At 42.7% G+C, this 72089-nt stretch overlaps 1 protein-coding gene and 1 long non-coding RNA gene across 5 annotated transcripts in view; one reads left to right on the top strand and one right to left on the bottom strand.

Moving 5' to 3' along the window:
* Nucleotides 1-12809: 12809 nt before the first annotated feature.
* EIF3E (eukaryotic translation initiation factor 3 subunit E) lies at nt 12810-39215 on the bottom strand. The gene is made up of 13 exons (XM_081204856.1): nt 39057-39215; nt 32467-32581; nt 31018-31135; nt 28640-28682; nt 25843-25947; nt 23305-23430; nt 21496-21620; nt 19333-19459; nt 18707-18808; nt 18069-18178; nt 15121-15223; nt 13558-13692; nt 12810-12968 (listed from the first exon to the last, which is right to left on the bottom strand). The coding sequence occupies exons 1-13, from the start codon at nt 39144-39146 to the stop codon at nt 12930-12932; spliced, it is 1338 nt and encodes a 445-aa protein (XP_081060982.1). The 5' UTR covers nt 39147-39215; the 3' UTR covers nt 12810-12929.
* A 31366-nt stretch (nt 39216-70581) lies between these two features.
* Nucleotides 70582-72089, top strand: part of LOC308593112 — a 21988-nt gene continuing 20480 nt past the window's right edge. For all 4 annotated transcript variants that reach the window (XR_014010733.1, XR_014010734.1, XR_014010735.1 and 1 more), the window contains exon 1: nt 70582-70879. This is a non-coding gene — a long non-coding RNA (uncharacterized lncRNA). The remainder of the gene's footprint in view (nt 70880-72089) is intronic.

A 72089-nucleotide genomic window follows, 5' to 3' on the forward strand; every position in this document is an offset into this window, starting at 1 on the left:
TCAGGGAGCAGGACCCAACAGCAAGATCCTTCTCTTCTCCTGTGGTTTCCAGCAGCTCGTATTCAGAAGCATTGCCTTCTAAAACCGTCTTGTTTTAGCTACTTATAAATTGTTTTCCATTTTATTTTCATGGTTTAGGAGTCTCCTGTGACTGACTATTCTTATTCAGCAGCTGAAAGGGGCCATTGAAGTAAATGTCTTCTCCCTGCTCCTTAGATGTTGTCGCCGTTGCTCTTGAAGTCAACCGCACCGAAAGCCATTGAATTGTGTCTGGATCTTGCCCATTCATAAACGTTTCCTGCTGACTTGTCGATTAGTGACCTCCCTGTCTCCATCTAGCAAGGGTTGTGGCCCTGCTTTGTTCTGTGTGTCGTGCCAATCTTTTGGCACAGAATAAATGCCAAATAGCCGGAGTCATCGTAGAAAACGGCCAATGCAGCCAAGTAAAGGTCAGCTTCAACATTTGAAAGTATACTCGGAAACCCTCCATCCATCTGTGTTGTCTGTTTGGCTAGGTTAATCATGAGCCTGCAGTTCCAAATGTTCAAAGTTATCAAGGTTTCAGAGCACGTTCCCACCGAAAACAAAAAACAAAAACCTTCATTGGGGAGTGTTTATAAAAATATGTCCCAGGGGTGTACGCCCTCAGGTTTTTGTGCATTGCAACATTTTGTTCCAAAATGTGATTGTAATTCCTCTTCCTGGGAGCACTCGGCTATAGCAGCCTCAATCCTGGATATTTTATAGCAATATGGAAGAGGACTTGCAGCTCTGCAGATCAGAAATGTACAGTGGTACCTCGGGTTAAGTACTTAATTCGTTCTGGAGGTCCGTACTTAACCTGAAACTGTTCTTAACCTGAAGCACCACTTTAGCTAATGGGGCCTCCTGCTGCCACCGCGCCGCCGGAGCACGATTTCTGTTCTCATCCTGAAGCAAAGTTCTTAACCTGAAGCACTATTTCTGGGTTAGCGGAGTCTGTAACTTGAAGCGTATGTAACCTGAAGCGTATGTAACCCGAGGTACCACTGTATTCCCCAATCCTCCATCCCATTCCAGATGACTTGTTATAAACCAAGGATGGAGAGACTTTGGCCCTTCAAATGTTGTTGACTCCAACTTCTAGCACCCCTGACCATTGGCTCTGCTGGCTAGGGGTGATAAGACTTGGGAGGCCAATGTTGGGGGGCACAGGCTACCCATGCCTGAGAGAGTCTAAGGGGCCTATGCCAGTTCAGTTCCCCCTTTTCTTCTACCTTCCATTTTTGTTTTCAGCTGCCCCATCAACATTTCATGACTCAAACTGCATTCACTCAAACATTTGACTTGTAGACTTGGGTAAGTGAGAGTGTCTCCAAATTGTAACATGACTTGGGAATTCAAAAGGTATTTGGGTTAAATTAATATAATTTAGTTTTGCTTGGTTAGTAGAATGTGTTTAAAAGTGCATAAAAATCATTGAAAACGATTGCCAAGTTCTTGCAGTTATATATTATTACTATTTAGCAATACCTAAATTAAAATTCTTTGGCTTTTGGAAAGCAGCTTATGTGTTTCTTCATCAAATGTAGACTTACCAAGCTAAACGTTGTCCAGTCACAAAAATAATAGCAGATTTGAATTCCTCACACCGAAAGATATATTTTTAAGACCCCCTCACTGGAGAAATGTGCAAAAATTTAGTTTCACCTCCTAAAATGACACAACTTACAGTGCTATCCATATGTTCCATGCATGCAAGAAGAACCCTGTATGTTATTAGTTCCATTTATTAGTTGCCATAGGCGACTTGGAACAAGACTGGTTAAAAACGTCCAATATTGTCAGCACCAATTTTAAATGTATAAAAACAAAACGACAACAAACTGGACAAGCCACAGAACCTACCTCTACAAGCAAAATAACAGCAACCATCAGAGTTCTGCTGAATCCAGTTTTTCTTCAGAAAAAGCAGTGTGTGTGGGTGAGTGTGTTTGTGTTTGTGTGTTTTCTCTGCCAGGAGTGGGGAGGGGAGAGGCAACCAGAAGGGACAATGCCCACGACACTCTCTCAAAATTACAAATTTGCCTATGGGTCAGGAAGGGCCGACAATGTGGTGTGCTGAACATGCCTATACCAGAACATCCCTGTTTTGAAAAAGAGAACTTGTAATGCCTCACTGGACAGTGAAATGCAGATTTTTGCCAACTGATAATAGCAAAGGGAGTCTGAAAAGAATCTTGGACAATTAGCAATGTTTGATAAGCTCCTGACAAAGTGTTTTGACAAAGAGGCTACAGGCCCTGCGGGGCTTGCCAATGGATTTTTTTGGGAACCACAGAACTATATAGATTCAGCAGTTAAGCAAGCAGCACAAAGTGAAGTCTCACAGCTCTGAAAGTCTTAGGCCAGTTAAAGGATATCTGTGAAGGTTACAGCAGGTAGTTCACCCTGAAAAATTGACCCATCGCCGCAAGTTCAGCATGATCCAGACATATCAAGAACACATAGAATCTGAGAATTGTAGAGCTGGAAGAATTGTTTTTCTTCTGCCTTAGAGCAGTAATTGTGGTTAAACAAGACCAGAATGGCAACAAAAGAACATGGACTAGTGAGCAAAAGGGTGGGTGGGTCAGAAAAGCAAGCAACATACTGGTTCTAATATTAATACTTAAAGGTAAAGGACCCCTGACTGTTAAGTCCAGTCGCAAATGACTCTGGGGTTGCAGCGCTCATCTCGCTTTACTAGCTGAGGGAGCTGACATTTGTCTGCAGTTTTTCTGGGTCATGTAGCTAGCATGAAACCAGAGCAGCGCATGGAAACGCCGTTTACCTTCCCGCTGGAACAGTACCTATTTATCTACTTGTACTTTGGGGACTCCATTTCTTTTATGCAACCAATGACAATTCCTGCTCTCTGCTTCCTGTACTTTAACAGTTCATAAGAGGTCCTGTCCTGTTGTCCCAAGACTGCTAAGTTTGCTCATGAGCATTTGGTGAGGGTATTAATTAAAAGTCATTTGAAAGTCCAAGTATACAATGTCTAGGAGATCACCTGTATTGACATGATAATTAGCATGCTCAAAGAAATCTAAAAGGTTAAAGATCTGCCTTATTTACAGAATCCACACCTTTTCTTTAAGATTTGTTCTTCTACATGCATATGCATCAAATATATATATATATATTATAATGTTTTCCATTAGTTTACCCAGAGCAGACATTATGTCAACTCATCTTTATTTTAATAACCTAAGAACCCTCATCTCTCTTTTTTTAAAATGGTGTTTGTCCATTTCATAATCTTCTGGTGTGGAGACTGGTCTAAGGAACAAGTTACATGTTTTTATTAGATGATCAGCAATTTCACATCTCAGTTCTGCCTCCCATGCAGATTCCTAAGTGGGGAATAACCAATATATGCTGAAGTCAGAACTGCTATTCTGTTGACATCTAGAGGGAGCATTGCTTCAACAAGAGTGATAAAATTCTTCATTCAGGCCTCAGTGGTTGATATGATAACACTAATAAATGCAACTCATGATTTTCAAGCATAGATACGGTCTTGGCTGTAATGGACCATGCATTTCCCCCCCCCCCATTACCAAGGCTTTTAAAGTATTAAATGTGATATTTTGTACCCCTTCCTTTCATTAACCATGTGACTTGGCTGTTTGCATTCCTAGCTGATCCAAACCCATCTCCCCCAGTCTGAGACTGGTTCCAGTGCATCCCTCACTGCTCAGTTCTGTAGCATTTCTTTCTTGGTTGGCTCTCTTTGGAAGCACCAGCCAGAGAGAGGTGGTCTTTTGTTGTCTTGGAGGATCTGCTTTCCCAAATGAATTTTGCGAGGCTGCCACGTGGACATCTAAGAGGATTGGCTTGACTTCTCCATGACCAGGTGCACTGAATGAGCAGGGAAATTTTGTAGGGAGAGAGTACCATCCATTGGCATTAATATATTTAAAATCACAGGTGGGCAAACTGCAGCTCCCAGAAGCCCTTGGAAATAACCCGTTATTTAATCTCATCAGAGTTCCTTCCTCTTGATCAGTTCCTTTTTTATTATTCTTATTTTTAAAGTCTGCTTTCCCTTCTTTCTATCCAGTTTCAGAACAATCAGAAGGGGCGGTGTTTTATTTGATAAACCACCCATTTTATATTTTCTTTTTCTTTTATTCCTGATTGGTATGGCTTGAGAAAAACAAATGTTTCCTCCCAGCAGTCGTAAGAACAAATTAGGTAGGAAACAAATTACTTTCACTTGCTTTCCGGAGCAGTTGCCGTATTGGTCGCTGTGGGTTAAACCACAGAGCCTAGGGCTTGCTGATCAGAAGGTCGGCGGTTCTAATCCCTGCGACGGGGTGAGCTCCCATTGTTTGGTCCCTGCTCCTGCCAACCTAGCAGTTCAAAAGCACGTCAAAGTGCAAGTAGATAAATAGGGACCGCTCTGGCGGGAAAGTAAACGGTGTTTCTGTGCGCTGCTCTGGTTCGCCAGAAGCGGCTTAGTGATGCTGGCCACATGACCCAGAAGCTGCACGCCGGCTCCCTCGGCCTATACAGCGAGATGAGCGCCGCAACCCCAGAGTCAGTCATGACTGGACCTAATGGTCAGGGGTCCCTTTACCTTTACTAATAAAAACGCAAAAGAAATAAACCCTTACTGGAAAGCAACCTGATCAAACTTAGTTCAGAATAGACCTGCATAGGCTTGAGAACTGAAGCAGGGTGCTGTCATAGCTGTCCCAGATCAGGAAGGCATGTGTCTGATAGTTAACTCTTTACTGACAAGAAAAACACTAGGCAGAAATGACTGGCAGAATCCGAGACCAGGGAAAAGAGACGGTGGAAGAAGATTGGAAGAAATTTAAGAACTATCTTAAGAAACATTGTAAAATTAACGAGTGCTAGAATGATGTGGTTTTAGAAATTAAGTGGATTACAGCTGTAAAGATTAAGTTAAAAGAAAAGAAAGGTTAACAACTAGATAAAATTAAGGGTGAGGATTTGCTGAATTAAATATTTGAAATGGGAATGCAGAAAGGGGAGGTATGAGGAGGTCGGTGAAGTAAGTTTTAAGAAAATAAGGTTTTGAAATTATACTTGTTCTTTTTTTTGTTTGTGTTTGTCTGTATTGTTGTGTTTGATATAATTTGTGAATCTTTAATAAAAATTCTTTTAAAAAAAAGACAAGAAAAACACTAAACACCATAGTGCTGCAGATACATGCACTTCTAGCCTCCATGCAGTGGTCTATAGGTCTGGGCCCTATGAAGCAGTTGCATCAACAGTGGGGTGCCTCCCCTCTTCCTGCATCACTGCAATCTGAGACTTCCCCTGCATCAAAGTTGTCACTGCTCTACTCTTTTTGTATGCCCCTTCTGGTTCTAGGAGACAGCAGGGATGGGGAAGGTGAGTTTATGGACTCATCTGTCAGCTGAACAGCCTCTTCTTCTTCCAGTGCATCTGGTGCATCTTCTTACGCCTTGTTATGCCTTAACACTTCCTCCTCTCCTGGCTCCAGCTTTGCGGGCGATGCCACACTCCATATATCACTGGTCCCCTCTTATGGGTCACTACCCTGGTCCCCTGCCTCTGCCACACACTCTGTAGAGCCCTGCCAGTCCCTGCCAGATGTCGGGCTTTTGGAGACAGAAACAAGAGTGGAAATTGCTGGTGTTTGTTTATTTGCCCCATATCTGGGATGCAAATCAATCCTGCTAATACAACTGGTATTCCCTGCTGTTGCTTTCAGTCCACCATCGATACACGGTTGATTATAACCCTGCCCCGTTTGAATTGTGTTTTCCTCTGCACTGAAATGATTGGAATGGGATTGCCACAGTGGCACTGTAACTTATGTAAGTTGCATCGCTTTGCCTCATCAGACAGTGAAGCAAATAGCATCGTTTTTGACAGACGGAATGCAGTAGAATAGAAACAGCGCTGCGGGCGAGAATCGCAGAGTGAAATGAAAAACAATTCCTTTTTGCATCACTAGTGGGATGAACTTTGTTTCAGATTAGTTATTCCAGACCACTTTTGTCTCAGGCTCTGCCTATCATCAGCCATAGACTACCATTAGCATGCAGATCACCCATAAGAGGGAATGACAGGTGAGGGGCTGCCCACCTGTGCTTCTGGCCAGAAAGCTGCTAGCCAGTCAGTATATATATTGGGCAAGGTGGCCTAACATTTTGCTCAATACAGGCCAGCTTCCTATATTCTTTTGGTTGGAAATATCATGGGCTGCTGCATTTGCAGCATTCGTGTATTGCACATGCCTTGCTGGGTGTGTGTTGGTGACAGCTTTCCTGCTGCTCATTTTGCATTGAGTACTTTGTTTAAAAGCTTGTATTTATTTCTCTATTTCACTTTTGCTTCAAACAACACTTCGACAAGACTTTCCCCCGACTTCACAATTTGTTTAATAATCCCGCACCCACCGCAGATACCTTTCCGGGGGAGCACAGGAGTTACCTAAATAAATGAATAAATAAAGCCCGAAGGCAACAATTTTGTTGGCAGTGGGTGTTGCTTTTCAGCTCTGAACTGGCACACAGATGCTTCAAGTAATCCAAGTCTTCTCTTTCTGTAATAGAATTGAAAGATAAGCTATATAACAAGATACTGTTTTGATTGAAGCCTTCTCTCGCAGTTTGCGGAGGGGAGGTCGTTGCACTGAGCCAAGAGTGGCTGCCAGGGTGCTTGTCCAAAGTCCCAAATGGACCCCAACCAGGGCCTGGTCACATGACTTTATGCTTCCAGATTAGTTTAGTCAATGAGATTCCGACTGAACATCAGGAAAAACTTTATGACAGTAAGAGCTGTTCAGCAGTGGGACAATCTCTCTCCCTTGGGAGGTTATGGACTCTCCTTCCTTGGAGGCTTATAAGCAGAGGTTGGATGGCCATCTGTCATGGAGATTCCTGCATTACATGGGGTTGGGCTAGATGACCCCTGGGGCCTTTTCCAACTCTACAATTCCATGATTCTAATAGCTATATCTGGTTTTGTAGAACGAATTTCTGTTCTTGAGATCTGAAGGCATGGACAAGGCACTTGGAGGAGTATGGTCTATATCTCCACCACCTGCTGACTTGATTTTCCTGACTTATAACCTCCAGCGAAAGGGAGGTGATCAACTGGGTTCAGGATGCTATAAATACCACTTGTGAAATGGGATAGCCCCCAACACTCTGAAAATAGGCAGCTGCTGAAGAAGCCCTTTTGGAGTTCAAATCGTGATAATCAATAGGCCACACATAGCCCCTTCTCAGTTAAGGCACTTAGTAGTTGGTTGCTGTGCAACTCCAACCACTCTTGGATGAGACTTGAGCACCTGAAGCTATTGGGCCCAAGAAGATTCTCGACCACTACCATATGCAGAACTTACATGCAGGAAGTCAAAACTACCATGAATACTATAATCCCATGCACACTTAGTAAAGGGTTATGTTGCTGTTGCGATTATCAATTTCATTTACGAATCACTTCCTATGAAGTATCTCAAAGTGATTTCACAATACACTATATCAAAATTGCAGATTTAAAAACAATTTCAAAGCCAATACAGATGCCGAGCAGTATAAAAATATCCACTTAGAAGGCTTGTTGAAAAAGGATTGTCTTCAACAGATGTCCAAATGACCACAGAGATGGCAACTGTCTGATATGTAACTGGAGGGAGTTCCAGTGGATCAGTGCTGCCACACTAAATGCCTGATTCTGGCATTTCAGGACTTCCTGAAAAGATGCTATCTACAGGGTACAAGTTGGAACAAAGAGGAAGCATAATCTTTCCCTACCAACTACTTCTCCATTCCAAACCATAATACCATTCACTCAATGGGATTCTAGAAAGAGCAGGATGGTCAAATAGCCATCAGTCAGAATATTCAGCCAATGCAATCTAGACCTTCATGTTCCGAGTTCAAGAACATGTTCTGAGTTCAGCGCTGTATAATTAATTATGATTGTTTTTTATCCCACTGAAGAGATCGGTTTCTGTCCACTTGTTGGAGGGAGGGAAAGGGGCAAACTATTGGGGTGATGTAGGATGGTAGATCTCACACAAGACTGCATCAGGCCAAGCTAATAAACCTCTCCAGTCAAGCATCTCTCTTGAAAAGCATGACATAGCCCAGAAGTTTAAAGCTGATTCCATACCCTTGTTTGAGGAGTTCTGACTTTTACAATCTGTTTTCCTTGCTTATCTTTGCTCGTAATAAAACCCATCTCTCAACACGCTCATGAATCTATTCGTAGTGAGATCATGCATTTCTAACAAAAGATTACAAGCAGGCTTTCTTCTGCACCAGACATTTTACTGTGCTGAACACTGACTAAGATGTTAATCACTGCTCTGAAGACCTCTTTTTTTTTTGACATTGTTGTGGATATCCTCGTCAGCCGTTTTGACTTCCCTTCCCCTTGGAAAATGGCACACTTCTTAAATGTTAGTATCCTTTTCTTCCTTAAATAGACAAAATAAGTTGGAAGCACCTGTTAACTAAAAAAGATTGGCTATTAGCCTAGACATAAAAGAAATATATCAGGACCTGCACCTTCTTACATACCCTTAGTTTTGTAGACAATCAGAATACCACCATGCTGTTTATATTCCTTATATTTCTATACTACCTTTCTACCTTCACCACAGCCCTGTAAAGTAAGCTAAGAGTCAGTGACTGTCTCAAGGTCACCCAGTGAGCTTTATTTTTTTTTAAAGATATTTATTGAAAATTTTTAGAATATAAACATACAGCATACAAGACATACAAAACATGCAAAAATAAACATACAAAATAATAAACAATTAAAAACACACATCAATTTTCAGTAATATAACTTCCATATCCTTATTTCCTCCGACCTCCTCATACTTCCCTTCTTTGTATTCCAATTCAGTTTGTTGGTTCAGCAAATCCTTACCATAGAACTTTTACCCATTTATAGTCCTTTTTTTTCATATCTCCTAAAACATTACAGCCGGAAACCACTTAATTTCTATCCAACATCTTTCTAACATTCATTGATTTTACAATATTTCTTTAAGTAGTCTTTAAATTTCTTCCAGTCTTCTTTCACCGACTCTTCTCCCTGGTCTCGGATTCTGCCAGTCATCTCTGCTAGTTCCACGCAGTCGATCACCTTCATCTGCCATTCTTCCAGAGTGGGTAGATCTTGTGTCTTCCACACCCAGTGAGCTTTATGGCTGACTGAGAATTTGAATACTGGTCTACTCCGCTGGCAGACCAACCCATGCAAACGCGACATGGAGGCTGGCAACATCAACCCCGCCGTGTGGGAATCCCTTGCAGACAACCACAGTGCCTGGAGACAGACAGAATGTGTATTCACAGCAGCGACCAAAGGAGGATCGACTGCCGGAAGGAGCACAGAGAGAAATGCCACGGTGCATCTGCAGCAGCACAACCAGACACCTTCATCTGACCCAGCTGCAACAAAACATGTCTCTCTCATATCAGTCTCTACCTTGGTTCTCAAACGCCTTAGTACTCAAACAACTTGGAACCCAAACACTGCAAACCCAGAAGTGTTCCGGTTTGTAAACTTTTTTCGGCAGCCGAATGTGCTCCGTTTTGAGTGTTACACTTCCAATTTGAGGGCCACACTTCCAGTTTGAGTGTTACGCTGAGGTCTGTCTGGTTTTGCTATTTATTTTGTGTTTTTGTTTTGCGGCTTTTTTTGTGACACTGCGGAACCCAGTTCAGCTACTGATTGATTGTGTGACTGCAGTACATTTCTTATTGCTTTCATTTTATGGATCAATGGTCTCATTAGATAGTAAAATTCATGTTAAATTGCTGTTTAAGGGTTGTTTTTAAGTCTGGAATGGACTAATCCATTTTTCCTTACTTTCTATGGGACAGCATGCCTTGGTTTTGGAACGCTTTGCTTTTGGAACGGACTTCCAGAATGGATTAAGTTTGAGAACCAAGGTACCACTGTATGTGAAGATGTGTGTGTGTGTGTGTTCAGATGAAGGAAAATATCCTTTCAAATGCCCATGTTTCATATCTTAATAGTATTTAAAGTCATTATTAGTGTGATTCAATTTCAGTTTAGAACGCTGTACTTCTACATTAACAATTTTGGTTTTCTGTCTTGTGCTTTTGGTAGTGGCTCTCTTCTGCTGTTAGCATAGTAACATGAACATGAAATTTATTGGTCAGAGACCAGCTTGTGATAGCACAGTAATAAATTCCACCTTTTAATAAAGGCAAGGGTAACACGTAAAGGCTCATTCAAATGCATCATTATACGTTGTATTCATTTCGTCTCATGTAAATAACCCATGAACAGGTGGGTTTTACATAGACAGTTTCTCTTAGGCAGCATACAAAAGAAAACCTCTGAGAGTTCTGAGCCATTCAGAGCCTAGCACTCCACTCACCAATGAAGATGAGTTGGAATTTAAAATTAGAGGAAGTGGAGCAGGCTTCAGAGTCTCCTTAGTGTTGATTTACACCTGACAGAAGATCAAAACAAATGGGATAGTCTAAATGTTCTACATCCTTTATTAAAATGGAATAACTCAAACCTGTTTTCTTAAATAATAAAAAAGGTCAGCATTAGTGTGGTATTTTTAGAAATGAGCCGCTTTTTGATAGGGAAAGTATGTTGGCAGCTTCTCGCAGTGTTTACAACAGCATTCCACTTTAATCTCATTTTTAAAAGGGGGGGAAAAGAATCTTTAAATTATTACACAAGAGCGCTTTTGTTGACTACAATCAAGCAGTGATGTGAAAATTACGCAATCCAAGTTGCTTTAATGCTTATTTGGCAGTTATATAACAGGCCTGGATCCAAAGAATGGACATCTGTGTGCAGGGAGAGGAGCCACAGACATGGCTAGAGCTTGTTTAGCTGCAGCAGATCACAGCCCCAAAGAAACAAGCTGCTTTTTAAGAAGTGAGAGTAACTGATCCACAGCAGTAGTCTCACTCAGGTATGCATACTTTCCTTCTCTAGAAGGTAGAACCTGGAACATGGCTGATCCTTCCATGTTACCAAGAATAAGTGTGTAACCTTTTATTTTCTCTGACCTTTTAAAGAACTTTTAAAGAACTTTCAATATTATTATTATTACTGTTTAAAATCAGCTACGTAGTTCCTACAGTGTGCTTTCAGTGCATGTTGAGTTTCATTTCAAGAAGTGTGCATGCACACAAAAGCTGATACCCAGAACATGAAAGCTTATATCCAGAACAAACTTAGTTGGTCTCCAAGGTGCCACTGGACAATTTTTATTTATTTTGACTGTCAGACCAACACAGCTACCTACCTGAATTTGAAGGGAAAGATTAACTTCTGTTAAAACCTGAAATATTCTTAAAATATGGTTAACAGAATAACCAAGAAATACAAAGGCACTAGCTGTATAGCAAGAGTGGGGAAGTTGTGAGCTATAAGGCAGTAGCATCTGGAGGGCAACATGTTCCCTACTTCTGTTGTATAATGGATGGGCATTCCACTAATCCGATGCCTTTCCTTATGAAATCAGGGTGGCTATCCTGTGATCTTCCAGTTGCAAGTACAGCTACCATTATCTTGCTTAGCTGGCCTTGCTGGCTGGAGCAGAGGCAAGCTGGAGTCCCACAACTTTATTAATGTTTGTATTTATACCCCACCTTTCTCTCAAATTCAAGGCAGCTTACAAGATCCAAAAACACCACTGCAAAATACACAGTAATAAAAACACAATAGTTAAGAACAAGTTAAAATGCATTAACATGTTTAAAACCAACATTACAGTTTGCCTGGCAAGGCTACCACTGTAAAAAGAAACCCCCAGCTAAGAATTAGTCTTTCACAGCGGCCATGCACTATTTTCAGTGAGCTATCCCCAAGGTATTCCCTTGGCTAGCTATCAACAATTCAACCCCCATCAGTGTGTGTGTTAAGGAATGAGAGTGCAGCTTTACCACAATTGAACTACCTTTGTTGTTTTGTTGCCCATATATATATAGAGCTTTCATTCGAGAGTTTATATTATCCTGAATAATTCAGCATCCTTTGCAAATGTGGCCACCATACTGTTCACCTCCAACTCCACATAATTTATGAAGTTAAAAAACACACATGCCCCTAATATAGATCCCGGGGAAAGCTCATTTCTTAATACAAGTCCCACTGCACAAAAATCAGCAGCTTACGTTAGTAGTCATTATAGACTATATAAAAGAATAATTACACAGGTTGTATAGACTTCCTTGAAAGAGCAGCTCATCCCCATTCACTCTTCACACCCTTTGATTTTTATCCTGTTACCTGTGCAGTAAATAAACAAACATTGCTTATTGCCCTGGTAATTTCAGTTTCCTTTTCAAGATATAACACCACGCAGTAATCTACATGTAGATTTACCTATAATGGCAACAAATGTTTCATGATAATACTTTTTCTACCTGTTGCTGTGAAACTCTTGTGACAACTGCAACACATTAGATGTTGGCCACTGGTTTCTATAAGACAGGCTACAAGGGAACAGCAGGCATCTCTGTTGAAGGGATGTCTTAAATCAAGGGTACCATTTTTATTTATTCTTGGAAAGAATAAGACTCACACCCACTGTCCAAGTATACATAAATCTGGTGCTCATACACAGCAAATTTGATTCTTTATTAAAATAATATCGAATGGGAGCTTAGATGGTAGGTTTTTTTTAGCAATTGTACTTGGAAGTTTAAGCGATTCCTTTAAACTTTAAATTAGATTTCTACAGCTTCTCATGAATTGCTAGCTTTGCTGCCTTGAACAAAAACCTTTTACAAATCCAATTATAAAGATAGACAACCAGTCAATTAAAAGTAGCCAATTTTATTCAAATAAACATGTGCTGCAAAGTCCACATAATTGCCACCTCTTCAAAACAGTACATAATTAAAGTTCTTATCAAGTTGTCTTTCTTCCCGAGAAGTGTTTCAGTAGAAGCCAGAGTCTTGAGTAGCCCAATTAGGTGCCTTTAAAAAGAAGCAGCAAATTTGAAAGTCAGGACACAAAGTGTTTGGCATTCAAAGCTAATAAAAACTAATTATTTGGAAAATATTTCTAAATCTGCTTTAGTCAGAGCAACACACATTGCTGTGGATAACTTTAGCAGTGTATACATGAATCTACTTTCCAGAACTTTAGGGCACTAGACTTTCTTCTTTGTTGTGGTGTCCACCATGTGGAATGCTCTCCCAGAGACCAAGGGAGCAACGGCTGCAGGGGGTGTTTGTTGCCAGTTGAAGACACCCCTCATCATGCAGGCTTTCCATGACCCTTAATATTATTAATGCTGCTTTCTGTGATTTGTACTGATTATTGCTTCTACTGGATTTGTTACTCTTCCCCCCCCCCCTCTCTGAATCATTTTGGTATTTCTTTCCATAAATGAAAAGTGGTATAGTAATCTTTTAATAACTAAATAAAATAAACCTATTCCATATTCCAACCCTAGAGACAAGCAAGTTATATTTAACCATCTCACTGTAATTCTTTATGAATTTCCATTTTGGAGATTTCTACTTAAATTAATAATATACTGGCAGGACAACATGGACTTACCTCAGCCCTACCGCCTAGGTTCAGTTTTTTCTCAATGTTCATAGCTAACATCTGACTCCGGAAAGACAAGCTTTTGGTCTTTTCAATCACTTGCTGATAAGGTGATACTGCATTGTTTCCCATAACAACATGACCCTACAAAAAAGATATACAAACATTGCCTCAAATGCTAAAAACAGGTTTTGTACGGGATACAAAATTTACAGGGTATTATTTGCCTTCCTTATGGAAGGAAACTTATGGGCATACACATTGATGGAGATTTTATTCCCTTCATATTTACATCATTGATGAACAGGGTTGCCACTAACTTTCTAATACTCTTGATGTTTAGCAAATGTTACAAAATCCATCTCACCCCATTCTATACTTGGTAAGTATGCATAGGGCATATGTAAGTTTTCTAGTACTGTATTTATCCTTCAACAAATTTCTGATCTGCATCTCAACCCATCTCTAAATGTACCAATTAATTTGGGACAAGAGCTGAAAACAGGTGAACACTGGGGAAAAAAGCACCTACCCCTGGAGATTTGGTCTAGCACCAAATCTCTGCTTAAATGCAGGGAGTCCTAACATATGAGAATGTGGGGGGAGGGTTGGGGGGAAGGAGACAGTGAGACTAGGAAGATGCTGAAAATAATTATGAAGTGCTTATCACATCCTTGATCTTCTATGCCCTCCCCCAGCTTCAAAACCTTGCCCCACTACATTATAAGCAAATTCAGAGCAGGTTAACAAGCTGAAACATAATGCGTCTACACAAAACAAAATAATAATAGAGGCAAATCAAATATGGCCAAAATAAACAAATCCATTAATCTGAGATTGTATCTAAAATGACAACATCCATGCATAAGGCAGAAGTAGCAGCAGGCTTGGGGGAACCTATAGGTTGGCATAAGTCCAAAACCCTCAGGAAAAGCCCTGCAAAGGCGGTGGGGCAGGGCGGGAGAGAACACAAAACAGCCCAATAAGAACTGAGCATGGTCAAGAGTTCATGAAATGCAGAGCCTGGCAACCTGAGCAGCATTTTGTTGCATGACCCAGGTATACATCTAAAATATTCATCTAAAGCCACCCACTCCATGCATCTTGGAGTGGTGTACTCTTGTTCCTCATTTGAAAAGTGCTAAAGGTCATTTTAGTATAAAATACTGAGCTGCAGGGCCATGGGGGAGGGGGGAAGATAGCAGGAGTCAGCAAGAAGCCCTTCACTAAAATCCAGTTGGGCGACAACTGTATTAGGAACCACCAAAATGTCACAAAATAAGTGACCACATTTTCAAAAACATGGAACCCGTGGCCTTCCAAATAATGGGACTACCACTGCCATCATACTTGACCATTTGCCATGCTGGCAAGTACTGAAGGGAGTTGCAACAGGTTCCCCATTCCTGGGCTAAATGTTACTCAATGCAGCAGCAGCAGAGGGGGGGAAAGCCAACAAAAATACAGAATTAGGCAGGATACTGTAGCCATGAGATCTTGCAGCTAGTAATGAGTTTTAAGAGTTCCCCTTAATAAATCAGATTATGTCGTGCAATGCAATGGGAAACCTACCAATTTTGAATCTATCTTGGCATCAAGCCTTGCGTTCCGAATTAAATTCACAATCCATCGCTCAGCTTCTTCAGGGGTCATATTTAACTTATCTGCCAACATACTGAAGAAGAAGAAGAAGAAATACACTTAATAAAGTTTGAAACATTAGAGAACATGTTAAAGAACTGTAAATAATATGCCTGATAATTCCAGTATCTTTGCAAATTTTGCAGTGTTTTAGTCTGTTTTAAACACTGGTATTCTAACAGCTGACAGCAACAAGAGAGGGATACATAGAAAAGCGAAAACACCTTTTTGCACCACAGAATATTCTTGGTTAAAATTCATCCTAACACATATAAAGGCCCTTTAAATTTAGCATCAGGGAGAGAACTGGCCGACTGTTTACAATTCATAAAGTTTGATCCACTGTGGACTCATCTGCCCATTTACACTACAAAAGAAAAACAAAACAACTGAGAGGTATTCATAGAAATAAGCTGATGTTATTGTGTGAAACACTTCACTGTCCGTCTGATTCATGTTGAGAGCAGCTAATAACACGACCCTTTAGAAATGAGTGAGATTCATAGATCATTTCATGTACACTGTTAAAAAAACATGTTACACTAGTCACAATAGTTTAAATTTGTGAAGGAGAAGGCCAATTATAATGGGCCAGAAATTAGAAGGAATTAGATTTGGTTAGGTAAGTAGCTAATCATTAGGACAGCAACACACACTATAAAAGGACTCTCTACACTACTTTTCATTTGCTAAATGTCTGCCTGCTTTTTGACAAAGTAAACCATTGCAGGGATGGGTTTCATGTTAATTCAATTAGTAATAAAGCACTGGGCAGATGGCATTTCTATGTGTTGCATCAGAACACTTGTTCCCAATATCTGAGAGTTAGACATAGGTTTGTAACAATATGATCACTCTTTCAAGGAGGTCACTTTATGTCCAATGTTTTCTCAGTTTCTTATTCTTTACAAGAGCCAGCCCAGATCTGCTGCTTTGTCAACAGACACTCTGCAGATGGCATTTCCTGTGGCTTTCTAATAAGTTTTGGGCTCTCTCCTTTTTGGTGCTTCATTTCCTTGAGAATTATAAACTTGAAAATTCCCCTAGCTGCTGGACTTCAGAAATGCTCACTGTTTTTAACCTGAAACCTGGCCAATATGCTACACTGGAACCTCTGTTTTAATCATTCCCTAATGCAATCTCTGTCTACATTCTACTGAAGTTTAGTTACTTTGCCTTCTGGCTGCCTGTGTTAAGACAACATACTTTTAAGTTATTAAATTTGCAGGATTATTCTCTCAGCCGTGGAACTTCAGCTACCCAGTAATTTGTTAAAAGTGATTCCCCCTCCTCAGGTTAAAATCCTACACATGAGACATCTTGCTTCAAACTAATGGTGGTTGTGCATTGGCCAGTGAGCTCACACAGCATCACTGAAAGGGCAGGGCTGCCCTCACATCTTTCTGCTTGCCCCTTCAGATGTTCAAATTTGTTGTCTGAAGAATAATATGAAAGACCATATGGAAACAGTAACTCTGAAACCAGATTACGCATATTTATTTACGAATTTTTTATCCTGGTCTCTAATATTGAGGTTCCAAACTGAACTGCTAATCAGTTTTAATTATTTTATCTCATTTTAGAAAAGTATCTCATACTCCCTCAATAGTTATTCAGAAAACAGTTTTAAATATATTGACTGAGCTATTTATTTTTAGGTGTGGGGTTGCATGAAAATTAGGGTTTGATCTGTGTCCCCTTGGTTTGAGGTGCTGTGCTGTTGTTGAAAACAAATTGTACCATCCATTGGGTTACAATGACTAATCACGCAAGAAGACTGAGTCAAAGGCACTTCGTCCTTGAACTGCATTGATTCATTCATATTTCTTCCCCAACAGTCATGTCTATATACACTTAATAGCTTCAATCACTGCTCTTGTCTGAAGCCAGGAACCTTGTGCAGAGGAACTGCACTTTTAAGTTTGATCCTAACAGGTCAGCATGATGTGGCAATCTTGAGAGAAGATCTGAAATTCACATGCCCAGCCTCTCACACACTGGCTGACTATAAGGGTGAAGATGAAAGAGAAAACTTTCAGGATGTGTGGTTTATGACTTCTGCAATAAAGCTCTGAAATATTTAGTAGAAGGCACCACACGAGACATGGGAATCTCTGCTCTCCCTTCCTGATCAGGGCTACTTATATGTGCCTACTGACACAAACAAGTACACACAAGCAAGTTAAGATGAGCAGATAGTACTTTCAAAAGTTTTGTCGGAATGATACCCTTTGGGATCATAATGGCACGGAACAAGATTTTCTTTCCATTAATTTTTCAGAACATTGAAGGCACTTAACAAGTCTCCAACATCTAAAATAATTTTAACTCACTGCTCCTGTAGGTAGCCCACGGTAATTTCAAACTTTCTGGGTAATTTATAAAGGTATAATCAGTTGTTTCTGAAATATACTGCTTGTATATTTGATGGGTGGGCTGGTTTCTTTGCTGAATTTTAGATCTGACAGTAGTTCTTATGGTTCCCATATGTTGTTTCAGATTACATCAATGTTTAAGGTGTCATGCAACTCTTCTTATCTAAAATGTTATTGTTGTATCTTTGTGGCATTTCTAGGATACAAACCACTGAGATTTCTCTGAAATATGAACTAGTATACAAATTATTCAAATAAATAAAACAAGGACCTGCAACTGCACAACTTCAAGGCCCTTTATCCCTTCAGCTGCTCCCTATGGGCTAGAGGGATGAAAGCTAGTTACAGGGCGCCATCACCCCTGGTTTAGTACAATGGCTGAATGTTGCCATACTGTTAGTTCTTTTTAGCTTACAACTCAACCACTATTGAAGCAACTCCACGACATTATCCGTTAAGTACCAAACTAAGAGAGTTTTCCTACTGAACTTCTAGTTTTCTTACTTTATGCTGATGCACTGATGGATGCGGCAGAAAGTCTCAAATATAAAGAGACGAGCATTCTCAATGAAGTCTTCCAGACATGCCACCAAGAAGAAATCATTCACAAGAACCTGCAAGAAGCCATACAGGAATTAAAAGGGTGAGAAAAACGCCAAAGCTCTGACAATCACTCAGTTACGAACGCCAAGCCCTTAAAAATATCCTGAAAGGAAAGGTAAAATTAGGACTGGGGATTCACAGTATGAAACATACATACCCTTACCTCAATTAACCTCTTGAATTCTCCCACAGGCCACTGGGAGAAAGAAGTAAAAATACCCTTCAAAACACTGTACTGATGAGACTGAGGAAGTTTCCAGCTCGCCTAGCCCCAGACAATAGCATTAGGCTGCTGAGGTTGAAGATTAGATGAGCAGGATGCTAATCATGTAGCCCCAGATCTGAGCCATCTCAAGCTACTGTGTTACTGGTAGGGGCACATTTCCCCAATATTCCCAGCTCTCTCAAACATTAATTGACACTTTAAACAAGAGATTATGAATACATGGAGGTCTTTGTTTTTGGGCAATATAATGAATCTGTGGCCAACATATAGGCCCTTTGTTATTAACAAGTGTAGTCTTTAACAAAACTCTTACCGATTCACATTCTCTCAGCTTTTTCTGAGCTCCATCAAAGTCGAAGTTCACATACAAACACTCTACAAACTCTGTTATTGGGTCCTTATAGGTATAGGATTCCTGTATAGTGAAGAATAGTTGTGTGATTAACTCCAAATGCTACCCCCAAACATTTGTATCAAAAATCACTTATTGCTGGAGTCCCCAACTTGGCAGCAATGGGCACCACAGAACTCATCCCAAATTATTATAATAAGCTCTTTACAAGCTTTTGATGTTGCTACTAAAAACAAAGTTTCAACTTGGTATAGGTGCTTCCAGGTGGCTTGTTAATTGAGCATTCATCCTGATTTGTTTGCAGAGAGATTAGATCCTATTGCGTCAAATCAAGTGCTATCCCATACTTTCCAGTGGATTTTCCCATTACTTCTTATATCATAAAAAGTCTGATCTTTTGAGGAAGCAGTTTTGTTGTGCCAGACCTCCTAATTAGTGATAATTGCACAACATGAATTTGTTGGCATGTGACTGATCCCACCCCCTAATAGCAATGGTCTGGTAGGGCCCACAGCCTCTGTTCAAATACAGTCATACTTAGAAAGTAGGCTTTTTATAATTAGCAGTATGAGCAAAGTATGCCTTACCTGCTGAATAACCTTGACTAAGTCTTTCAGCACTTGCCTACGTTTCCGAACATCTTTGTTTGTTATTACTGCTGTAGTCAGATATCGAAGAATATGTGGGCACATTGTCTGAATTGCATTAAGATACCTGCACAAGCAGAACGTTTTGTAGAGTGAGAAGCAGAAATTTTGAAGGAAACGAGAATATAAGAAAACTCAGGTTCTTCACCTGCCAGAAAGTCAGAAGAGGAAAAAGCCTTGCCTACTGGAGCTCCAGCAGCTTTTATAGTAGCAGCAGCAGCAGCAGCAGCAGTAGTAGTAATTTATTACTTATTCCCCACCTATCTGGCCAGGTCTCCCCAGCCACTCTGGGCAACTTATGGGCCAACTCTGAGCCAACAGAATATTAAAAACACAATAAAACAACAAACATTAAAAGCTTCCCTAAATAGCTTTTGTTTTTCTCATCCCACAAAAAACAGGAAAAAGTAGGAAGTTGCCAGTGTCTCTGACAAGATCCTGTGCGCTGGCATTTGCCCATAAATGCCAATCCTTTTGTTTATATTTTTATCCTCGCTGAGAAAGGCCCGTTTTTACATTAAAGGTGGCATTCAATTAAGTTTTACTCCCAGTAGACCCAGCAAAATTAATGGACCAACTTAGTAATGTTCATTAATTTCAATGGTCCTGCCCTGAGTAAAACTAAGTTCAATATTGTTTCCCATGAGTTAGAATCAACTGATCACAGATCAAATCAAGCTCTCGTTGTAATATTTGAACCCTGAGGCAAGTTTACCAATCTAACCATCAACAAATAATGTTTTTGAACTCTCTATAACAAGTAAGACTATTGAGCAGGAGTATACAATTTCAAGCACACATCATAAATATTTTGTTTAAGCTAGACAGCAGAGTTGGTGGTAATATTTGGCTGCTTTTCAGTTTGTTGCAAATTCAGGACATTTCCTTAATGCGAATACTATGTTATCATGTTACTTAAAATTGGTTACTCTCATAAAACATTATCAATTTCAAAGAGGTTGTGCTGTATGCTAAATGCTATAGGAATGTTTTTAGCTACTTTTACTTGTTTTTTCATGTTTTGTTTCTGTTGCCATTCCTCCACCCTAGGCTGCACTGGAAGGAAGGGCAGAATGTAAATCAAAATCATAATCTCAAACCAAATTGTGAGATGGTAAATGATATACACTAAATTCCACACAAATTTAACCTCCTAAATTGTAATATGGGGTTGCATAAAATATGAATTCAATGGCATTAGCAAAAACAGTATTCCAGAACAAATCAGGATTGACTGCAGATGGAAAATGGGTGCAAACTTAAGTGGAAACAGTTACCATCATAATAAGAGTGCAATAAAATTATTTGGAGTAGAGATTGTCCGAGACAGTTCAGTCTTGAGATTAATTCACACATACTGTTTGTCTATAATGCATATAATGGCTACAGCAGATGAATCATATGTCCTTGAAAAACACTAGAAGATGGCAATGAATCAGTGCATTACCTCATGCAACACTGACGTCACCACCCAACTACACTGAAATAGACTGTACTCTTAAAATTCTTTGTGGCAACTTTAAATGTAATACAATATCAGAGACATCATGCCAAGATGAAGTTACCTATGAAATAATGCCTCTTCCAAGTTTATGGTAGTTGCCACTAAAAGGATTGTACCTGTAATATTCAGCCCTTCAGTATTTGATGCATCATAGTACAGCAGAAACCTTTAAACTTGGCACATCAAGTATCGAATTGCTAATCACATAGCTAAGTTTCTACGGTAATGTAACATGAAGCACTTTCTATTAGTACCTTTCATTTTTGTCAAGAGTTATAACTTCATAAATGTAATCAAATTTCTATTCAACTCCTTAGATTTAAGAGTTTACTTCTGTTTCCTAAATGTCTGGGCTTCACATGCTTTTAGCTGGATTCTATGCATGTTTATGCAGACATACCAATTTTAAAAAGTGTAATAGTATATGGAGCTATACTGCAGCCTCAAAACCGTGGAAAGGATACAACAGTACATTTCACTTCAAAGGCATAGAACAACCTTCTAAAGTATGTAGGAATGTTTAACATCATCAGGGCAGAAAACTGGATTACTACATTCTTACACATCCCCTTTATTTTTGTAGGTATAGATCAACTCACTGAGGCTGATAGAGAAAAAGATCAATTATGTTATCTCTGCCTTTAGGATGGTTGAAGAAAACGAAGAGAGACCAGTGAATGAGCCATGTTCTCTGCTGAAGAGATTGGAGAGGAGAGCTGACGGACTGAAAAAATAGAAAGGTATTTTACTGAACAGTTTACATTTACAGTATTTTAGTTCTTGGATCCTAAGTAAACTTATGTTGACAGGAAGGACATCCCCCCCCCACCCCCAGCAAAATGCCCACATTTTCCAGGATAGTCTCCACCCCTGTGAATTCAGAGGTAGCAGTGGCTACAGGGGGTGGAAGGGACAGAAAACTCTCGTGTAATTTTATCATCATCATTATTTTATTTAATAATAATTTATTTCTACCCCGCCCACCTGGCTGGGTTTCCTCAGCCACTCTGGGTGGCTTCCAACAAAATATTAAAAAATACAATAAACATCAAACATTAAAAACTTCCCAGTTATCCAGGCATAATGGTTTCTAATTTCTCCGTTCTAGCCCATTTTAACCCAAGATTTCTGAACAATCTGAATTTGATTCAATGGGAGTGCCAAAAGAAACTAGCCATATAAATTGCCACTTAGCTCTGGTGAGCAGTACATTGGTTATAAATTGTGTTGGGCTGCCCTGGGAGAGATAAAGCAACTAACTGATGATGATGATGATAGTTGAGTGGCAAAACTCATCAGTTATTTCCCCCACTGCCACAGCACTGAGCACAATTTCCTGGCTTTGGAAAGACAGAAAGCCAATTCTATGTATTCTGGCCTCCAATTGTTAGTAGGCTAGACAACAGAGTCCCAAGTACAGGTCCTGCGTGACTATCCATGAGCCACCATACTAACCAAGAAAAATCATTCAACATAGTGCCCAGCCAGTACCGTAACTCTGCATACTACTGCCTCCTCTGCCTGCAAGCAATAGCAACGCGCTGCTGCAAAACTGCAGAGGCACAGCTCACGATGCCACCCCAGGAGAGATGGGACCCTTTGCCTCGGCCGTCACAACAGCTTCCTGACATTACACAGTTGACAAAAGTCAGAGGCAGCATGAGTTCTGAAATGTATAGTGGTATGGTATAGTTGAGCAACATGTTTTGCATGCAAAAGATCCCAGATTCAATCCTTAACGTCTTCAGGTCAGGCTCGTAAAGGCGCCTGTCTTAAACCCTTCAGAGCCTCTACCACTTACAAGTAGGCAACCTTTAGTTCTAGTATCCTATGGTAATACAGTGGTACCTCGGGTTACATACGCTTCAGGTTACATACGCTTCAGGTTACAGACTCCGCTAACCCAGAAATAGTACCTCGGGTTAAGAACTTTGCTTCAGGATGAGAACAGAAATCGCGGGGCGGTGGCGCAGCGGCAGTGGGAGGCCCCATTAGCTAAAGTGGTGCTTCAGGTTAAGAACAGTTTCAGGTTAAGAACGGACCTCCAGAACGAATTAAGTACTTAATCCAAGGTACCACTGTATGAGAACAGAAATATGCCCTAAAAACACTCTTTCTACACAGATTTTAAACTTTTATTGTATCTTGCCACTTGCTACTCCCCTTCTGAAAGCCAGATTCCCATTTCTTTTAAGCAATAGGGAATCATCAACAAATCAGTTGATTTAGCTGACTTCCCAGGCACATCATGAAAAAGTTGCCTAAAAAGAAAGACTCCAAGAGCACTGCTAACCATAACTATTTTGAGCAAAATGTGAAGTGATATTAAATATTTGCCAACATCCACCAGCTGCAATTCCTCTTCCCACACCAGCTATCTGTCAATATGTAAATAAAAATAAACTCACATTATTGTCAATTGTCTCTTTCAATCTTGTAAGGTCCTCCATGGCAGCATCCCAGTTCTGCATCAGAATTTCAGATGCCAGCTTTCCCCAGAGTGAACTCAAAGCATTTCTATCTGTTGATGGAACCTGTTTTAAATAAGTGAATCCAATTACAATAACCACAATAATTTAATACTTCTCTAGGTCAAACATTTTGATTAGAGACTTGCTGGCACCAGTAGAGAGAGAATATGCCACTGACATGCTTGTTCCACAATTTTGGGAGAATGAGCTGTGTTTCATTTAGCAAATCAGTTTTGATTTTCTAGGAAACAATCAGCAGCACTAGGCATTTCCAAGGAGATTCAGCTGGAGATTTTAAAAACCAGGAAAGCCTGGAGAATTGGCAGCCACAGCTTCTGCACAGAACTTTCAATACAAGCAATAAGGATTCCTTTGTCAACAATACTTCAGTGTAGTTTGTGGTTTCACGCACTAATTTAAAAGGGTTTAAAGCTTAACTAATAAAACCACCAGCTCTACAGAAAACCTCTGCTAATCAGAATGAGGAAAATCTATAGCAGACTACTATAGTCTAGAGTAATGGCTTGTACAGACTGCTTAATAGGGATGGCTATGGGGGTGTCATGACCCTTTCTGTAATTTCAGCTTAAGATATCATTATATAATAGAGAACTCGTAGAATTACAATATGCACCCTTACAGCTGAGCATGGGTTGTTGCAACACATTTATTCTTCCTTGCTATTTATAAGACACCCTGTAACACAAGTCCACATTTGTGGCAAAAGAAAAAAATACTGTACTGAATTTCAAGTTAGGGTCAATCAGCTTTAGCTGACACAGGGCCAAACGACAAGTCATTCAGAGAACAACACTCTAGCCTCTAATCCATTACAATGGTACTTTCATAGCATGTGTTTCTCAAAAATCTCACTTATCAACAAATTTCTTCTCAAAGACAAGTAAACTAGCTTCCCTCAAAACATTAACAGTTGCATATTTAACCATTATTTTAAAACCTACAGAATATAACTAAATTCTGAAAGAATAAAGAGAAAATACCTAAGAAATTCTTATTTTAAAAAGAAAGAAAAGTTGGATCAAGCACTGCACATTGCCAGATCTCCAGAAACTGGATTTCCTCTGCCCTTGAAGTTTCTGAAATTTGAGCATCAACTACTGCCTCATCAGCTAGTTGTCGCTGTGCCTTGAATGCTACCTCATTATCATTATACTTCCATCCCAGTAACAAGCTTTGTCATTTAACTGAAAGCTGTGCTCAGAAAGATCAGAGAGACTAAATTTGTTGGGGATATCAAATAATGTCATTCATACACACTCCAGAACCCTCAAATAATATTAGAACCATACGTATTTTCATCCCCCCTAGCTGAGGGTGGGGAAAGACGATGACATTACTTTGCTCAAGTTCGGGGCACAAGGTCATACATGCCATTTTTTACTCAGCTCTGCACAACTTCAGTTGGCACTGCATAGTAACCTACTTTCAGGTAAGGCTATATTAGAGTAGACTAACTTCAATATGTTAGTTTACCCAACCATTAATTTCCATTTCTAAACAGAATAAAATGTTCATTCAACCAGCCACAAAAAGTTCATGGCCCTAGATCTTCTCTTACTTTATCACCACACAAAGTGACATGAATAATCAACTCTTCATGTTGTTCTAAGTTGCTGCATTTGTGAACTATTGGTATAAGCCATTTCCAAAATACAAGACTACTACTCAAAGTCTTTTATGATAATTAAAAGGAAAGACTGACAAAATTCTCAAAAGCAACCACTAAATTCAGCATTACCATCTAATTCCTTCACTTTAGTTGTGCCTCAGCACTTTTCTGTTTCTGTAATTAATTTAGAAATTAAATGTTCTGCTATGTATTTTTTTATTTATTTTCCTACATTTAAGCCCTGTTGCCAGCCCAAATGATACCTCAAAGCAGCTTATACAATACATACAGCAATAAAATCACAATGAAATAAAACAGTATTAAAACAGTGAAGCAATAAGCTACAGTCATGAAAAATAAATCATCCCCATCTCCATACATATTCATCAAGTACAATAGGTAAAATGAGAGTCTGCAACAGCTTTGTGGCTAGATCTCACTGGCTGGACTGGTGTGGTATTTGAAAGCCAAGTCAGCATCTAACTTTTCATGTTGCAGTTACAAAGACAGGACTCAAGTGAGGTAAAGACTAAGTTAATCGCAGCAGTGCCATTCTAAGAAACAGTTTTGTTTCTCTTTAGGCAGGTACACTGTTTGAATACAGCTGAGTTGAAAGAATAAGATTTCCAACTTGCTCTCAAAAATCACACACACACACAAGGAACAGTGATTCTGCCAATAATTTAGAGGTTTTGCTAGAAAGTGTCTACCCTGAAAGGAGTAATTTATATTCATATTAGCAGTCTCAAAATTAAAAGCAAACTCATATGGACGTCCAATTTAGGGCCCACAAACTTTTTAAAAGTATAATCTTAAATTATTTATATATAGAAAAAAAAACTTACCAATACTCTAAAGAAGTACAGGTATTCTGCTGCTCCTGAATAGTTGCCACATTCATACTGAAATTTTGCATACCTGTAGAGTGTATCTAGATACTCTTGCCTAAACTGCAAGACAAACAGAACAAATATCAAAAATGTTTCAAGAAATTGTTTTGGAGGTAGTTCAGTCTTGTCTAAATATGCAGCGGAATAATGTAGAGGCAAAGTTCTGAGGGCACAAAATTATTGATGGTGAGGGCTCATGAATTCTCCCCAAGTGCAAAGCCACCATAGCAGGGAGCATGGTGGAATAGAACTTATTTCTCAAATATACTAGGTTTGTTTTTGTTTAACTTGCAGGAAGTCTGTTACATTGCAGAAACATTCAAAAAGTTATACTTCAACCACAACAATGAAGCCCTCATTCTGTGCATGCTTAGACAATGCTGAAATGGACACAATCTAATTAAAACTTGACTTTGTGAAAAGGTAGAATGAGATTTAATCAGACTTGGCATTAGTAATGTCAGCCAGCACTGACAACCAGAAACTGTTCCCAGGTGACTAGATTGTGACTCAGAGGCCTCAATTTCCCCTTTTAAAAATTCATGCCCAGTTCAGTGCTGACTGAATTCTCATCACTTATCTAGTCAGTAGATGTCAAAGCCTTTGGTTGTATTTGCCAGAGGGCTTTCCAGCTTGCATGCCTTTTGAACCAATCAATACACAGGGTTGTATCTAACTAAATCATACTCAGAGTAACTCCTTTCGATTTCAATACCCAAATAGAATGGTTAACTTATGGCCAATGGAATTACCGTAAATTTCGCTCCATAACACGCAGATTTTTCCTCCTAGAAAGTAAGGGGAAATGTCTGTGCGTGTTATGGAGCGAATGCCTACAGATGGGGGGGAATCTGCTGCAGTCGTGAGCAGTCCATGGCTCGCTTTGAAACAGCAAAGCGGGTGTAAGCGGCTCCTGTCAGCTAGCGGAGCCGGGGAGGAGGGAGAGAAGCAGAGCGGGAGTTGGCTGCTTTAAAACAACCCCTGCTCTCTGTCCCTGCCTGCAGTTTTTTGCTGTCCGATTTTGGATTAGCCACTGTAGGGGCTGTGTGTGTGTGTGCTTGAGCTATGTGTGTGTGAGAGAGAGATCGTTCTCCTTCTCTGCTTCCCCTTCACTCTCCCTGCGGACTTTGGAATCCACACTCTGTGTCTCTCTGTGTGTGAGAGAGATCGTTCTCCTTCTCTGCTTCCCCTTCACTCTCCCTGCGGACTTTGGAATCCACACTCTGTGTCTCTCTGTGTGTGAGAGAGATCGTTCTCCTTCTCTGCTTCCCCTTCACTCTCCCTGCGGACTTTGGAATCCACACTCTGTGTCTCTCTGTGTGTGAGAGAGATCGTTCTCCTTCTCTGCTTCCCCTTCACTCTCCCTGCGGACTTTGGAATCCACACTCTGTGTCTCTCTGTGTGTGAGAGAGATCGTTCTCCTTCTCTGCTTCCCCTTCACTCTCCCTGCGGACTTTGGAATCCACACTCTGTGTCTTTCTGTGTGTGTGAGGGATCGTTCTCCATCTCTTGCTTCCCATTCACTCCACCAGCGCCCCTGCGACTTCCAGCGCCCTGCAACTTTAGGGCCAGTTCTCTCTCTGTGTGTGTGTGTGTGTGTGTGTGTGTTTTGACCTCACTGCGCTTGTTGGGGGAGAGTGTTGGTCGCACTTTTTCTTGATTTGTCTCAGAGTGGTTACTATCGTGGTTTCCTTGCTGGGGAGGAGGGAGAGACGCAGAGCCTGATTGTTCTAAAGGAGCAAAGCTGGAGAGGAGCCTCTCCTGCATTATTAGCAGCACCTTCTCCACCCACCCCACGCGTGCTCCTTGTCCCTTGAGTGCTTTTCCTCCCCTCCCCACTTAAAACGTGGTTACAAAGCACGGATCCACATGGATCCTCAGGATTTTTGCACTCGGTCACCCCAAATTCACCATCAGATCACATAGCATGTCCATGGCTACAGCCTGCACCAAAAACACACACGCACCCACTGTTTCATGGGGCCGCAATGGCGCAAAAACGTGGTTACAAAGCATGGACCCACATGGATCCTCAGGATTTTTGCATTGGGCTACCCCAAACTCACCATCAGATCACATGTCTGTGGCCACAGCATGAACCACAAAAATCATACATCCACTGTTTTGTTTAGAATATTTTTTTCTTGTTTTCCTCCTCTAAAAACTACGTGCGTGTTATGGTCAGGTGCGTGTTATAGAGCGAAAAATACGGTACTCTGCTCCCACTAAACAGACCTCTCTCTCCAGCTCAGTGTGAGCCAGTGTGATGTAGTGGTTAAGAGCGGTAGTCTCGTAATCTGGGGAACCGGGTTCGCGTCTCCGCTCCTCCACATGCAGCTGCTGGGTGACCTTGGGCTGGTCACACTTCTTTGAAGTCTCTCAGCCCCACTCACCTCACAGAGTGTTTGTTGTGGGGGAGGAAGGGAAAGGAGATTGTTAGCCGCTTTGAGACTCCTGAAGGGGAGTGAAAGGTGGGATATCAAATCCAAACTCCTCTTCTCACACTGTGAGACTAAGCATTAAAATAGCTGCTCCCTATAAGTTTAGAACCATTGCATAAAAGAGGTATATGATTTTAATATTTAACTGTGCTTTTGTAACCCGCCCTGGGACCACTCAGTATAGCAGGCAGGCTACAAATACATACATCACAGAAGGACACAATCAATCACATGACCAGTTCTCACATCTGAAGTCCATTTATTTTGCATCATGCATACTTAATTTTACAGATTTAATAATTGATACCTACGCCATGTTTGTCAGCTAAGTAGTCAAATAGCATCCGACCATCCCTGTAATAAAGAAGAGTTCACTGTAGTGCTATAAATCACACAAAAACATTACAGAGATAAACATTTCTGTTCACTGAAAGCAAATTCATTTTTCTACATTTCATGTATGAACAAGTGAATTAGTTTTCACTCAAGGCCAACTCCCACATTGCTGCAGCATGCATTTTTGCATGCCACCGGCTGGGTATTATTTAATTTTCAATAATATGGGCACAGGGTCCAATAACCATCCTCTTCTTTTATGGAGAGTGTAAGGGCAATATCTCTCTGCCTTAGACAGCATCCTATTATGTCCCGTCACTTGTAATCCTTTTTCCTCTGCAGTAGAAATCAGCACCTGTCACCTCTTAACCAAATACAGCCCTTTAGGGGATAGTACCTAGCTCTGCAATCCCCAAACCAGATGCTTTAAAAAAGGGTATGGAAATAGTGGCAGATGCAGCAGTGGCACTTTCTATCAGGTTACCTCACAGACATGGAATAGAGACATCACCATCATCATATGTACCCCGCCCATCTGACTGGGTTGCCCCAGCTGGGTTGCTTTTAACATAATATACAAAACAACAAGAACGTAATAGTTAACATTTTTTTCTTTTCACTGAATACGACCTCCATTCTGGCTTTTAAAAGGTAGAAGGGGACTTAAAGCACACTCCCAATGATATCTACTCAGTAATAAGTCGAACTGAATTTGATTAAGCTTACTCCCACATAAACAGGATTAAGGCAACACCCTTAGCAAGTACAGGTACATCGATGGAAGTTTGGGGGAAATGATGGAAGACTGAAATAAAATTTACTGCATGTGTGGCAATTAAAGAAAATTATGTGAAAATGATGTATAGATGGTACCTAACTCCAGTAAGTTTAGCAAAAATGTATAAAAATAGAGAAAGTAAGTGTTGGAAATGTAAATCAACAAAAGGGACATTTTTTCATATGTGGTGGGATTGCAAAATTGTTAAGAAGTACTTGGAAATGATTTATAATGGATTGAAGATGTTCAAAATAATGTTTGTTAAAAAACCAGAAGCTTTCCAAGCTTCTGGTATTTACAAGAGTGGATATGACAAGACCGCAAAAAGACTTAAGAGTCATACCTCATGTTACATCCGTTTCATGTTAAGTCCCGCAGCGCCCGGAAGTACCGGAAAGGGTTACTTCTGGGTTTTGCAGCTCACGCATGCACAGAAGCGCAAAATGATGTCATGCGCAGAAGCCGCAAATCGCAACCCGCGCGTGCGCAGACGCATCGCTGCGGGTTGCATTCTTTTCATGTTGCGAACGGGCCTCTAGAACGGATCCCGTTCGCAACCAGAGGTACCACTGTATTTAAGTATGCAACGACTACCGCACGAATATTATTAGCATAACATTGGAAAGAAGTAGGTGTCCCAGCTAAAGAAGACTGGCAAGTGAAGTTAATGGAATATGCGGAAATGACAAAATTGACTTTGAAATTAAGAGGAAGAGATGAAAAGGAATTTAAAGAAGATTGGGAGGACTTTATTGCATATATACAGAAGCAATGTACACAGGTTAATACATTAGCAGGATTTTAAAAAGACTTGTAAAGACATTATGCCTGGACAATAAGTAATTTTAATGATTTAAAATGGACATGTGGTATGATGATAAAAGAACCAGGGAAGGAAATGGGGGAAGTCAACTCTACTTTTTTCTATGTTTGAATATGTATTGTTGCTTTTATTTTTTGTTGATTTTGGAAAATTAATAAAATATTTTATTTTTTTTAAAGTAAAGGTACATCTTAGATCCTAAGGCAATGGGATACGATTGTCGAAATATCTGACATAACCTTTCCCAAATGTTTCTGGCTGCAACTCTGAAGAGCCCCAGCTAACATAGCTGTGGTGGGCCTGATGAGAACTAGAGTCCAAAACATGTGGAGAGCACCAGATTGCTCTAGTCTAGAGAATGAGACATGATTAGCTAATTGGAGGTTTAAAGACTCAATTTCCCATGTGGAATACATGTCAATCTCTCTCATCTGAAAGAACTTTCAAGTTAAGAATTTCAAGCATGTTTGAATTAGGTTTCACAAATTAAAATCAGCAGAACATCAGCTGCACACAGGCAGAACTATTTCCATTTCTAATCTAGATGATAAACCATCCTAGTGACTACATAGGCTACAAGCCTACATACACTTACATGGTATTTACAACTGGGAGACTTACTTCTGAGTAGGCATGCATAGGATTGCACCGAGGCTCACACAATTAGAAGATCAAACTTGAAAAATTATCCAATTACACTCAAGTAGCAATTCTGCAAACTTTTGCAGGAATGCAACATCCAAAAGCATTACCTAGTAGACTGCATTTGCCGTGTAGTTTCTGGGTCTTCAAACATTTTGACAATAGGTTCAGTTTCTGCCTGAAGCTGTTTTAGCTGTGCAACAACTGTGGTTCTCTTTTCACGCAAAGCTGGTGAGAAAAACAGAAAAACTAAGTTAAGTCATCTATACAAAAAGTTCTGTCAGCAATAGTCAATCAAGCAAGATAATACTATGTACCCTAGAATTCTCAAATTTTATTCACCTAGGTCCTAATCAGTTAGATACAATTGATTATTAGGTCAATAAAATCATTTGTTTAAATGTGTCTTGCTACAACTGATTGCATCTCAGCAGAGTAGCCCACAAGGTTCAAGAAAGAGATCTAAACACCCATTCTGAATGCAATGGGGAAAAGAGTATAGTGAAGTTTTCAAATGGGCTCAGACAAAACAAGCAACAGCCTGAATAAATCAGAAGTACTACTTGCTTACCAAACTTTTAGAATATTTATGGTGTCCATTTTTTTGAAGGAGGAAAAAAGCTTAACTACAGCAGTTTAGATGTTTGAACACGTGACTCCAGCTCCACAATACTAATAAATATTTTAGGCCATAAACATTTTATTGAAGAGTTTGGATATAAACTCAATCTGTGCATTGAGAAAATGAATGTGAACAGATTTAAGTGGGAACATTTTAGACCAGAAAAAGTGTGACAAAATCCCTCAGTGACAGATAGATCCTGGCAAATACAAGAGACACTTTCCAGGGAGCCCCAATATTCCACCAATGTGCATCAAGTCTCACCTCCTACCCCACTGCATAAAGAAGAATGACTTGCCTGATAAGGAGGGCTCCAATATAGATGAACTATACCCTGTTTTAGGGAAATCTTGTCATTAAAAGAAATATAGAAGTAGAGAAGAGCCATCTGGTTAACACCACTTCTTTGTAATATTTACATAATTCTAACTGAAGGCATGTCAACTCTGACAAGTGGGGAAAGGAGTGGGACATTGTTCTAGTCCTTTTCATTCCCTACTCTTGTTATTCTCTCCACCCTTCCATTCATCACTGAGGTCACTGCCTCTACCCCAGCAAGAGATAGGCCAGAACTGTTTTTTCAATGTGGCCCTTCCCCACGCCCCCAAAGCAGACATAGACTCTAGGCCTTGAGGATAGACAAATGCATCATCTCCCTTCGTCTTTTGTCTTAGAATCTGTGTTGGGATGGGAGGAGGCATGCAAACCAGTTCCTACAGTGGGACTCAGAAGCCAAAACATTAAAATATATGAATAGAACTGAAAAAGAATTTTGGTAGAACAAAATGACATTATTTTTTAAACGAACAATTTGGATTTAGTCAACATTAAAGATCAGTATATGATAGTAACTTAAAGTCGTGGGCTTTATTATTTTTAAGGCACGAGGGCTGACTGTAGATCCTGTCACAGTTTTATTTGTAAGTAGATAGCTTACCATGAGGAATATCATCAGAATAAAGGTTTTTGTAGACATCCATAGCAAAGTCCACCATATTGGTGTCACTAAGGAGATCCAATTTTCCTTGAAGTAGTTCCTTTTCATTGTATATCTGAAAGAAATAAAATAGTAATGGTTTTAAATATTACCTATTACTTTCTATTTAATTTAAAGTTTGTGTTTAAACATTTAGATGTCACCCTTTAGTTTGCACAATTACCAAGGTAGCTCACAATCAAAGTACTGAGTACAATGAAGTCAGAAGAACAAACAGAGCTCTATAATTAGACCCTGCCAATAGTAAAAATATTTAGTTCAGACCTTACCCTGCTGCCACTTAAAACTTACTTATAGCCCTTCAAGATAACAAGGTGAATGAATTCATACAGACTTTGAGAAGTATATTATTGATGGCACAAGAGGAATTTAAGAGAAATGAGATCATGCTCCAATGTTATTGGCTTATAGATTGTATGGTATATATTTCCAATCCTAACCAATCAAACTGACTGAACAAGGGTATTTGAGATCCAACAGACACCATCTGCCCTGTGGGGAGGAAGTAGAGACTGAGGGAGGGAGGTGAAGACAACATTAGACCTTTATCCAGCCAGAATGTGCCCTCCTCACCTGGCCAATTTTACATGTTATATCATTTCAGTCCTTTAAAATTCTAAACTGCCTTGGGTGCCTTGGCAGAAAGACGATATATTAATGTAATGAATAAATTATTTGCTTCAAGTACCCCAAGAAAGGTTTTATCCAAAACTCAATAGTTTTTCAAGAATGATTTCTTCTACTATTTTTCCATTCAACAGACATTCCTGAAATGCCAACTAAATACTTTTAGAATGTATTGATTCTAATAATAACAGGAGTCAGTTTATTCAAAACAAGACAGGCACAAAGTGCATCAACAGAGTTATATTTTACTGGAACAACTTGTATTCAACAAATAACTTGCAGGTATTCAAGCTAAACTAAATATAAGTACACCCTTTCTCCGTCAGTCAAATAAAGGACACTATTATCCAAATGTCCTTATACAGCTCTGTTCCAAATGCCTTGATACAACTCTTCTACCTTTGCATTTAATCAGCACATAGACAAATCAATATTAAAAAGTACTTGATGTCATCTGCTGTTCACACGGGAAAATGGAAAGGTTTTTCATTCGAACTACAATTGTCATCAGAATCGTCTTCTCAGAACTAAAGGCTCAGAATGAGACCATGCGGGTGGCATGTTCGCAACCAGCAGTGCTGCGTCTGCGCACATGCTTGATGTGATCCAGCGCTTCTACGCATGCGCTGAAACCCAGAAGTAACCCATTCTGGTACTTCCTGGTTTCGGCACGTCCAAAACCCAAAAACGCACAACCCGCAGCAATCGCAACCCGAGGTATGACTGTACTAGTCACATATTGCAGAATGTTGGGGGGTGAGGTGTGCTAGGACTGGAAGAAGGTCTCAGGTTGGATAAAAATCATTGGGTTCTTCTTTTAAAAAAAATATTTTTTATTTAAATCAGATTTTTTCATTTAAATCAATTTTTTTAAATTTAAATTTGATTTTTAAAATAAAATGCTTTTGGAGGAAAAAGCTTTCTAAAGATAGTTTTCTATTTAAGTTACATTATAGTCCAAAGGCTATTCATCAGGAAATAAGGATTTGTTTTAAGTTTTTCATGTGTGCTAAAACTCTGTTATTGTTTTTTTAAACCGTTTAACCACATCAGTTAACAAACATGGATACATATGCTATAATGTTATTGTTTTAGTTAAATTGTTTAAGTTGTTATTAAGGAAATGATTATTTTTCTCCTTCCAATAAAGTACAGCAGAAAAGTTGTCCAAATATAAACAGTTAACTTATTAAACCTCACACTAATTTCATAATTATTTGCTTTTGTATTTCAAATAGTATAACCAAATCAGTAATTTTTGATATGAGTGTAAAACCTTCATCTGGTTGTAAATACTAAGATTATACCAGAAAAAATGAGTCTTTCTGTAAAAAAATGATTTAAATCAAGTCCACCCTGGAAGGTCTCCAAATGAGTTTAGAGCAAAGGCAAAAATCAAAGTGGAAACTTATCTGTTTCCTAACTAACATGCCACAGCAGATCTTGTGGGCTGCGTCAAGTATTGTGGTCTTTCAGGAGCAGATGCTAGTCCAGTTCCATTTGAGGAGCACTCAGGCAAAGTATTGACTTGAAACAAACCAGGGCATAATGCACTTCATTAGTTTCAGAGTACTCTCCAAATCATGAAAAGTAAAGCTAGCACTTTACATATATATAGCCTTTCAAGCATTCAAAAGCCCTTCATGTACACTAACTGGTTGTAATCATTGCAATAACCAAGTGCGACAAATTATTTAAACAGTGGTGCCTCGCAAGACGAAAAGAATCCGTTCCGCGAGTCTCTTCCTCTTGCGGTTTTTTCGTCTTGCGAAGCAAGCCCATTAGCGGCTTAGCGCTATTAGCGGCTTAGCGGGCTTAGCAGATCAGCTGATAAGCGGTTTAGCAGCTTAGCGGATCAGCTGATAAGCGGCTTAGCGGATCAGCTGATAAGCGGCTTAGCGGATCAGCTGTTAAGTGGCTTAGCGGCTTAGGATCAGCTGATAAGCGGCTTAGCGGCTTGGGAAAAGGAAAAAAACCCCGCAGGAACTCGCAAGACATTTTCGTCTTGCGAAGCAAGCCCATAGGAAATTCGTTTTGAGAAGCACCTCCAAAACTGAAAACCCTTTCGTCTAGCGGGTTTTCCGTCTTGCGAGGCATTCGTCTTGCGGGGCACCACTGTACTTCTTACACACCACCATTCGTCCTATTCACAGGTGGCTAACAGTTCATAAAATGATACATAGATACAGAAGCCTAAAATGAAATTACAACTAATACATACAAATTTAAAAAACAGCAGCAGCAAGCAATATACTCTCTCAGCAACAGTATGCAATTAACTAACAAACGCCAGGCAAAGTAAGGTTATAAGGTGGCACTTAAATGCCATTTATTCAGGGGACAGTATTATGTCCATCAGAAGGAAGTTCCATAAACAAGGAACTGTCACAGAGAAGGTACTGGCTTGTGCCACCACCCCAGAATTCTCACTCATCAGCAGCAACATCAACAACTCTGCAGAGCTTAACAAACAGGTCGGGCCATATTCAGGGGGGGGGGGCACCTCTTCAACTATTTGGATTCTAGGTTGTATTTGGTGTTACACATCAGTACAAATACTTTGGATTGGTCTTGATGCCTAACATATAGTCTGTACAAAGTTCTCAGAATAGGAGTGATATGTTTCCCCCTCACTGTCCAAGACAGCAAACTAGTGGCAGCATTCTGCACTTGCATGAGGAGGGTGGTGCAATAATCCAGGCTATTTTAGTTCAGGAATGGTCATAGCTGACAAACCAACCAAATATGGACTTAAACATTCCTTGACACTGAGGCCACCTTGGCCCCCTTCAAATCAAGGGGTACTCTCAAGTTATACACTTACTCCTTCATGATGAGTGCTACTCCATCCAGAACAGACCATCTCCCTAATTTCTAGACCAGGGAACCACTGAACTGCAGTAACACCATCCTATAAGGATTGTTTGTTTACTGGCTTTCATTCAGCCCAACACTGCCTCCTGATATTGGTCTAGCACATGTGCAACCTCTTCTCATTCAGATAAAATGAAGAGAAGCTTCGGGTGCCATCTGCATATTGAGGGCACTGCACTCCCAAATCTCTGGATGACTCCTCCCAGCTGTTTAAACAACATGTGAGACAAGATGAATCCCTAAAGGAACCCATATAAATGCCATGGGGTCAAGAAGCAGTCCTACAGAGATGAATGGAACCACTGCAACACAGTGTCTCTCCAAGAAAATACTATGGTCAATGGTATCAAACACTGCTGAGAGGATGGGCAGAATCAACAGGGAAACACTCCCCTCTCTCCCAAGAAGGGTAATGAACCAGGCTTTTTCAATGTTCTACCAGGCTTGAAGCCCAAATGAAGTGAGTCTAGATAACCTGCTTCCTCCAGACACATCTGCTAGCCACCACAGTGATCACACTTCTCAATCAACCTGCCCCAAAAACATCTGCAACTAGACAACAGTTATCTAAACCATCAGGGTCCAGGTCCTCATTTTATTATTTCCCCATATTCCAGATGGGGGTTTGAGAGAGTGGCATGGTTCAGACAGTAAAAAATAAACTATGGTTTAGCAAAGAGCGGCATGCTGCTGCACCCTGCTAGAAAGTGCACACCACACTCCTCCTTCCCTTCTGCTATTGCTCAGCTAGGAACAAAACAAACCTGAGACTAGTTTCCTGTTGCCTAGAGAGGAAGAAACTATGAATACTGGTTCACATGCAACAGGAAGTCAGTTTTTGGTTTGTCTTCTCCCTGGCACAGCAACGTCAGGAATTGGGGCTTCCAAGCACGTTGTTCTCACGTTAAACCATAGTTTATTTTTAACTATGGTTTAATGTGACATCCCTAAGAGGAGTTCGTGACAGAGGAGATTTGAACCAATGAGTTTGATTTGTAGCCCAGCCTCTTATTTATTTTATTTAACAAAATGTATATACTACTTCATCAACAAACCTCTAAGTGGTTTACAAAAATGATATAAAACACCAATAAAATGAAACTTTAAAAACAAGTAAACACAGACTATAAAAATATAGATAATTAGCCTCAACTAAAGAAAAAAGTCTTTAGCCAAGTTTTTGAAAACAATACCACAAAGCCATCTGCCTAATATTAATAGACAAGAAGAACCAGAAAGAAGATGGCACCACATTACAGGCTTGATTCCATGCAACGATAGAATGAATGTTATGGGGCACTTATAAAAGTGTCAAATCAAAGCAGTTGGATATTGTGAACTTTCAAGCCAACTGACTCCAAGCTGTGAAGGACTTTTATGTATGAACATTTTGAATTTGCTCTGAAAACTCAGAAAAGAGTGTAATATGCTGAAAGACAATCACTCCTGTCAACAATCATGCAGCAGCCTTCAGTACTAACTGCAGTTTCTAGATCAAACACAAGGGAAGCCCCACATAAGTGTTTGGCAGTAATCTTGACCAACGCCTACTGTACTCGGACTATCCCAGTCCAAATCACTACATCTGTTGTGCTAGACAAAGCTGATAAAATGCACTCCTAACTACCCAAGCTACCTGGGCTTCCAGTGACTGTAACTAGAAGCACCCCCACACTGTACACCTGCTCCTTCAGGGGAAAGGCAACAGGGCATGCAATTGACCAATTTCTCTTGACACAGCACCTGCTACAGGGATTCAAGCTCCATATATTTTTTTCTCTCTTCCCATCACCTGTCCAGGTCCCACACAGCCTTTCCTGATTCAGATGTTATGAAAAAATATGAGTTGTGTTATATCAGCATATTGAAGGCATCTTGCACCAAATGCCCTGCTCCCAACAGCTTCATATAGATATTAAATATTACTGAGAATATAATGTATAGCTACCAGGGAACCAAGAATCACACTCCCAACAATACTTTGGGACCAGAACCACTGCAAAGCAGAGCCCCTTGTTCCCAATACCACAGTCCACGAGGACTGATGGTACCAAAAGCTACAGGGGAAATCAAAAAGGCAGAAGGACTTCCCCTGCCTCACTCTTAGTTAAAGTTAATCCTTCAGGACAACAAAGGCCCACAGTCTGATCTGAACCAAGACTGCAATGTGGCTAAAGATCCAAGTCATCCAAAATGCCATGACCTTCTCCACTCCCTGCCCATAGAAAGGGGATATTTGTGACTGGACTCTCATCCACATTAATAAAAGTGTTCATCTTTAAGGCATCAGGTACCTTGCTTAATTTAAGTAGAATGGGAATCTGGGAGGAAGTGACTTCTACAGTGTATATGTTTGTGTGCGCGCGCCTATCTGTCTGTCTTGTCATACATGGGGGGGGGGGAATCTGTGGTGTGCGCATGCCCTTGCTTAGGAGCTTCACCCCAGCATTCAAACTCTCTTCATAAGGCAGCCTAGTACACACGATGGATCATAGCTGTCAACCTTTCCCTTTTTTTAAGGGATATCCCCTTATTCTGAATAGGATTCCTCGCAAGAAAAGGGAAAAGTTGACAGCTATGCGATGGATGCTCCCCAATTTTCAAGCACATTTTCCACGGAAGTCGCATGTATTCAAGGGGCACGTGAAGCAGAAAAGCCTTCGATGCCAAAACGGAAGCACGGTTGGGTTTGGGTTAGAATGAGAGAAGGGCCGTGCACTCTGCACATGCACAGAGAGCCCTTCTTGTTCTACAGCCAAGCCTGCGCGTCCTTCCCTTCCTTCAGTCAAAGGGCTTTTATTTTCTTTTATTTGTTTTAGTTGAACCCCGCCCTCCCTTGGCCCAGCGCCCTTCCGCCGAAGAAGCTGTTCTGACCGGGCGAGGCGCGGAAACCCGACCAGCGCGGAGAGGCCGCCTGGGCCTCGGCCTGGCCTGAGGCGGGCAAAGGGAAGCGACGGAGGCTCCCGGAGACGCTGCCCGGCTCACCCCCTCACGGGCCCCAGTATCCCTGCGACTCGAGAGAAGCTCACCTCTTTGACGGAGAGGAACTCGAGGAGCGGGAACACCAAGTGCCGGTCCAAGAAGTGCGCGATGCGCGTCGTCAAGTCGTACTCCGCCATCTTGGGCTCCAGGCCGCGAGGGAAAGGCGGGGCTTAGGAGCGCGGCGTCAGGCAAGCCGCGGGTTAAGTGCGCACGCGCGGCCCGACTCGAGCCCGCCCTTCCGTACCCGCCGCTCCCTGGCTGAGTCAGGGGTGTATGAGCGTCGTGCCGCGGGGCAACTCCTTCTGCGCACGCGCAAGATGAATTCCTGTTCCCCAACCCCCGTTTTCCAACGTACGTCATAGTTTTCCTCCTCCCCTCCCAGACCTGGCTCCGCCTCTTCCCGCGGCTGCCTCTAAGAAGGGCATCGGCGATGAGCGGAGCGTGCGCATGCGCGCCGCCGAACACATGGACCCAGACGTTCGGCTCATTTATGCGCAAGCGCAAACGAGTTTTGTTGGGATTCAGGGAGTATTGATGCTGATGATTCTGAGTCGTCCGAGTGGCGAGTCCCATCTCACCCACCGACAATTTCCAGAGGCATAGAGAATCCTCCAAGTCTGTTGCAGCGGCAGCAGCAGGCATCTTAAATCCATAACTTTATAGTGGCAGGAGAAGCTTTCAGTCTTATGCCGTAATATATGTCCCTGACTCTTATGGTGCTACAGAACCTCTTTTGTTGATCCACGAACAGCCAGTCGAAAAAAGATGCATGCATGTGTTCTGATAATATCCAGCCGTGCTTACTGAATGCTTAACTGCACCACAAGCAATGAAATGCAAAGAGGTGGTTGTCTTTGTATCTCAATTCCACTTTACAGAAGCACACAGTACTCCTTTAGTACCTTGACTATTTTGTGTCTACTGACTGATCAAGAAACTTATTTTCTAGGTTAGTTTTTTCATATCCAAGGTCTACCTCATCTCACGTCGTTTCCTGCCTCTAGGTCAGGAGTAAAAAGAACTGGATCTGTCTGGAGGCGTGGATCCTTACCTCCCCCAGCAACTCCAAACCACGCCAAGTGGCCAAACCTGAGGTCATTATTGTTCAGTTTCTGTTTCAGTTTCTGTTAATTGGTTCTCGTGGGAAACTTGCAGATTCTAGCTTCACCAATTAACTCAAGCTGGTGTCAATTTACTCTTGGCAGAAAGCCCAGGTCTGCTTGACCTAGAAACCACTCACTCTGATTGGTTAACGAGCAGCGCTCAACTCTGTTATCTAGGGATTGCTAGCACAGTTTGGTGTGAGGTGTGTTAGGAGTCAGAAGTGCTGTGTATGGTTTTGAGAGAGAGAAAGGAAGGAAGGATTTATTTTGCTTTTATTTGTATGCAGAAACTCTGCTGGTTTTATTATTTTTCCTTTTAATAAATCCTGTAAATAGTTATTCTGAGTCTAGCTGACTAGTCATTACTGCCGCAACTAGCTTCCTCGCTGTGCAGGAAAACTCTGCTACGTTTGGGCTAAAGCCAGTAGGGCTATGCCTGACACTCCAAAGTTCCATGAGGTTATGGGCATTGTGCTGCCAGCCTGAGTTGCGGTGGTGTCAGCATCAACGGCGTTGGTTCCAGTAGTTCCAGAAGTTGTTGTTCTCTGGCTGGTTCCTGACCGTGGTGAGCTGGTGACGCAGCGGACAGAAGGACAACAGCTGCAGCGTGTGAGTGCTGGGTGCTGTGGTTCCTGTTTTCTCTCTCGGTGGTCGTGAGTAGCTGGTTCCGGGTTCCAGGGACATCGCTCTCAAGATGGCCTCACAACCAGTTCAGATGGCTTTTGAGCGTCTGAATGACTCCAATTACTTGCTGTGGTCGGAACGCATGCAGGCAGTGCTGCAGAGGGATCGTCTCTGGCAAGTGGTGAGTAAGTTTCCTACGAAGCCTGATGATGAAGACCTCGATAAAGACCAAAGAGCAAGGGCCACAATTGTCTTGGGGCTGGAAGATTCCCAGTTGCCGTATGTGAGGGGAATCAAGACAGCTAGAGGTGTGTGGCAAGCACTTAAAGAACTCCATGTGCGTGAGACAGCGGTTTCCAAGCTGTTCATTCGCAAGGCATTGTACAAGGCAATGTTACAGCCTGGGGTTACAATGCAGGAACACCTACACAGTTTACAGTTAAAGTTTTCTGCGCTACAGGAAAGAGACTGTGCATTAGACCAGCAGGAGAAGGTGGCTATTATTTTGAGTTCTCTCCCGGAAAGCTGGGATAATTTAGTTTTGTCTCTAGAAGGCATGCAGGAGCGTGATTTATCAGTCAGTTACGTTACTGGGCGTTTGATTGAAGAATGGCAGAAGAGGCAAGAAAGGGCGTTGGCTGCAGAGACTTCTACTGGTGGACGGTTTGGAAGGAGTTCTCATGCCGTGCCAGAGGTGAAGCAAGAGCAGCGTACTGGTGAGGAGTCAGCGTTTGCTGTTAGGCGTTGTTTCCGATGTGGGTCTTCAGCGCATCTAAAACGACAATGTCCGGAGTTGGTCAAGTCTCAGTTGCCGGTGCAGGAGCAGAGACGAGATCAGCAGCAGCAGCAGCGTAAAAGGAAATTCTTCAAACGAAAACAGTCGGCTCAACTGGTGACCGGCGAGGTCAAGATTGCTGATGAGAAACAAGCGGTCTGGGTGGTCGATTCGGGAGCGTCTCGCCACATCGTGAATTCAGATGAATTATTTGTTTCCAAGAATTCAGCACAGCGCAGCCAGGTGGCTCTAGCAGACGGAAGTACTTCCGAAGTGATTTCGGGGGGTGCAGTTTTTGTTCCTTGTCTTCGTGAATGCCTGCAAAATGTACTTTGTGTGCCTTCATTAAGGAGCAATCTGATGTCTGTAGATTGTTTGCTAAAAGCCGGGTTTAAAGTGCATTTTGAAGGAGACAGTTGCATTATTAAGAAGGCTGGTGAGATTTTAGGCACTGCTAAGTCAGAGGGAGGCTTGTTTTGGCTTAAAGCAGGATCTCAAGTTGCAGCAGTAGTCAGTAAATCTCAGCCTGCAGTGAATAACAAAGCTATACATGACAACTGTGTGCACTTATTGCATAGGAAAATGGGGCATGCTTGCTGGAAAAGTGTACTAAAAATGTCTGAATTGGCTGATGGGGGTAATTTAAAGAGTTGTAACAAGTACCTTGATTGTAATGTTTGTAAAAAGGTTAAAACCCACAGAGTCTCTTACCCCAGAAGTGACAGAGTTAGTGAGTCACCGCTACAGCTGGTTCACATGGACGTAATTGGTCCATTTGCTGTAAGCAGGGGTGGATCGCGCTTTTCACTAACAATTGTGGATGACGCCACGCGTTATTCTTGGGTTTTTCCCATGAAGAATAAGGGTGACGTGTTCACTAAATTTAAAGGCTGGGTGGCATCTGTGGAAAGATGTCTGTCCATTAAACTCAAAAGGATTCAGACGGACAGAGGTGGTGAATTTATGTCAAATGCCTTTAAAGATTGGTTACAAAAGCGTGGCATTGGGCATAGAAAAACCAACGTTTTTTCCCCAGAGGAGAATGGCGTTGCAGAGCGAAAAAACAGATCTTTACAAGATATGATGTTTGCCATGCTTGATGATGCTGATTTGCCCATGTCTTATTGGGGGGAGAGCATGCTCACCGCGTGTTATCTCCAAAATAGGCTCTTCCACCAAACAATAGGTACAACCCCGTACTTTAAATTGTTTCAGAAAAAACCTAAAATTGACCATTTGCATGTGTTTGGATCAAAAGCCTGGGTATTAATTCCGAAGCAAATGAGGAAGAAGGGAGATCCTAAGACCAAACAGTTAGTGTTTGTGGGATACCAGGAGCTGGGAAAAGGTTTCCGCTTTGCTGAAGGGACAAATGGCATTGTGATCTCCAGGAATGCCAGTTTTTGTGAACATAGTGGCTGGGAGAGACTACATGCCAATACTGAGGTTTGGTTTGAACCTTCCCAGGAGCTTCATGACTCTGAAGGTAGACACAGGGAGTCAGAGTCTGAGGGGGAGGAAAGTTCAGATAAGAGCTCTCAAGAAAGTGGAGTTAGCCAAAGACCAGTTGCTAAGCAACAAAAGAGAGGTCGTAGTTCTGAGGAGGAAAGTGGGTCAGAAGAAAAATTTTCTCCCAGAAGATCTAAAAGACAAAACAAAGGAGTGCCTCCAGTGCGTTTTTCCCCAGATACTGCAAATGTGTTTAGTGTAAGTGCAGAACCCAAGAGTTTTCAGGAGGTGTTAAAGTTACCAAAAGAGGAGGCAGAGCGCTGGAAACAGGCAATGGAGGAAGAGATGTCCTCTCTGAATGAGCACAAGGTTTTTACACCAGTGGCAGCGCCTGAGGGGGCAAAGATTGTAGGCTGCAGGTGGGTGTACAAACTTAAACCTCTGGTGACAGGAGAGTACAAATACAAAGCTCGTTTAGTTGCTCAAGGATACTCTCAGAGGCCTGGAAAAGATTATGATGAGACTTTTTCCCCTACTGCTAAGGGGGACATTGTAAGACTGATTCTAACGCTTGGAGCAAAGAGAAAACTCCTGTTAAACCATTTTGACATTCAGACTGCATATTTACATGCATCAATATCAGAAGACCTGTATCTAGCCGAACCGCCTGGTTATGAGACAGGTTCCAATAGAGTGTTGAAATTAAACAAAGCTCTATACGGTCTCAAACAGGCTGCAAGATCTTGGAACAGATGTTTCCATGAGGCCTTAGTGTCATTTGGTTTCAAGCAGAGTACAGCTGACAATTGTGTTTATGTACGTGGTACAGGCAGTGATCAAGAGTTTTGTCTGATTTATGTAGATGATGTATTGTATGCCTGTAAAACAGATAAACAAACTAAAAGGTTTGCCAAGCAATTGTCCAGTAAGTTCAAAGTGAAAGACTTAGGCCCGGTTAGGACATATCTAGGGTTGGAAGTGTGCTGGGCCCAAGATGGCAGCTGCCTAATTAGTCAGCAGAACAAAGTTAAGCAACTACTGACTACATACAGGATGCAGGATTGCAAAGGGGCAGCGGTGCCTATGGATCCAGGTTTCATAAAAACACTTCACATAGATGAGAGTCCTGAATTTGAACATCCTGATGTATATCACTCTGTAATTGGAAGTTTATTGTATATAGCACAGTGGTCCAGACCTGATATTAGCTATGCAGTAGGCATATTAAGTAGATTGGTCTCAAAACCCACACTAAATGCCTGGAAAGGGGTAAAACAAGTTCTGAGATACCTCAAGCAGACAATTGGCTATATGTTACAATTAAATTCTTCTGAGGATGAAATGTTGAGTTGCTACTGTGATAGTGACTGGGGAAATTTGCCAGATAGAAAATCTGTCACAGGACTAGTCATAATGGTCGGTGGAGCTTTAATCAGCTGGCGGTCACGCAAGCAAGACGTTGTAAGTGTGTCATCAACGGAATCAGAGTACGCCGCATTGAGTGAATTGTGCAACGAGGTGATTTATTTCAAGCATTTGTTGGCAGATTTAAATGTAAATTGTGGAGAACCAGTACAAGTTTACATTGATAATCAAGCTTGTATAACCTTAAGTAAAACAGAGGGTTTCAAATCGCGTTCCAAACATATCTCTGTAAAATACCAAAATGTACGTTGCTGTGTACAAGACAATGTAATCACCTGTACTTATGTGTCAAGTGAAGAAAATGTAGCAGATGTGTTAACTAAACCATTGGCAAAGGTAAAGAACAAGCGAATGTGCAAGGGTTTAGGTTTGCTGGAAAAATGATCTCCTACATAGGTGTATTTGGAGTTAATTGTTCAGCAGAATCTGTGAGGGGGTGTTCAGTTTCTGTTTCAGTTTCTGTTAATTGGTTCTCGTGGGAAACTTGCAGATTCTAGCTTCACCAATTAACTCAAGCTGGTGTCAATTTACTCTTGGCAGAAAGCCCAGGTCTGCTTGACCTAGAAACCACTCACTCTGATTGGTTAACGAGCAGCGCTCAACTCTGTTATCTAGGGATTGCTAGCACAGTTTGGTGTGAGGTGTGTTAGGAGTCAGAAGTGCTGTGTATGGTTTTGAGAGAGAGAAAGGAAGGAAGGATTTATTTTGCTTTTATTTGTATGCAGAAACTCTGCTGGTTTTATTATTTTTCCTTTTAATAAATCCTGTAAATAGTTATTCTGAGTCTAGCTGACTAGTCATTACTGCCGCAACTAGCTTCCTCGCTGTGCAGGAAAACTCTGCTACGTTTGGGCTAAAGCCAGTAGGGCTATGCCTGACACTCCAAAGTTCCATGAATTATTACATTAGATGATGACTTTCACAGCAGCTTCTGCCTGTTCCCATCGGCTGGGAGAGAACTCCCTTTAAGGCGTTGTGTCATCAGTTGATGAGTGCTGATAGATGCTCTGTGCTCTCAGCACCAGTTGCAGGCACAAAGGGACATCTAAGGGGATCCTTCTCCATACCCATCAGCTGATCAGAGCTGAGGGGATTTCCTTTGAAGGTGTGCTCTCAGCACCAATCAGCTGACCAGCACTGAGAGCAACCCCACTGACTGCATTAGGGAGTTCCCCATGACAAATTTTGTCATGCAACCAGTCCAGTCAGATATTTACCTGCTCCACACCTGATGTCACATATGGCATCATGTGCTGGGCAGGTAGGTGCAGCTGGGGGAATTATTAGGCCTGCAGGTCAGAGGCTCCCCCCCCCCCTGCTCTAGGCACTCTCACATGAAGGTTGCAACCTTCCCCTTGTGTCTGGTATCTTTCCCTCGTGTCTTCTCTTGTACTTGCAGGTTCCACTAAGCTATTATGGCTAATAGACCTGTCCTTGCAATTGTCAATTCTTCCCCGCAGCCATAATTTGATAGAAACTGATATGAATGTTAATAAAAATAATTTATGTGTTATTGGCCTGATGGTCCGAGTTGTAACAATGGCAGGAAATTCAATTAGTGTTATGAAGTCTTGGAGGAGTAGCTGTTTACCTCAGTTTCCTCACCCATGATAAATTACTTCAGCATCAACTTTATGGGCGGTTGTTCTGGAACAAGATGAAAACCATGTAAAATATCTATGTTACCTTTGGTTAAATTCTGCAGCTGTTGTGAGTCAGTGCAAAAGATAGACAGGATAAACGGTTGCATGTGCTTTTTCCCCCCTACACTGAAGTAGGAAGGATGAGATCTCCTCCCCCGCTGCCACTTCACACCAATTTTAAAAACAGAGTATCATGATTCAGAAAATTCACCTCACTAACGACTGTGTCATCAGAAGAGATTCAGATGTAGGGAAGGGAATAAGGCTGTGGCAGAGAGCGTTTTACTTGTGGGATTGCTGTAGGTAGGCTGACAGAGAGGAAGTGGCAGAAGGGTTCTTTAAAGTATGTGACGCTGATCAACTTTTGTGGTGCGCATGTGGGCCACAATACCTCTTGCAATTGTCATGTTGAAGGTGCAATTCAGTGTGTGCAACAGAAACTCTTGACTTCTGGAAAGATTTATGATGGAATGCTAAAAGCTGCAGAGCTGAAGTAGCAAGACTTTTTCAGCCTAAGGTCTGCACTCCCTTCTGGTCAGTCTTCTGGGCAGAGCCGTCTTTAGCATATGCACTGCAAAGATCCGCCCAGCGGCCCCCCCCCCATCCAGAGATGAAACAAGCCCACGGCTCCACCGGTGACTCTGACCACCGGTTATTTTTCTTGTGCGCTCCTTCTACAGTTGCAGCCTTGGGCTGGAGGCTCCTTCGCCGAGCCTTCACCTTGCCGACCCACCTCTGGAGCTGCTTGCCGAGGGGAAGTTTCCAAGGTTATAATTAATTTGCAGCAATTAAAGCGCGGTTAAGAGAGGAGGCACGGAACAGTGGCGAGGCTCCCCCCCCAAAAAAATCTCCAAACGAAACAGGTGTGGGTTGGCCCTCCCTTGATCCCAGATTTCTTTTCTTAGCTGGTTGGAAACGGTTCGCTGGATGATTCTTCTTTCGATCCCACGAACTTGAGCGGAAAAGCGGAGAGCGCCATCGCTGGCATGGCGCATCTTTGGTAAATGAGTGCACAAAGTCGAAAGTCCTTTAGTGAAACAGTAGGTATACATTTTGGTAATACCTAGGTATATATGTATTTTGTTTTTCTAGCTTGATCAAAATTATTTATTATTTCATAACAGGTAGAGTTTAGGCATCTTCAGCGGCGGGTGCCTGGCGCCACCCAGAATTCAGTGTCCGGGTGCCCCGCACCCCTTGCACCTCCGGGTAAAGACGGTGCTGCTTCTGGGGGCCACAGGCCAGTGTTGGGCTGGGCCAGAGGGCAAAAGTGGGTGGAGCCATGAATGCAAATTTTGCTGTTCTACACCAGACTAGGTTCTATGCATATACTGTACCTCTATTCTTCATTCAGGGTTCAAGGACTCATCCAGGCAGGGCTAGCAAGGGGTGCAACCAAGGGAGAGTCCCAAGGGCCAGAGTGACTTTCTCATGCTCTGGGTCAGTGATGGATCCGGCCCACTTATGGTTTAACAGTCACTCTCTTCCTAGGAAACTCTGGGAATTGTAGCTCTGTGAGGGGAATCAAGCTCTCCTAGCAACTCTCAGCACCCGTAAACAAACTACAGTTCCCAGGATTCCTTTGGGAGAAGTCCAGACTGTTTAAGTTGTATCACAGTGCTTTAAATGTCTAGTGTGGATGTGCTCTTGGCTTCCCTCCCTCTCTTTCTCCCCCTCTCTCTTTCCCCTTTTGTCTCCTTTCCCAGTGGAGAGAGACTGCTCTTGCCAGAGGTCAGAACTGATCACTTGCAGAGAACAGCATGCAATCTTAGGGCCACAGGTTTCCCACTTCTGATATAGAGCCTGGCAAACTGTGGCAGTATAACTTCTGTCTTCTGGGCGGCAGCCCAACAAGTCAGAGCTCGCAAGTTACCCAGCCCTAGCCTAAAGGGAGCAACACAACAAGACAAATGGGCTTTCGGGTCTTGTAGCACCTTCAAGGCTAACAAATTTATACACCAGGGTGTATCAGATACTAATCCATTTAACATGTTACTGGATTCTGCTTTGTTTGCTGCAGCGAATGAACACTGCAGTCCTATCTTATGTCTGTTCGGAAGTCCTGTTGACTTCAATGGGACTTTTTCTCAGGAGCCCTCATAAGGGAGCTGTTCCTGAAGGAAGAACTGTGACGCGAGAGACTCCATCAAGCAAGGCCTCCTTCCACCTGCCTTGCTCTACTCTCTAGTCCCTGATTCTAAATGTATGTTGTATTATTTTATGTACTGTGGCTTGCCGTTGTTTTATTGATTATAGTTTAGATATTATTTATTGTAACGGTTGAGTGGATTTCTGTTTACCTTTTATATGTTGATATTGTTGTTGTTGTTTAGTCGTTTAGTCGTGTCCGACTCTTCATGACCCCATGGACCAGAGCACACCAGGCACTCCTGTCTTCCACTGCCTCCCGCAGTTTGGTCAAACTCATGCTGGTAGCTTCGAGAACACTGTCCAACCATCTCGTCCTCTGTCGACCCCTTCTCCTTGAATACCCAATATCAGGGTCTTTTCCAGGGAGTCTTCTCTTCTCATGAGGTGGCCAAAGTATTGGAGCCTCAGCTTCAGGCTCTGTCCTTCCAGTGAGCACTCAGGGCTGATTTCCTTAAGAATGGATAGGTTTGATCTTCTTGCAGTCCATGGGACTCTCAAGAATCTCCTTAGTTTATGCTACTCTAATGATTGTTGAATGTTACTTTTTTGATGTAGGTTGCCTATTTTAAAGTTATGTTTTATTCTCACATTTTTGTATTGCATTAGATTGTTATAAGATGTACATTTTTCGTTTCTTCAGGTTGTAAACCGCCTTGAGTATTGTAAGATAGAAAGACGGTATACAAATTAAAAATGATGATGATGATTGAGGTTAGGATTGCAACAACCCCTCTGACTATCATTTCTTAGTCTTGAACCACCCTCTTATGCTCAGAGCCTTTGTCGTCTGTTAAGCTCTCTCCCAAGCCAATTGCAACTGATGGCTGATTTTTGCCATTCTAGCCATGAGCAATTCTAGCCAGGTCTACTCAGAAATAAGCTCTACCGAGTTCCTTGGGGCTTACTCCCAAGTAAGTGTATCGAGTCACAGTCTCAGGCAGCCACTAATCTTTTCTTTGTGTGGGAAGAGCCATACACCTTTATTCAACAAAGCTTCAACATAATATTAGCCTTTGGCATCTCAGGATTAGCATTCCAAATGAGAGAGGAAATAATTAAAGTCTCTGTGGGTTGGAGGAGCTCTCCCTGGGAGATGGATCTCCTCACAACTTTTCTTGGACTCAGCAAGTTTCCTTTCTGAATGGGACTGGAGGTATATAAAAGCTTAAACCCATGAGTGACCTCTGTTGGCTTCTACACCATAGACGTCTGCATATAGGATCTGAATAGGACCCTACGTGTTTATTATTACAGAATGTTTTCATTACATCGACTGCCACTAAAGTAGACTTTAATTTCCGCGAGACAAAGATCCCTGGGTCTCTCTTTGGGGAATATATAAAATGGTTTGAAAGGAAGGCAATTAACTAAGCCATTAAATGTGCGGCTTTTTAGTTTTACGCGCACTTCACAAAAGGGAAAGGATAATTTATGGTCGGGTAATCGGATTTTGTACTTTGCCAAACATTTGTATTTTATGTCGGGTGAAGACGAACTTTTATTTCTGACAGCCTCCCTACCCGAAAATGGTACCTTGGAGAATAGCTGCTGAGTGATTCAGTGTGATCAACCCGAAAAGGTGAGCTAACCTGAAATAGCTTTAGTGCAAAAGCCGTGGGAGGCGTGTAGCTTTTCTCCAGATAAAAGAGAAGTCAGTATACATGGGGGAGAGTCCCCGCATAGTTTTCACCTCAACAGGAGGGCATTTGCAAAGATTCCCATGGTGTTAAAGAAATATTGCATTGGAAACCTGTCATCTCTGTTCATTTTCCATGGAGATTTGATGAATACTTGACTCCTACCGCATCACCATTGACAGGATTGTTCCGGAAAAGGCCGCACTGAGACCAAAACAAAGCATTCTTTAAAACAAAGCATGTGCATCCACCGGAACCACAGAAATGCAAGCAAAATCCTAACTTCCATTCATTTGGGATCAGGAGCGAGATCTTGGTATCCAATATTTTAATTACTGTGATAGGGGAAAGCTCAGGCTCTCCAAGTCTCTGTATCTGGCTCTTAGGAATCAGCTAAGGTCACATCTACTCCCCAGCCACACTCCCTACAAGCCTTGCTTTGCCTCCTCCTCCATTGAAATTTGTAAAATTATACATGGCATGGAGAAAGTGGACAGAAAAAACCCAGGGTATGGCTCAGTTGGTAGAGCACAAGGCTTTTAATCTGAGGGTCATGGGTTCAAGCCCTACCTTAAGCAAAAGATTCCTGCATTGCAAGGGGTTGGATTGGGTGACAATAACAATAATAATACTTTTATTTATACCCCGCCCTTCCTGGTTCAAAAACCGGGCTCAGGGCGGCGAACAACAAACTTAATACACTTAATTATAAAAGCAGCATAAAATACAGTATAAAAACATGAATAACAATAAAATTCAAAAATAAATTTAGGGGAAATAAGCATTAGATAATTCCCAGGGCTAGCTGGCTGAATTGGTCCTACTTGGGCCAGCGAGGAGCCCAGGGGAGAATTAGCTGTGGGGTCTCAGAGCGGGTGATCTTCATAAAAGGGGAGGGGGAGGGAAGGGAAATAAAAGATCAGGCTGAATTCACATAAAAGGCCAGGGTCCCTTCCAATTCTATGGTTCTGCTTTATGAGATAAAGGAAAGTAGTTCACACAGCACTTAGTTAAACTATGGAACTCACTCCCACAGGACGCAGTGGTGGCCACCAACCAATTATTTTAAAAGGGGATTACACAAATTCATGGAGGAGAGGGCTATTGGTGGATGCCAGCCATGACGGCTATGCTCCGCCTCCACCATTGGAGACAGTACAGTGGTACCTTGGTTCTTGAACTTAATCCATTCCAGAAGGCCATTCGACTCCCAAAACCATTCGAAAACCAAGACGCAGGTTCCGATTGGCTGCAGGAGCTTCCTGCACTCAAGCGGAAGCCACGTCAGGCGTTCAGCTTCCGAAAAATGTTCGTTTACTTCCGAGTTTGCGGCATTCAGGAGCCAATTGGTTTGGCAACTAAGCCATTCTAGAATCATGGTACCACTGTAATGCTTCTGAATACTTGTTGCTGGAAAGCCTCTCCTCCTTCCAGAGGGGAGGAGTTGTGAGCGGGAGCTGTTTCCCACGTTGGCAGGGGGCGTTCCGGCCCCTGCTCAGCTGTCCCGGCTGCCGCACTGCGCCACCTAGCAGCCAGCCAATCAGGCGAAGGCTCAGGGGTGGTGTTAGCCGCTCAAATGAGGCCGCGGCAGCACTGCCCTCTCATTGCGCTGCTGGTTTTCGTCGGATCACCCACCCATCCTCCCTTTAGTTCTTTGCTTCGTTCTTGACCTTGCTAATGGACCTGTGGTTGGTCGCCTTGGTTGGCCAAGGGGCCTGGTAGGAATTTTTATCCAACTAGCAAATTGACACCAGCCATATGGTTTTTCGCCTACCTCGTAGCAAATCGTCACAACTTTTTAGGTATTGGCGGTTAGGCATTGGAATATGTTTGTGTATTGGAGGGCAGGGTGTGGCCATCGCCTACCCCTCCACTTTATGGGCATTCCGTTAAAGCAGCCTTTCTCAACCTGTGGGTCCCCAGATGTTGTTGAGCTACAACTCCCATCACCCCTAGCTAGCAAGGCCAGAGCTCAGGGATGATGGGAGTTGTAGTCCAACAACATCTGGGGACCCACAGGTTGAGAACAGCTGCATTAAAGGAATCCAGCGTTCGTGGATCCTGTCCGGCGCCCTTGCTGGGGGCTAGGGCCATGGCATGACCCCCGGTGACATCAGTGGGAGCTTTCACTTGTATTTGCATCAACAGGCTCCTCCCCTGGTGGTTAACCCTTGATAGACTCACCCCTCCCTGAGGGGGCGGAGTCACGCTCTGTTGCCTAAGCCAATACCTCTCACATGCCGAAGTCAATAATGTTGTGGCCTTTTTTAGCCCATTAACCTAATATACTGTGTCCATGTGTCTTTCTTAAGCGGGTGGCAGGTCCTGGAATCACAAACCTCAGGAAGGGATAGGGCTCTTGTGCTCAAAGCCTGGTTAAGGGTTTCCCATAGACATCTGCTTGGCCACTGTGGGAATAGCATCCTGTTCAAGATGAGACATTGGCCCGATCCAACAGACTCTTCTTATGTTCTTAACAGTTCTGCTGTCTTTTCCTCTCGGAACACGGCCCTGTAGCAGCGCTGGTGCATGTTCCTATGTGTGCTCCGTCACAACCATGCAATAGCTCATCATAAAACTAAAATACAACTCCAATTTTCATTTACATCCCCATAAATAACAGGCAAAGCTAGATGGACCCCAGCAAACAGGAAGAATATATTTTAGCCTTCATCCCTTAGGCAAGAATTCAATATTATCAAACCCCCCAAAGGCTGCAGCGCCAGGAATATGTTGATAGCACTAAAAGTCTACATCTTGTAAAGCCAGTTGGAAGTCAGTTTAAAATACTCCTATTACCTTGGACCAGAGCCAGACTGGGAACCTGAGGGCTGAATAGCTTCCCAACAGAAAGCATTGCAGTCTGAGAATGATAAATTGCAAATCTTTTAAAAGTTAAACGCTTGGACGGACGCTTTGCATGTTAATCCGTAAGTAAGGTCCCCTGAAATTAATGGGACGTGTTGCCATGTAAGTGTACATAGAGCTGAAGTCTTGATTAAGGGTTTTCCCATGGTGAGCCTGCTGCCTAAAGCCAGTCGCTCTGTGAAATAAAAGCTTGGTTTTGAGATTGCAGACAGGCACAAAACTGTCACAAGCTAGCAACGTTCTATTTTGCAAAAGCCATTAAGGCAACTTTCACTTCGAGATGTCGCGTGTCGACTTGCTGCCCACAGTGATTTTCTTTTCTTTCTTTCTTTTTTGCATCTGAGTTATAAACTTCTCTGAAAAATGGAAGTGCTGACACGGTCTGAACTCCAGTTTCCTGAAAGTGATGCTTATAATATTATTCTGGGAGTCTAATAAGTCCCATTGTGAAAGTAATTTGTCAGTCTAACCCTACTGGCAAATTTGTAAAAGGTCAGCACAGACTATTTGTCAAAGTGAAATACATCAGCTGTTTCATGTTCTGCTTCCAAAATTCGAGTCATCATACCATATTAGGAATTCTCTTTCTTTCTTTCTTTCTTTCTTTCTTTCTTTCTTTCTTTCTTTCAGGAAAACTGGCTTTTTTCATGGAACAGATGGAGGGAAAGGACCTAATCTGCCTGAAATTGTTTCACTATTTGTTCTCATTCTGCTGGACTGAGTTTTGGAAAAGAAATTTTACTTTCAGATTGAGAGCCCTCTGCAAAACTTCAGTCCAGAATGGGTTGCTTGCTCTTTTTGATATATACAGTCGTGCCTTGGTACTCAGACGTTTTGGCTTCTGAACGCCGCAAACCCGGAAATGAGTGTTCCGGTTCCCAAACGTTCTTTGGAACCTGAACGTCCAACAGGGCTTCCACAGCTTCTGATTGGCTGCAGGAGCTTCCTGCAGCCCATCAGAAGCTGCGCTTTGGTTTCCAAATGTTTTGGAAGTTGAACGGTCTTCCGGAATGGATTCTGTTCAACTTCCAAGGTACGACTGTACATACAGAGGCTGCCTATTAGTCACTGAGCCAGTTTTAAAGCCCTGAAAAAGTCTGGACCAGATTACTGGTCCCCACACCCACTACTCACTGACCTGTAAGTGCATTATGATCAGCAGAAGGAATCAGGCTGTTTTTACTGCTGATTATTGGTCAACGCATAAGCAGGCTTTTTCAGTGGTGGAAGCAGCGTATTGAAATACCCTCCCCACCGAAATACAAGCGACCTTATCAGTATGGGCATTCCACCGGCTCTTTAAAACTAGTGTTCCCCTGAATTTGAACCGCTTGGTCCACCTGTTTCAATTGCTCCATTTTGTTATGCTTTTTTTTAATTGGGCTTGTTTTAGTGTATATTTTAAATATGGCTGGGTTTTTTTTTAATGTTTTGATGGAATTGTCTAGTGCTTTATGCATGGATTTTACAATTGGTTTTGTGCTTGTAAAGCACTTGGAATAAATACCAATAATACATACAACAAAGGGCTCACCTTCAGTTGCTGCCATATTCAAGTATATTCACATTATTCTTTACCACAGATCTACCCCACCCTTTCTCCAAGGAGTTCAGGGGCTGTCCCAGATGATTTAATCACCCTGTTAGGCCATGGGTGGCCAACACGGTGCCAAACTACAACTCCCATCATCCCTGACCATTTGCCATGCTGACTGAGGTTGATGAGAACTGTAGTCCCACAACACCCAGAGGGTACTATGTTGTCTACATTATGCAAGAATGTCCCATCATTCAAGATTCCAGACCCAGCATTGCTGCATGACTCATTTGATCTGCATGTGAGGAGGTTCATGATGTTTCTACAAGGGACAGGGCCTTTTTTATTGCGGTGCCTCCATGTTACAAGTCCATCTTCAAAGAAGTACATCTGGCACTTATACTACAAGCCTTTCAGTGCCACAGCCCAGGAATTTTAATTATCTCCTTGCCCCCAGGCACTTTAGCAATTTGGATTATTTGTCTGTTCTAGTTTCGGTTTGGTTGTTTTATTTCGCATTTCCTTAAGTTTTATTGTTTATTCAACACTTTTGTACACAGCCCCGTCTCCTTTGGCAAATGGTGGTTCACAAGTATTTTCAAGATATCAGTCTTTAAAAAAACTAAAAAAACCTGCCCCCCAGGTATTAAAGCCAGGGGGTAAAAAAAGCTTGAATAATCAAAATCCAGAGGAAAAATGCCCCAGGTATCAGAAGTTTGTGGATAGACATTTCATTCTGATTGCTATGCAGTTTACAGCTTGTGTGAAACATGCAACAACTTTTTTAACAAGGCACAATGGCAATAAGCAATGATTTAGGACATTAAGTTGAACACTGTATAGGAATTTGAAATGGACAAAATCCATTCTGTCTGCTGTGTGCTCTGTCCCTCTTCTCGGCCGTGCTATTAATGCCTTTGCCAGTTTTATCGCTATCCGCATTGATGCTTTTGGCTGCTAATTCGTATAATTTCAAAGTTTTTTCCATTAACTGCCATGTATAATTGTAATCTAGGTGGGACCATATAATAGTATTATTAGGCGAAAGGTTTGGCATCACCAAGCAATTTCCTGGAATCTGGGGCCAAAAGCGGCGAAAGCTTTGCCAAATAAATGTGCCTCTATGTAGTAATCCTGAAAATCGAAGCAAAAAATTTCACAAGCTGCTCTGAGAGGTCCTAAGGCTGAATTTAATAGGGCTACTGGTACAATGGAAATTATAGTAGTATTGTACAGATACATTTTTGTGTGTGTGACTATCCATCTTTCTTCTTTGCTTTGGGTTTAGAGGTGTAAGTGGTCCTTACTATGCTGTCTATCCACTAAAGATTGGCTGTTAGTTCTTGTCACATGTTCCAGAGACAGGGAAAGTCTCATCTCTCCTCTATGCATGTTTACATTGGTGTTTAGGACTGAAACTTGAGGCCTAATCCAGGGACGGAGAATCTGTGGCCTTTTCAGATGTTGCTGGACTCCCTCTCTCATCATACCTGTCCTTTAGTTATGCTGACTAGGACTGATGGGTGTTTGGAGTCTAACAACATCTGGTAGGCGATAGGTCCCCCGTCCTGGGCCTAATCAAATGAGCTTGAAAGGAAGATGCAATCCACTAGGGCAGTCTATGTGGTGTCCAATGGCCAAGAGTCAAAGATGATGAGAATCCAACGACGTCTAGAGGGCACCAGTTTGGCTGCCCCCAGTCAACTCTGACTGATGGTGGCTCTTTCCCATTATATGCTACCTAGAGATGCTCCAAATTGACCATGTGTCAGGCTTCAGAAAATCCGACCCCCCTCCCTCATGGCAGGCTTCCAATAATGGAAATACAAGAAGCTCTTACCGAGGTATTTTATTCAATATTCACAGAGAGAGATGTCTCTAGGATAATGGCGTTGCTCTGAGTAATCTCCTCCCCCCTTTTTTACTCTCAGCCGTCAGCAGCTCCACCCCTTATACGGTGGCTGCGTAAGGCCCTTTGTCTATTCGCTTTCTGCTCTCCCACTTTCACTGCCCTCCTGGTCCTAGGAGAAGGGGGGTCTGGAATGCTTTCTAATGATAATGTGTCAGCCAGCTGTTCTGGCTCTGCTACTCCCCCTCGTCTTCTTCCATTATCAGCTTTGTCCTTCTGTCTCAGAGTCAAGTTGAACCACTTAACCTGACCTTTGTCTGCTACCGTTGGCCTTTGCCTCTGCTTCTCACTCAGAGCGGGGCAGGGCAGCAGGGTTCCAGCCCTCTTCTGGCCAGCAGTATTTGCGTTGCCAATCATTCTTAAGAGATCAGTACTTTGCGCTCTTTGTTTCTTGCTAATGGTCCATCTTCTCCCAGGCCAGTTCCTGAGCATGGAAAACTGGTTTGGCTTATCTTTTTGACACTGCTAGATTTTACATCTGGCAGCTTGCCTCATTGCTTTATTTCTAACATTTACTAAAGCTAAGATTTTAAGGATGTCTGGCCCTCACAAACTCATAATAGGCCCAATAACCTGTGTCTTTTGCTCAGTGAACAATACACATTTGCTTAATTTGTACAGAAGAAATGGCAGAAAGGGAATGGGGACAAAGAAGGGAATCTTTTTCAAGCCTTCACTGTAGGTGTTCTTCTGGCGATGAGTAGGAGTTCTCCCAGTAATAATATTTTTGCTAATGGAATAGCAAACTGGCACATCCTGTCGGGTCAGACTATTGAATGGGCTCAGCAAACATAGGAAGCATAGATTGTTTTTCTACAGAATTATTAATAACAAAAGCCATATAAAAATCAAATTGAATGCATTTTAGGAAGCCTCACTTTTAAACATCAATGGAAGTGTTAATCAACAGCAGCTGTTTTAATTTTGTATCTTAGTTTCATTTGTGTTCCCAGCGTGGTAGACATTGGAAAGCCTTAAACATCCCAGCCGCTGTTATTTTATTTTTGTGTTTCCAGTTTATGTCCCGTGAACTGTGGGCTTGAGCGCCAGACAGCTCTTCCATTCAAACCTGTGGGAATTGCTTTCAAATGAATGTTTTTAAGTTTGAGCTCTTTCAGGGGACGGGATGCCATTCTGTGCACGAAAAAGTATTGCAACTTTTTCCATTGGCCCCCCTTCTATATGACTTATAACATCTTCTAGGAGGAAAATGTTATGGAAGATTATGGAAGGCAGATGCATTAAAGACAGAGTCAGAAGATACATGCTTGGTTAATCCAACAAGTTACCCACTTACCTGGGAGTTTTTTGTTGTTGGCATCTGTCTGTCTCGAGAGACGATGGAGTGCACCTCCAGGGGTGCTGTCAAACAGCTGGAGAATCACAGCGCCTGCTGTGGCTGCAGAAACCAGTCATCCCCCTCACTGAGGACACCCGGGGTGACCCACACCCCCTGCACCTATGCCACTGGAAGTCCCTAACTCTTCGAGGGTTTGAAACCCATCAGCTACCCTCACCTGGTTTAGCCAGCCCATCAAAACAGTTTCCTGGGGTGTGATCGCTATCACATGCTGACAGCTTTTAGGAGCCACAGGGCAGGGTGGGGACTAAAGGTGGACAAACAACCCCAGAAGGGGTTAGTCTTTTCATAAGCTGACAATGATAGTGGCTATTCTGCAGTTAACATATAAAACTGCCATCCTGAGTCATGGCATTGGTCAAACCCTGCATTACGTGCTGGGCCCAGGGGTTAACCCAAGCAATGCGGTCCAAGTCTGGTCCCAAATCAAAGGGTTCCATGAGGAGTCAGTCTCACAGGGCCAAGGCAGGAAACCAGGCAAGTTCTCACAAACATCAATGTTGCTCCCACAACCTGGGGCGGGGTCTGACAGCCTTTTATCTTTGTCGGGGTAACGGCCGGTCCTGATCCCCCGGTGACTCACCTCCCTGTCTCGCCTGAAGGTGAGCACTCCTCCTGCAAGTACTCAGGTCTCTCCTTCTCTCAGACCTGAATCTCTGCAGCTCGGGAGATGTCGGTGGGGTATCAGACCCAGAGGCCACCTCAGCCTCTCCTGACCCAACCAGTAGTGCAGCAGCCGTAAGTGATTGTCCAGCTGAAGGCAATGAGGTAATCCCCGCATCTGGAGCCAGGGCAGGCTCAGGCCCCTGACTTGGCCCAGCTGGTGCTTATTACAGGGGAACCTGTGCAGACTGGGGCTCTTCAGAATCAGGCCCCAAACTAGGTTCAGATGCCGCCTGAGGTAAAGGATCCGGTGTGGACTGAGACTCCCCTGGTTCCGAGTCCGAGTCCCAGGCCACCACACATTAGCTGTTATGACTGGCAGGGGCTAGTTTTCTGGAGATGCTGAGGATTGAATCTGGGATCTTCTGCATGCTGCTCTCAATGGCTGAGATACTGCCTCTTCCTTTAAACAGGGGTGGGGAACCTGTGGACTCCAACTCCCATCAGCCTCAGGCAATATGGCCAACTGTCAGGGATGATGGGAGCTGGAGTCCATGCACATCTGGAGGGCCACTAATTCCCCACCCCTGCTTTAGACAAATATAACTGACCAGCCAGCTAGTTCTGAGTTGTTTGAGAACTATCACACCTATATCACACATAATTAGGTACAAGACGGTCAGCATTTCTGAGAATTGCTTCAGACCATTTCCATTCTAATTGTGTGTGTGTGCGCGCGCGCATACACACACGTGCTTTAATGAGGTGTGTGTAATGTCTCGCTCCTGACAAAGCAAACCAAAGTCCTCTCAGTAGAGTGAAGCAACAATTATTTCTAGACATTCAGTATGATTATTTCTCTTGCCTGAAATGTTTTCAGCACAGTTTAATTTTATTCCTTGCCAAAGACTATATTTCTTTTTCACAAGGGCAGCCAATGTGCAACTGAGCTGTGGGATCCAGATCACAGATCAGCACAGACACATCGGTATCTGCACGAAGCCCAGAGATGTTAGTGTGTGGTCCTCCTACACACCGCCATTGTATCCGTCTTTGTAGATACAGTGTGCCTTGTGTCGAAGCCAGACTTTTACTGCAGTCAGATCTTGTACCTGCGGCCAAATCTGGGGATCAGTTCAGGGCCACTGCAGATAACCTGAGGGGAAATGCTGAATGGAGGAAAGTAGTCCAAGAACACAGTGCTGACTAGGTGAAAAGTGCAAGCAGGCAGAGACCAAGATGCAGGTTGCAGCTAAGAGGACAATCCAGGATCTGGGAAGAATGCAGGAAGCAGCAGGGGTATTGAAGGAAGGCAACTGAAAAAATGCTTGCTTGGACATCTGTGCAGGGCGACTCTAAACTAGGTGTCTAGAGGACAGCAGATGGGAGTTCTTGCTATGCTGATCTGGCAAGGACAAGAGGCCAAGCTCCTGGGATGGCTGCCCAGTCAGAAGTAGGGCTGGGCAATATCTGGTTTTCAACATTGTAATATACCACCATCTAAACATCACAACATACCGCTCTATGATGATGTCTGAAATAAGGAGGGAGCTATGTAGAGGCATTGGCTGGCTTCACGGTTTCCTCCACATTGTGATTTTTGCATAGCACCCGAGCACACAATTTTTGACACTGCCAGGTCAAAAATTATGAAACCAGTATGATATGGACTTGAAACTGGTTTTGGGCAATATATCACCCAGCCCTAATACACATCTTGATTTGTGATATGTTGCCAGGTCAAAAACTATGAAACAAATATCACGATATGGACTTCAAACCGGTTTTGGACAATATATTGATATGCTGCCCAACCCTAGTCAGGAGGGTCTAATTCAGGGATGGGGCTCTGGATGTCATCGGGCAACTCTGCATTAGACCCAGCCAGCTTGGCCAATGATCAAGAGTGATGGAAATTGGAGGTCAACAATATATTGAGGGGGACATGCTCCCTATGCCTGCTCTAATTGCTAACCTGTTGTGGGTACTGATATTAGGAATCCCTGTTCCTTGCTACACTTTCTGAGCATATATAGCTTTGACTGACTCACTAGGTTTGATTCCAGGCTCTTCCTTGGCGATTCCAGATTCTTCAGCTTTGCAGCCCATTTCTTCCACGGCCTGCTGTGCCCAACAGGTAGCAGTAGGAGGTGCAGAGACGCAACCTTTGTTTCAATGTTAGAAACATGTCCTGTTGTGCATAAAGCAGCTCAGGGCCCAATATCTAAATAAATATGGTGTCTAATTAAGGGTTCGTTTATCCTTGGCCAGTCCGGCATGATCAAGTGTAAGCAGGTCAGACCTGCCAAGTGTCCGACTGATCTGCCTGCCACCCACTTTGAAATCTGGTCTCCAGACTTCATTCTGGTTACTTTCACTCTCGCTGAGTTTTCCTAAACAATGCTGTTGGCAAATAAGTGAGCTGTTCAAGGAGCAGCCTTGAAAGATCCTGGCGATAGTAGGATGGGGCAGGCAAGCACTCCAGTTAAGCTGTATGTGAATGGGAACAGCCATTAAGGTGCTGGAAACTGGGGCTTAGTGAAAGTCGGAGAGGAGAGAGAAACAGATGTAAGAGCTGGCAGGACCATAGTGGTCCAGAAAGACCATTGTGGTTCAAGAAATGGATAAGGAAAGTACACCAAGATCTGTGTTTACAAGAAACAAACAAGCCACCTAGCGGTTATCAGACCAAGGACCTATTCAGTCCAGCATTCTTCTGCCAACATTGGAAGCCAGATACTTTTGGAGAGTAATAATCACAACGCCATTTGGTCACTATGGCTAATGCCCACCAGTAGGCTCATATGCTGCAAATTTGCCTAATCCTGTGAAATTTCATCCAGATCTGGAGGTGGTGCCGTGTCATTTGATCAAGTCACTTCAGCGATGATCCATTGTCAGGGACTGGCAGGACACTGATGAGTGTAAACTAGGGGAAGCAGGGTTGGGAAGAGAGAGTGGCAGTGGTCTTTGGGGACCTGTACCAGCCAGGAAGCAAGAATCAGAGGCAGGGGAAGCTTCAGAGCTGGAAGAAGAGGAGGATGAAGAGGCAGGCCAGGCAAGTGAAGGGCTGAATGCTTCCCCACCCTCTCCTGCACCACTATCTCCCAGAATCAGGAAATAATTGAAGTGGGAAGAGCAGAAGCAGCTTCTACATGGGTGTAGTCTCTGGCTATGTGCATGCAGCGCATAAACTGGTGGAGGGGTGTGGTTTCTAGTTGCTGCAACTTCTCCATAGAGTGCGGACCAGGGAATAGCTGCCTAGACACCAGATTGGCATGCATAGGTATCCAGAGCTGTAGAAGCGACTGTGTTACAGTATTTTTCGCTCTATAAGAAGCACTTTTCCCCTCCTAAAATGTAAGGGGAAATGTGTGTGCATCTTATGGAGCGAATGCAGGCTGCACAGCTATCCCTGAAGCCAGGAGAGTGAGAGAGATCCGTGCGCATTGATCCCTCTCGCTCTCCTGGCTTCAGGGATAGCCACGCAAAGCCTCCGGAGCACAGCGGGAGGAGCGCTCCTCCCGCTGCACTCCGGAGGCTTTCCATTGCTTTTGCTGAAGCCAGGAGAGTGAGAGGGATCGGTGCGTACTGATCCCCCTCGCTCTCCTGGCTTCAGGGATAGGCACCCAAAGCCTATTCAGGGCAACGGGAGGAACGCTTCCCCTGCCCTGAAGAGGCTTGGCTACCCCAGAAGCCAGAACAGCAAGAGGGATCGCTGTTTTCGCTGCACAGCGATCCCTTTTGCTGTTCTGACTTCGCTTCACTGGAGAGGTGCTGCGCAGCTTTCCCTCTCTGCGCAGCGCCTCTTCAGTGCTGAAGAGGCACTGCACAGAGAGGGAAATCTGCACAGCACCCCTTCAGCAAAGCGGGAGGAGAAACGGAGCCCCTTCCATTTCTCCTCCTGCTTTGCTGAAGGGGCGCTGCGCAGAGAGGGAGAGAATATTTTTTTCCTTGTTCTCTTCTAAAACTAGGTGTATCTTATGGTCGGGTGCATCTTATAGAGCGAAAAATACAATATCTTTGACAATAAAGAGTCAGCTCTCTGCCTTGTGCATTCCTTTGGCTGGGAAGTGCCCTCGGCATCCATATTTTTATAGTTATTTCAAACGGGGTTTCATGTTTTCACTTTGTAAACCAGTCTGATATTTCATGATATGATGGTTATAGAAACCAGCAAATGAACAAACCTTTTGCCCACAGTGCCAAAGCATCTACACACCAGCTTTGTTTCAGTTCCTGTGCTTTCTTACCCAAATCATGGTAGAGTCCCCATTTATCATACTAACAAGCAAATCTAAAAATAATAATGAAACCAGTAATCCATGGATGTTAGGTCTACAAATGGCTCCATATTATGGTAGCTATGAACCACCAGCGCCCAAAATACAGAGGCAGAATGCTTCTTACTACCTGATGCTGGTGACAAATAATTGGGTCAAATAACTGGGAAACACAAACACATTCATGGATTTCTTTTCAGGTTCCAGAGGTGATCATGGTTGGCCTCTGTTAGAAACACAATCCTGGGCTCTGGGCTGGTGTCAAGGGTCAGCATGGTTGGACATCTCTCAAGAGCCCACACCCCAGCAGGGGATCCACTGGCAAGGGTTCCCTGGCTCTCCTTCTCTTCCCCATTGCAACCCACTTGCTCTCCCACCTCTCACCCTGTCCCAGACTGTCTGTTGGCGTCCCAGCACCATGGAGAGCTCCTAGTGAGCTACTTGATCCAATAAGAGTTGGAAGCAAACAGAGCCCAACTGAGCTTCTTTCTCTAATACACATCTCCCGGGTGCCCTCTACCCCTTTGTTAAGAATTAGATTCTCACAAAGGACTGACCCTCTGGTTTGAGGAGGAGCACTTCTCCTGGGCTCCACAGCATGCTGCCTGGTGTGCTCCATGTAACAATGGATCAAAGTTGTGGTGTGGGAGACATTCAGTCCTCAGACTCACCGTCAAGGATGCTCCTCAGCCAAGGAATGCACTTAGCAAATAGTTAACTGCTGCCTTTGCTCTTTCCACTTCAATTCTCTTCTGGTTCTAGAAGACAGTGATGCAGAGAGGATGGGAAAGCACCCAGCCCTTCACTTGCCTTACCTGCCTCTTCCTTCTCTCCCTCTTGTGCTCCACTCTCCAGTTTTGACGTTTCCTCTGCCTCTGGCTCTTGCCTCCTGGCTGGTACAGGTCTCCACAAATCACAGGTCCCCTCTCCAGCGCCCTTCCTGAGTCAGACTGCCAGCTCCTGACAGGCAAACATGAGGGTCCTATGCAACCTGGTGCTGCAGCATCTGGTTCAGCGGGCTACTGCCTGCCATCTCAGATTCAGTGATCCCCTGATCTGTGGCATCAAGATCACAGCCAGGAATCTGGTCTGACTCCTTCACTGGTAGTTCTATAGGCTCAGACAGTGCCCTGGTCACTGATGGACTCTGGGAACACAACATGGGCAACACTGATGGTGAGAAGAGAGAAGAGTAGATACCAGTGGCTGCTTGCTGACTGGTTAAGAGCTGTAGCTCTCTAGCAACTGCTACAAGCTGCCCAAGGGAGGAGGCCAGCAGGGTGCTCCCTCACAGCTTCCACTGCCACTCAGGACAAGTGCCTGCTCATCCTCCTCCTGAGCTCAGTGGCAGTGACATTGGCAGGGAAAATAGGGACATTCCGGGATCAAATCAGAAGCCGGGGTGGCTTTTGTAATTCCGGGACTGTCTCTGGAAAATGGGGACACTTGGAGGGTATGGAATAGGCCAAATATTTTCTTGTATGGCTGCACATTCCGCTTCACTGATGGATTCAGTGCTGATTTGGGATGCCGTAAGTGAGGAGGGAGACTGGGGCCCTCATGGTTTGTGATCCCAAATACCTGTGAGAACATTCAAATAAATACACTCACTTCATTTATTTGAGTGTGTGATGGTGCAATCGTTTAAACAAATTAGGCGCCTGTGTTTATTTGATCGCCCCTCCTGTGTCCTGCTTTGAACATGTTGCTCCAATACACTTGCTTTTTCTCTGCGAGAGACGAGAGAGAGGGAGAGAGAGAAATTAAAATGCCACCCCCTTCTCCACTGCCTAATGTTATTGTAATGCTGTAGGAGAGATTTAAAATACACAAAAAGCCAGAATATTTAAAAATTATGACTCCCACAGGGCCTGTAGCTCAACCATATAGCACATGTGTTGTATATTAAGGTGGTGGTTCACAGTTTGTTTTTGTTGGACAGTCCTTTGGGATGGAGTAGCAGGTGAGGCCTCCCACTTTCCTCTATCTTCTACAGGGGGGCAAACGCTCTGGTAGCACAGAATAGAAACCAGGAGGTATGTGTGATGGTGGCTCCTTCCGGTGCTCAAGAGAGATTGTATGAGGAAGGAAAGCTGTGCAATTGCCCTTCTGGGCTCCACAGCAGGAGTTCCAAGTGTGTACCAAACAAAGCCCTTGAGATGTCTCCAGTGCTGAATGAGCACAATGCCACCCACCCAACTGGACTTCCGTTTCCTGTTCTCACCTCCAGAGCCTGCTCATGAGGGTCTTCTAACCTGATTTTGAGGGTGCATGGGAGGCTGAAGGGAACAGCAGGAGAAGAGAATGTTTTCTTGGGTGCATTGAAGTCTGCCTTACTAGCAGAACTGAAGCAACAGAGTGAGCAGAAGGCTTCGATGCTCCCAGGACTAGGACTCCGCCTCTCCTAGACTCTGGAACTTAAAGGAGCAACCCTCCAGGTGCATTGTCTACAGGGCAACCTGTGGGTGTGAGTCCCCAGTGTGAACGAGGCTGGTTCTTTTGGTGGGGATGTTCTACCGCCACTGTCCAAGTCCTTATGACTCTGAATACCAGTTGCTGAGAATCTCTTGCACTAAGGTCCTGCTTATGGGATCTGGCCAGCCACTGTGAGAGCAGGGTTCTGTACTTGGTGGGCTTTTGGCTTGATCCAGCAGAGCAGTCAGGAATCAGGATCAAAGAGCAATGGGGTTCAGAGAGCAAAGCAGATAGCAGCACAGAATCAGGACTGGAAGAGCAAGACCAGAAGCCCAAGACATACTAAAGCTCAGGAAGTCCTTGACGCTTATGTCAAGCTTGACTTCAAAAGCAAGTTATATATATTCCTCCCTGCACAGGGGGAGCCAATGGCTGGCCTGAGTGGGTAGAGCCAGGTCAGATCTGAAAGCTGCTTCCCTGCAAGACTTCAGTTCACCACAAGGGGCAGTGGCCAGCAGTTCCGGACGCCTCCACTCATATACAGTATTTGGATGAGTGCAAGAAACCACTGTGATGGATTGCTCTGTATGCAATCATGGAACTCATTGAGGGATCATTGTATGGAAAGGAAAATGACTGTGAAAAGCTGAGCCAGTCAATCGTAAAGAAAAAGTACGAAGCGACACTAGTAAACACTATATAAGCTGCCAGCGCCAAGACTTAGATCATTGGATATCTTCCAAGGAGCGCAGGCTCATTTGTTTATTTTTGTAATGAAATACTGTACAAGAAATACGCAAAAGATTGTAAAACGAGCCTATAGCTCAGACATTGTTTATATGTGAACATAAGATATTTGGGGGCTGTTGCCATCGTTTAAAGAGAGAGGAGGAGAGACCTTGCAAAAGAGTTCTTTCCAGTGTTTAGATAATTCCTATCTGTTAAATTGATAAGATTTATTATTAAGAAAACCATAAACCATTTCTTAACTGTTTGGAGGCTTTAGGCCTTTTTTATGATCCTCCATGATAGCTCAGTAGGGTTTACTAAATAGAACTACAACAGTTTCATAAGTAATTGCTTTCCCCTCCATTTTTCTTATGTTAATGCTCCACTTGTCAACTCCACAAGACTGCAGTGCTCTAGTTATACAATGAACAAGCATGGATTATTTTATTATTTTTATCTGATCGTTTTCTCCCGTTCCAAATTGTCACAATAGTGTCTAGGCAAATAGTCCAGAATGTCATCAAATCTGGATGTTGGTACCAAAGTTTGACCGATGGAAAGTTGACTTGTATCGAATCACACCATTGGCTCCTCTAATCAGTTTTGTTGACACTGATTGGGAGCACCTCTCCATGATTTCAGGTGCAGATCCCCCCCCCCAGCCCCCAGCCCTATCTGAAGTGACAGGGATTGAACCTAGGGACTCAGCTAGACTGGTAAAGAAAAAAGCAATTTATATGTGTTGCATATGCAATATAACATTGTGCCCCCATATGACGATGTGGAGTCCTGTTTTTCTCTATCTGTTTCCCCTGTTTAAATTTACAATGCTTTAACCTGAAACGCTTCTTTGATGTGTCTAGATCAAGCCTAGGTTCCTTCTCATGCAACACATGAGAGACACTACTGATTTTTTACCTCGTCCGCTGTTCAAGGCTCAGTGGAAAAGACAGAAGCTACAACAATGCCATGGGGCCTGGAACAGCACTGCCTTAAAATCTCCTTGAATCATTAATTCTCTCCCACATGACTCTGCCTGCCATTTCAGATCTTCCTCAGTAGCCCTTCTGCGGTCAGGACCTGGCTACTGGAGACAGGATTCTTTTTTTAATGTGGCACTATCCAAGCTGTGGCTCTCTCTGTCTCTGAGTGACACATTGGTCTGGCAATATGTTAACTCTTCAGTGCCCGACAAAAGTCCAGTCTGTTCTCTTATGCACTCAATGGCAATTAAGCCCTCTTTTTTAATTACTCTTGTTTTAACGGGATTGCTTTCTTGCAGATTTTAATTAAGGATGTATATATTTTAATCTTGTAACATGATTATACTATTGTGTCTTTTAATTGCGTTTGTTTCTATTTTAAAGTTTGTGTAACTGATTTTTATGCTTTGTTTAGTACTTAGAATCCTATTTTGGCATTAGTTTAAAATAATAATAATGATAATAATAGTTTTTAAAAGATCCTTTTAATTATTTTTAGGTGCTATTTTATCTGCTGGTTCTATTCTTGTGGTTTTATTTCTGCTGTTTTGGTTGTTTGTACCTTATTGTATTTTACTGTCATAAAAAATTACTATTATTACTATTACTATTCAGTGATAAACAGTGGGAGTCATATTCAGAGTAAATAAATGGACTTAAGTTATTTGTGTCTATTGATTCATTGTGTCCACTCTGAGCATGTCTTAATGCTGGATCATTTAAGGTGGATATTTGCATCTGAACCAAAATCCAAAATCACCAATTCAGCTGGTGTGTTTTGATTCCGATAAATTATATAAAAATTATTTCTTCCTTTCCTGTTGATCAGTTGTTGTATCATGGATGTTCTTGCTACAATTAGCACGTGGTTGTTTTGCCCTTAAGGTAACCAGGTCTCAAGCCATTCTCCAACCTGGTGCCCTCAGGATGTTTTGAACCACAGCTCCCATCAGTCCCAGTCAGCATGGCTGTTGTCCAGCCTCTGTCCTGGAGAATCTGTGGCTGGCAAACCAGCCTTAGCCTTATATGTGCATCCCAGCCACTAGCCACCCTTGAAATATTTTTCACTGTCTCTGCCATACCTTTGGTAGCAATGTTCCTCCAGGCATACATGAAGCTGAAGTGATGATTACAATAAGAGGAATTGTAAGAGGCTTTCCAGAACTGGGGTCAGGGATGACATCTCCATAAATCACTTGTAACCTTAACACAGACAGTCTTATAGGAGCTTTCCTGTCTGATGTAGAATATACATAGGTTAAAATATTCCCATCATATTTACCTTTCACTCTGAGGGTTACAGAAACCAAATTTCTGTCATCAACAATTATTAATGTTCCATTTTACCCTGCAGAGACTTTTAATAAAGCATTAAGCACAGCATTTGGACAGGCAAGGGCTAAAGGGAGAGAAGATGTGGTCCAAATATATAAAAGTGAAGGAGAGAGATATAAAATCTGAATATATAAAAGTGATGGAGAGAGAGAGAGAGAGAAAAGAGAGTGTGTTATGTAACATCTGTGTGCCACATGTACATAAATCACAGTGGGATTCTAAACATTTCTTCCTTCACCTACATGTAACTCAGCTTTTATAGTTCATAATTGTACTAAAAACATTATTATTTTTCTAACTTGAAAGTGACATTTGATGAAGTCTAGAAGAGAATCATTGCAAGCTGACTATGGACTTGGGACTTGTGAGACCCTCATGAAGCATCACTCTTATTTCATCACATAAAGTCTGGGAGTGAAGTAGATGAAAAACTCTGAATCTTAAGAGGACGCAAAATAAACAATACAGCTCGTGGTCAAGAAATGTGGTCAAATGAATAAACAAGGAGGCTCAATCAAATAGTTCTCTGCTGTTAGCAGTCACCAATATTGACATCCAGAGTACTTTACATCTAAGGAGGAATCAGCCTTTGGAGCAAGTTCTCATGCTCAGTTGATTGGACAAACCAATCAAATAGGTAGTAAAGGTAGCTTGCCTGAGATCTAGGATAACTGGGAGCATCCTGTAGGAGAACACAATTCCCTTCTTTTCAAATCCAAGCCCTTGGGAGTCAGCTAGCCCTGGCCAAGCCCTGCTTCATCTTTTATTTCACTCTAGAGAATAGAGCAAAAAGAGTCCATTCACTTGTATGGAGCAAGGGTATAGAGTTGCACTGGGGGAAAGTACACAAGTCTTCCTTTACTCTGGGTCCTGTTGTCTCATATGTCTAAAAGCTTGCCAGTCTCCACATGAGCTCACCTTTTCACCAAAATAATAATCCTAGAGACCCTTTTGCACATGAGTGGAGGCTGGTCCCCTAGGCTGAATGGGAGACTGTCTCCCTCACCTCAGTTTTGCCCTTGTAGAATTCAGCAGGAGGATGGAGACAAAACCAGCATTAGTTGGCTCTGCCTGCCATTGGTTCTGGCTTTCAAGGAGAAAACACAAATCCTTCTCCCTTCAGCTGTAGATTGTTGACAAGATGGGTCATTGGATGAGTGTGCTTCAATGTTGGGATGGGAAAACAAAATTAGGGCAGAAGAATAGCATGAGCTGGCTAAGCCCTTAGATACACAAGAAGCCAGAGCGTATTCTGGAGTGTATTGGTCCAACCTTGCCATTTGGCATACTGAAGCAGCCACCTGAGACAACATATTCTGAGGGGTGGAGAGTAGACAATGTTGTGTGTGCCCCTTAAACTAACCTGCTGTCCTCAGATATAGTGGAAGATGCTGTCCCATTGCCAGTGTTGAAGTAAGATTCACCTGTCCACCCAGCTGGCTTTGGTATGTAGAATGGGAGGCACCAAAATGTCTTGGGCCAACACAACCATGCATTTGACTCTACAGATATGGGCGCCAAAGAGCATGTTATTGCCACCGATTTGATACCCGCCTAAAAAAAAAAAAAATAGCCTAGTGTGGCCCCAGGTTCAGTTGATCTGGGAGAATATCTGGATTCAAAATGGCACCCAGTGACATGGGAAAACCAATCCACTCAATTTGCAAAGGTTAATTATCCCAGGATTTGTCAGCAGATGTGTGGATTTCACACAGAACTGTTGTTGTTGTTTAGTCGTTTAGTCGTGTCCGACTCTTCGTGACCCCATGGACCAGAGCACGCCAGGCACTCCTGTCTTCCACTGCCTCCCGCAGTTTGGTCAAACTCATGTTAGTAGCTTCGAGAACACTGTCCAACCATCTCGCCCTCTGTCATCCCCTTCTCCTTGTGCCCTCAATCTTTCCCAACATCAGGGTCTTTTCCAGGGAGTCTTCTCTTCTCATGAGGTGGCCAAAGTATTGGAGCCTCAGCTTCACGATCTGTCCTTCTAGTGAGCACTTAGGGCTGATTTCCTTAAGAATGGATAGGTTTGATCTTCTTGCAGTCCATGGGACTCTCAAGAGTCTCCTCCAGCACCATAATTCAAGAGTCACCATAGTTCAAGAGTCATAATTCAAGAGTCTCCTCCAGACCATAATCCATAAGTCACACAGAACTACCACTTGCAAATAGTTCACTACAGAGCCTAGATTTCCTACAGGTTTCTTTTGGGACAGAAACGCTCCTCACCTTGTTTATATGTTGTGAATGCAGGTAATGCACAGAATATTTCTGTTCCTGTTTCCCAAATCGTACAAAGTCCAATGTATTACAGACAGTAATGGGCAAATAATGCTTTCAGGACTGAGCTAATGGAAGAGGCTCGACAACTTGCCAAGGAACTTTGTGGAGTTCTGTGTACAGTTAATATGCAATAATAACAAAGGCATGGAGCCCACCAACAAATGGGATAAATCCCTAACAGTTGGAAACACAGTTGTTGAGTTTAAAATAAAATTTTAAAGTCCAGTCTTTTACATCATTTGAACCTGATTAGTCAATATTTGCCCTTTGTCCACAACTATATGAACGTAAGCAGAGCTCTGCTGGATCAGGCCAAAGGCTCAGCTAGTCCCACCTCCTGTTCTCACAGTGGCCAATCAGTTGCCCTTGAGAAGCCTGCAAAAAGAACTTGAGTGCAACAACACTCTTCCTCCATCTGATTCCCAGGAACTGGCTGCCTTCAGTTCTAACCAGGTGGAGACTGAATTTTACCTGTAGACAGCAACTTATAATGCAAATACTTTAATGTGAGCTCACGCTTCATTTTTGAAATAGTTTTGGAGCGAGTAGAATTGGCTCAGACACCCATCCTTCAAAAGCAGACTTATTTAGTGTGCCGTGGAATGTTGGTTTCTTCCAGCAGATGCTACAGATTATGGCTTGTCTACTCCATTTACAGAACCGGGGATAATAACCTGTGAACTTCTTATAACACTTCACTTATTTGAACAATGAAGGGGTGGATCAGAGGACAGAGAGAGACGCTAGCTCCTTTGAAGGTGAGTTGTTTTTGGTCCAAATCTCTTTCTAACTGTGATAGTTGAATGTAGGGACAATAACACCCTTCACCAACCTTGTGCCCTCTGAGTTTTGGGGACTCATGATCCCTTGTCAAGAGTCAATCTGGCTGGGGTTGATGGGAGCTGTGCATTTCCAAACATTCAGAATGGGTAAGGCTCCAATGGTAGTTTTGCACAATCTCTGGTAGTTATACCTTGTGATTCTATTAAGGAACACAGGGACATGAGAATCACACAGTAACCAGCAGGGAGCTTTGGATGAAACATGTTGAAATCCCTCACCACACTGAGAGCCAGTGTGGTGTAGTGGTTAAGAGCGGTAGACTCGTAATCTGGGGAACTGGGTTCACGTCTCCGCTCCTCCACATGCAGCTGCTCGGTGACCTTGGGCTAGTCATACGTCTCTGAAGTCTCTCAGCCCCACTTACCTCAAAGAGTGTTTGTTGTGGGGGAGGAAGGGAAAGGAGAATGTTAGCTGCTTTGAGACTCCTTCGGGTAGTGATAAAGTGGGATATCAAATCCAAACTCCTCCTCTTCCTCTTGTTTTCACAAGTTGATTTCAGCCTTCGGATAAAGCCCTTGGAATCTTTTGTAAATGAACCTTTGGGTACTAAGTACATGACACAGAAAAGATGCTAATAAATAAGCAGCAGAAATGCCGTTAATAATAATAATAATAATAATAATAATAATAATAATAATAATAATAATAATAATAATATTTTATTTATACCCTGCTCATCTGGCTGGGTTTCCCCAGCCACTCTGGACGGCTTCCAACAAAGTATTAAAATACAGTGGTCTACTGAACATTAAAAGCTTCCCTAAACAGGGCTGCCTTCAGATGTCTTCTAAAAGTCTGGTAGTTGTTCTTCTCTTTGACATCTGGTGGGAGGGCGTTCCACAGGGCGGGTGCTACTACTGAGAAGGCCCTCTACCTGGTTCCCTGTAACTTGGCTTCTCGCAGTGAGGGAACCGCCAGAAGGCCCTCAGCTCTGGACCTCAGTGTCCAGGCAGAACAATAGGGGTGGAGATGCTCCTTCAGGTTTACTGGACCAAGGCCGTTTAGGGCTTTAAAGGTCAGCACCAACACTTTGAATTGTGCTTGGAAACATACTACAAATAACTATATAACAATAATGGTTGATGGATGTTGGGTATGTTTAGCCTGGAGAAGACAAGACAGAGA

The sequence above is a fragment of the Podarcis bocagei genome (assembly GCF_964188305.1).
Source record: "Podarcis bocagei genome assembly, chromosome: 8".
Lineage (NCBI taxonomy): Eukaryota > Metazoa > Chordata > Lepidosauria > Squamata > Lacertidae > Podarcis > Podarcis bocagei.

Bases quoted from the DNA above. Each gene is read 5' to 3' on its own strand.
- EIF3E (XM_081204856.1), bottom strand. From the start codon at position 39,146: ATGGCGGAGTACGACTTGACGACGCGCATCGCGCACTTCTTGGACCGG. The intron at 21,621-23,304 runs GTGAGTTTATTT...CTATTTTTTCAG, and splicing joins AAGAGACAATTGACAATAAT to TCCGTCAGCTCTCCTCTCCA. The intron at 15,224-18,068 runs GTAAGAAAACTA...CTTCTTCTTCAG, and splicing joins CATCAGTGCATCAGCATAAA to TATGTTGGCAGATAAGTTAA.